The 70,582-nt window shown below is 42.1% G+C and overlaps 9 non-coding genes and 25 pseudogenes across 9 annotated transcripts; 1 reads left to right on the forward strand and 33 right to left on the reverse strand.

Annotated features, from left to right (window-relative positions):
* Positions 1 to 11,718: 11,718 nt before the first annotated feature.
* LOC136738574 (U5 spliceosomal RNA) lies at positions 11,719 to 11,833 on the forward strand. Its single transcript, XR_010812654.1, has one exon. It is a non-coding gene; the product is annotated as a U5 spliceosomal RNA (small nuclear RNA).
* A 15,554-nt stretch (positions 11,834 to 27,387) lies between these two features.
* LOC136738375 (uncharacterized) lies at positions 27,388 to 27,506 on the reverse strand (annotated as a pseudogene).
* A 221-nt stretch (positions 27,507 to 27,727) lies between these two features.
* LOC136738599 (5S ribosomal RNA) lies at positions 27,728 to 27,846 on the reverse strand. Its single transcript, XR_010812678.1, has one exon. It is a non-coding gene; the product is annotated as a 5S ribosomal RNA (ribosomal RNA).
* Positions 27,847 to 28,062: 216 nt separating this feature from the next.
* On the reverse strand, positions 28,063 to 28,181 carry LOC136738549 (uncharacterized; annotated as a pseudogene).
* Positions 28,182 to 28,386: 205 nt separating this feature from the next.
* Positions 28,387 to 28,505, reverse strand: LOC136738404 (uncharacterized; annotated as a pseudogene).
* A 216-nt stretch (positions 28,506 to 28,721) lies between these two features.
* Positions 28,722 to 28,840, reverse strand: LOC136738516 (uncharacterized; annotated as a pseudogene).
* A 542-nt stretch (positions 28,841 to 29,382) lies between these two features.
* On the reverse strand, positions 29,383 to 29,501 carry LOC136738521 (uncharacterized; annotated as a pseudogene).
* A 210-nt stretch (positions 29,502 to 29,711) lies between these two features.
* On the reverse strand, positions 29,712 to 29,830 carry LOC136738454 (uncharacterized; annotated as a pseudogene).
* Positions 29,831 to 30,040: 210 nt separating this feature from the next.
* LOC136738455 (uncharacterized) lies at positions 30,041 to 30,159 on the reverse strand (annotated as a pseudogene).
* A 219-nt stretch (positions 30,160 to 30,378) lies between these two features.
* Positions 30,379 to 30,497, reverse strand: LOC136738388 (uncharacterized; annotated as a pseudogene).
* A 215-nt stretch (positions 30,498 to 30,712) lies between these two features.
* LOC136738475 (uncharacterized) lies at positions 30,713 to 30,831 on the reverse strand (annotated as a pseudogene).
* Positions 30,832 to 31,047: 216 nt separating this feature from the next.
* LOC136738550 (uncharacterized) lies at positions 31,048 to 31,166 on the reverse strand (annotated as a pseudogene).
* A 206-nt stretch (positions 31,167 to 31,372) lies between these two features.
* Positions 31,373 to 31,491, reverse strand: LOC136738358 (uncharacterized; annotated as a pseudogene).
* A 209-nt stretch (positions 31,492 to 31,700) lies between these two features.
* Positions 31,701 to 31,819, reverse strand: LOC136738382 (uncharacterized; annotated as a pseudogene).
* Positions 31,820 to 32,033: 214 nt separating this feature from the next.
* On the reverse strand, positions 32,034 to 32,152 carry LOC136738596 (5S ribosomal RNA). Its single transcript, XR_010812675.1, has one exon. It is a non-coding gene; the product is annotated as a 5S ribosomal RNA (ribosomal RNA).
* Positions 32,153 to 32,367: 215 nt separating this feature from the next.
* On the reverse strand, positions 32,368 to 32,486 carry LOC136738510 (uncharacterized; annotated as a pseudogene).
* A 217-nt stretch (positions 32,487 to 32,703) lies between these two features.
* Positions 32,704 to 32,822, reverse strand: LOC136738587 (5S ribosomal RNA). The gene has a single exon (XR_010812666.1). It is a non-coding gene; the product is annotated as a 5S ribosomal RNA (ribosomal RNA).
* Positions 32,823 to 33,051: 229 nt separating this feature from the next.
* Positions 33,052 to 33,170, reverse strand: LOC136738468 (uncharacterized; annotated as a pseudogene).
* A 210-nt stretch (positions 33,171 to 33,380) lies between these two features.
* Positions 33,381 to 33,499, reverse strand: LOC136738415 (5S ribosomal RNA). The gene has a single exon (XR_010812631.1). It is a non-coding gene; the product is annotated as a 5S ribosomal RNA (ribosomal RNA).
* A 221-nt stretch (positions 33,500 to 33,720) lies between these two features.
* LOC136738583 (5S ribosomal RNA) lies at positions 33,721 to 33,838 on the reverse strand. Its single transcript, XR_010812662.1, has one exon. It is a non-coding gene; the product is annotated as a 5S ribosomal RNA (ribosomal RNA).
* Positions 33,839 to 34,058: 220 nt separating this feature from the next.
* Positions 34,059 to 34,177, reverse strand: LOC136738372 (uncharacterized; annotated as a pseudogene).
* Positions 34,178 to 34,397: 220 nt separating this feature from the next.
* Positions 34,398 to 34,516, reverse strand: LOC136738566 (uncharacterized; annotated as a pseudogene).
* A 216-nt stretch (positions 34,517 to 34,732) lies between these two features.
* Positions 34,733 to 34,851, reverse strand: LOC136738409 (5S ribosomal RNA). The gene has a single exon (XR_010812630.1). It is a non-coding gene; the product is annotated as a 5S ribosomal RNA (ribosomal RNA).
* Positions 34,852 to 35,071: 220 nt separating this feature from the next.
* On the reverse strand, positions 35,072 to 35,190 carry LOC136738373 (uncharacterized; annotated as a pseudogene).
* A 220-nt stretch (positions 35,191 to 35,410) lies between these two features.
* LOC136738567 (uncharacterized) lies at positions 35,411 to 35,529 on the reverse strand (annotated as a pseudogene).
* Positions 35,530 to 35,744: 215 nt separating this feature from the next.
* Positions 35,745 to 35,863, reverse strand: LOC136738530 (uncharacterized; annotated as a pseudogene).
* A 214-nt stretch (positions 35,864 to 36,077) lies between these two features.
* Positions 36,078 to 36,196, reverse strand: LOC136738478 (uncharacterized; annotated as a pseudogene).
* Positions 36,197 to 36,406: 210 nt separating this feature from the next.
* On the reverse strand, positions 36,407 to 36,524 carry LOC136738585 (5S ribosomal RNA). Its single transcript, XR_010812664.1, has one exon. It is a non-coding gene; the product is annotated as a 5S ribosomal RNA (ribosomal RNA).
* Positions 36,525 to 36,743: 219 nt separating this feature from the next.
* Positions 36,744 to 36,862, reverse strand: LOC136738329 (uncharacterized; annotated as a pseudogene).
* A 221-nt stretch (positions 36,863 to 37,083) lies between these two features.
* Positions 37,084 to 37,202, reverse strand: LOC136738559 (uncharacterized; annotated as a pseudogene).
* A 215-nt stretch (positions 37,203 to 37,417) lies between these two features.
* LOC136738361 (uncharacterized) lies at positions 37,418 to 37,536 on the reverse strand (annotated as a pseudogene).
* Positions 37,537 to 37,756: 220 nt separating this feature from the next.
* On the reverse strand, positions 37,757 to 37,875 carry LOC136738560 (uncharacterized; annotated as a pseudogene).
* Positions 37,876 to 38,090: 215 nt separating this feature from the next.
* On the reverse strand, positions 38,091 to 38,209 carry LOC136738342 (uncharacterized; annotated as a pseudogene).
* A 210-nt stretch (positions 38,210 to 38,419) lies between these two features.
* Positions 38,420 to 38,538, reverse strand: LOC136738319 (5S ribosomal RNA). The gene has a single exon (XR_010812620.1). It is a non-coding gene; the product is annotated as a 5S ribosomal RNA (ribosomal RNA).
* Between the last annotated feature and the right edge of the window lie 32,044 nt (positions 38,539 to 70,582).

A 70,582-nucleotide genomic window follows, 5' to 3' on the forward strand; every position in this document is an offset into this window, starting at 1 on the left:
CCATCTTGCCCATCTTGCCAAAGACTATCAACATCAATATTATTAGCATTAGTAATGTAACTATTCTCAATTTCCCAGCTGAGCTCACAGACACTTTCACTGACCCCCCCTCCTTCCTGGGGGGTGAATCCCTTCCTAATTGATAGGGTATTTCTGTTAGTGAAAGGACTATTTCCATACAATATCATGACTTTAGACTTTAAACTATATCTCATTCAATGATTTATTTATTTTACATTAAGTTATACCTTCAGTAACTTCCTTATTTTCCCTCATATTCCATTCAACCACCTTCACAACTCTCATGCTGAAAGTGGCAGCACATGTCTTTCACACATACCAAACTCCCTTTTTCCAGCTTCCCAAGCCTTATCAACTCTTAAACCCCTCGTCAACTTCCTCAAACCTTCCTCAACATCGCTCAGACCCACTAAATTGCTCTGTATCCTAAAAGCTGTTCTTTCTCCTTTTCCTAATTTCTTACAAGAAAATTCAAGTTATATTTATTGACATGTATTATTACTATTTATACACACATTTCACTCCATTATTTTAACTAAAATATTTACTTAACAAAATATCTTTTAGAAAATAAGCCTTTTAATTGATTTCAATAATGATTCCCAGGTACCTCAGGAAAACAAAGTTTCAAAAAATGTGTCCAGTCAATGATTTCCCCAATGAAGAGTTTGCGTGGGCACTAAGACTGTCCACCTGCGCGGCTCATATGTCCTTATTGTGTCAACTTCCTCCTATTGAAGTCCAATCTACACCGGTACATGTTCAGAAGAACTGTTCCCGAAACTAGGTTGAACTGATCAATAGTTAATTTCTTACCTACACATTGTATTTAGGGATCTTATATCTGGGAATTTCAAAAACTCTTCATTGTGGAACTCACAGCTACCAAACGACCCTTTAATTTCCTGGAGTATCTGGTTATCTATTGAAGACTCTGTATAGGAAGTTGAAGAAAGTGTTTTGTGATAATTATATAATGTTTTATATTAATACTAGCATTAGAAGTAGTTTGTATACAGACTGAGCAGATTAGATTTAGCAGCACAAGTAAAGGGTCAACAAGGTTGATTTGTTAGAAACTCCTGTCAGAAATGAAAGATCACCCAGTGCCGAAATAGCCTACAGATGTCTGCTGAGAATTTGTTTATGACTTAATCGTTTCTCCAGATAGGCAGGAATTGTTTCTGTTAACGAGCGATTGACACTAGGTAAATGACGACCGTGGGATCGCATCTTCCTAGTGCACATCAAAGACGGACATCTGCTTTGGATCCATCACCTCTTCACGGGAGGACAGATCATAAAACGGACCCGGACCTGTATCTTCTGATTGGATGAACGGCCATAAGATGTTACGTCATTTTCCTATAAAGCTGCACTCATGTTGGTAAACATTAAGTTCTCACTGAAGGAATTATTCCTGACGTGGGGCTTCCGAGCGGCTCGATTAAAGTTCTATTTGCTTTATCTCCACGATTTCTCCACTGATTTCCGAGACGGTTCTACATCTATGTATTCATATCTTCACCATATTTTACTGTTTCCTCAGATTCCCATTTCAGAAATTAGCTCAAATTCAATTTTCAACATTTTATTTTGTATTTCTGGGTTGTAAAATAGTATTTTATTTTTATTTTCTCCTTTAAATGGTTCAATGTTAATTTAGCTCACTTCTTCAATGCTTGTCATTTTATATTTCTATAGTATCCTTCAAATTCGTACCCTTTGACTACTTCACTCATCTTAAATCCAAGGTCTAATTTATTTCAGGTATTTTATGCTGGCCCCAAACATTTTCTGAAAATAAGACTATAATATATCACTATTCTGTTTACATTCTCCTGCCTGGATTTTACATCAGGCTGTCAGGGCTGCACCAGAGTGCTGCTCCTGTGGATGTCAGCCTTTCATTTCCCTTTAATTTGACTTTATAGAATTTGTCCATAATATGATTTTTAACAAACAAACCCTTGTCCTTCTGGGTCTTAGACGACACCATTACTATTTATTTACTTTATTATTACTTTATTTTTATTATTTAGTGTATATTGTGTATTACTTTAACATTATTCTCATAATAGAATATATAATTTATTTATAATTTGTGATGCCTTATGCACTCTATATGCACTCTATATACAGTTAAATGTTTAGATCCAGCCTGGAGCTGAACCTCTGGAGCCACTGGGGAGCTGTTCAGTTGACGGGAGCTCTCTGACTCTATTTTAAATCTATATGTGTTTGTTTGTGGGATTATGTGTATTTGATTACATGTTTTCATTGTTTAAACTTGGTTTTATACAAGTCCTTGCCCATAGTAACAGTTTCTTTGCTTTAATTTATGAATTTATGGTTAGACTTAAACATACTGCTATTAATCAGTCTGTGTAACAGGGCCAAGTGAGTGATTGATTGATTGGATTTTGCTGATCCTATTAGCTATATTCCAATCAATTGATCTAAAACAGCAATTAACCCGTTTTTTTTTTTTTTTGGCTTGTGAATTTTGGCTTTACATTGAAGAGTTTGTATTGTGTGCTTTTATAGTTGAAATTGCTGTTGTAATTGTGGTAACTTATATTGGTGTGTTTATTGTATGGTTTATCTGATGTTTATACTGTGGTTTCTTTTCACTTACATTGGTGTTTATTGTATGGTTTATTTTAGTATTTCTTTAATGAAGGTCAATTGCGGTTTTATTATAATAATTGGTCGTATGTATTTGAGGGAGAAATTAACTTAACTGTTTAATGGATATTGACTTTTTATGGATTGTTTAGTGATACTGTGATTGTTATTCTATTTGCCTAAATTGCACATTGTGTACCCAGCGTATTAAATTGGTTATTAAAAAGACTTGGTTATATACTTCCTCTTGGCTTTTCACTCTCCCTTTAACATCACTAATTTTAGCTTCCAGGGTTATTCGACCGGACCGTCCGGTAAACCAAAGGTGGTGGCAGCTACATGCTCCTCTGTCAAATCCAGTTAGGACACGACCTTACTAGGACAGGTTTCGTTTCAGTACATATTGATGATCCTGTACTGTTATCCTAACCAACAAAGGCAGATGTGACAAATTAATGCATAACAATAATATTAGTAAATTGGGTTTGATGTATAAGGTGTTGTAGATTATGCAATAGATCTCAACGTAATTTACTGACAGACATCACTCTTTATCACTTTCACTTTTGAAGGAACTGCTTTGTATTCTGTGTATTGTTTTATTGTAGTGCTGCTTCCTTTCTTGGCCAGGTTTTACTTGCAAACGTGATTTTATTCTCAATGTAAGCTCAAAGTCAAATAGTTTAAATAAGAAAACAATGTATTGAAATGAGAACATCATGAACCTGTGTAATTGTGCTGAAGGACAAGCACTGAAAGCAGAGAGAATTTTGTGTTTGGCATTGAATAGCCTTAAAGAAAACTATGCCGTTTTTGGAAACTTTCATATTTAAGTTGAATGTAGGCAAAAACATTCCAGTCACTCTGAAGAGAGAATACAGTTTACTGTTCGAATAAGTAGTCCCTGAATTGAAGATAAAAATCAAAAGTGCTGTTCGTAATTAGTTTACACTTTTACATCAGATGTCTTGTTTTTGCGTTCCAAATTGAGGAGTTGTGGCATATAATGTAAATGAAGTTAGTTCACTAGTAGTGCGATTTCTACGTTGTGTATGTGTGTTTGTATATATGAACTCATACATTTTTTAAAGATTGTATTTGGAAAACAAATTCAGGTATAGCACGTGTCCCCCTTTTGAATGGGTTCTATATATAACATTTTAAAACGAATGGTTCTGTATAGAACGCTATGTTTGGGGGTTCTTCATGTAACCCCTTTGAAGGGGTTCTACATAGAACCATAAAGGGATCCACCAGAGCGATTACTCGAGGAACCCTTTATGGTTCTGTGCAGAACAATTTCTTCTAAGAGTGTGGAGTGTCGCCACACAATTTCTCTCAGAGGGCTTTTGACCAATGGCAATCCAATCCTGAATGACGTCACCACTATCCTGTTGTACTTTATGCGAGAGATGTATTAAGTAGTTTATAATGAGAAGAATAACAATAATCACCTGTTTTTCATAGTTGCCTATAGGTTTTGTATCCATTGTCTCCTTCATATTAGGAAAGGAAGTTGATCCATAGCCTACTCAGAGACAACTGAGAGTTGGTCTCTGAGCAGCAGCACAAAGGGGTCGAGTCTCTCAATGTCCGTGTGTTGGAGATATTCCACCATATTGGTCCCAGCCTTTAAAACAATGTTAATGAAAGGTACTCACAGTCATTTTAAATATTACATCCTGTAGTGTTTCCTTTCAAAATATAATCTTATTATGACTTGAACTAAATAAATCCTTTGACCCACTAATATCAAATTACAGTTAGGGGGGCCACAGGTGTGATTTGAAAATACGATCTTCCATGTCTTTCTGTTGTGTTTTGACCTGGGGATCTGTAATTGTCCAAGTGGCTACTGCACATGTACTTATTTAATATTAAATGTGTTATTTAATTAGGCTTGGTTCTGGTGAGCATGTACAAGACGTCAGCTTTTTAAATAACTGTGTGTATTGGATCATACACATTTTAGAAATACTCTCACAAACTTCCCGCATTGGTACCTCACCAGGGAGGTAGAAAACAGCAATAGCATTGAAAAAGTGTGATTGTAGTTCTGCTCTTCTGCAATATATTTCTACAAGATCAAGAACGGGCTCTGAAAACACTGAGGGTACAGGACGAGGACAGCGAAGCAATGAGCAACACTTGATACAGGATAAGAGCAACGGATACTTAGAATTTATAGGTGTAGGCCCCGTAGTAAAATATTCCCATCCGTTTTCATGGTACAATACTTTGATAATGACCCCCAATAGTCTTTCAAATGCCTGAATATCTGATAAACATTTTTTTTTCTGAATTGAAAACCCCAGCTGGCTATGCATTCGTTTGGCACCATATAACATTTCGGAATCTGTGCATTCTTTACCCTTCCACAGGCGGTACACACTGGCAGCAAAACATAAATTGTTACCTTGGTTTATGTCTATTATTTTACTAAATAATATACCTTTTAAGCGCCTCCGCGCACCACCACCACCTTGCATATTTCTAATCACAGTGACCGTTATTCGCAAACTCACATGTGATAGAATTTTGTTGTGACTTTGTAGTAAATTAGCTATGCTCTCTAAGAAATCTGCAGCGTCCAGCTCCCCCACATTTCGCCTCCTCGATTAGAAAGGATTATTTAATGACCCCGAGCTCGGTCTCAGCTGTACAAAATCATTAGGACCCACATTGTGTGATATTTCATTTAGCAATCCTTGCACAGCTCCATGCACAATACGGACAGCATTCATATAAGATTGTACCAGATCCAGGTTCACAAACCTGAATTCTTCATAAAACTCCATAGCCCGAAACCTATTAATTTCTCGGTCATAGCGACGAACAATCTCCAAAAACCCCCGAGGAGGGTCCCCGCCAACGCCACCCTCAGCCATTTGTTCATCATTTTCATTATTCATCTCTAACATTGCAGCATCACCACCCCCGAACTGATTATCATTGTTATTAGCTACCGATGCTAGTTCCTTAGATACATCCTGATCTATATATTCCTGAATTTCCAAGTTTACCGGATGGCCTCCCGTCTGGAGAGTGTGCAACAGTGTCTGTGACCGTGCTAATTGTGACACATTTGTTCTAAATTTAAGCCTACGCAGCATTCTTTTCGCAGCATTAATTTTATTTCGCATTACCCCCCTAATTACACAAGCAGACTGACAGTTTTTGTGCTTCTCCTTTTTCATTGTTTGTCAATTGTTGTATGTACGGAATGTACGTGCTCTGTGCTGTCATAGCAGTAAGCTGAGAGAGGCTCGTCATGTCATCACTGAGCTGGCTGGCTGGCTGGCTGGCTCTCTCTGTGTGTGTGTGTGTGTGTGTGTGTGTGTGTATGTGTGTCTCTCTGTCTGTCTGTCTGTCTGTCTCTCTCTCTCTCTCTCTCCCTCTCAATTCAATTCATTTGTATTGTCAAAGCAATTGGACATGCATACATACATACATACATATATATGGAAAATAAACAATATGTGTACATCTCTTTCGGCATTAGTGGTGCCCTCACAGATGTGCAAGTTACATGACAGACAGACAGACAGACACACACACACTTTCACACACAGACAGACAGACAGACACAGACACACACAGACACACACACACATACTTTGACAGACAGACAGACAGACAGACAGACACACGCATATTATGGGTCTTTGTTGGGTAGTGAAATGGGTAGCATCAGTCGCAGTGTGGGTAATGTCAGGGAGCCAATCATAGTCCCCGTTATTTGCATATCACAAAGCATTCTGGGAAAAGCAACTAAACACGTTTAGTCATGTATTTGTCCATAGTTTACACATGAGATGAAAGAGACAGTATGACATATTGAGCACCTGGGATTCCTCATGTGTATGTGAGGGGCAGAGGAACCGGATCCCAAGTGTGCGTCCCAGGTGCTATAGGTTTCAAAGCATGCAGGGGAATAGGCACCCCACCCTGACACCTATAGAAGACTGGATAGGGAGATATAAATAGCAATGGGGAGACTCTTGTACTTGGTGTGGCTCTATCCATATAGTGGGGCCAGCAGCCACTTAGCAGGTGTAGCAATAGAAGCTCAGCCTGGGGAGACTGGATTTAGCATTTCCTCTCCATTTTGATAACTATCCATAATCATTTCTGCAAAATACTTCTATGATACCTATGTATGTTTTTTACTTGTACTATATTATACTATCAAGTATCAGTGTACACATACAATGTGACCTGTTACATTAATACAGAGGCCACGGAAGGCCAGATCACTAATAGCCACTGTCCCCTGATATTACACTTTTTTACAATCACTTTGGCACTCATTTCAGAACCTTGATGTCATTTTTCAAAACTCTAGACACTAAACTCACACCCGATGATCAAAATGCACATTTTTCAAAACTCTAACACTTTTTTACAATTGCTTGGATACAATACACATCAACCTCAGATCATTTGTTCATTGAACTAAAATGACACAACTTACATCAAAGTATTACCATTTCAAAATGCAATTCACACATTACATCTGAGATCACTATCTATTCATTTCATTACAAAGATCTAACTATCAATTGATACAGCTGCTCAAAATGATAAGTGACTGTTGCATTACTCTTAATGCATAATTTTATGGAAACTGACAAACAATATTCCATGTTTCGATCATGAAAGTTTCAGGATAATGAGATCCATTGACACCAATAACCGAGGAGCATGAACCAGTTGGACTACATTATCTATGGATGTAATATTTCATCATCATTCATCATCATGTAGCACTTTTCCACACCATGTTTTCAGTGTGGAAGGAAAGTTAGAAATTCTTTCTCTAATACCTGTTTTTCTCTCTTGTATACTTAAGAAAGATAAGGTCAAGCTAGAAGGTCAGGCCAGAAGGTAGTTTGATTTCTGTTTGTTATTTACGATGAGAATCTTGGAGACAATGTCAAACAGTATGATTGAAGTGCCTGCTCCCTAATCCATGTGTTGATCTATGAACTCTGTCCTATAATGATATAAATTCTGCTTAGCTAACTTTTAAGATAACATAGTAATGACTTTCTGATTATAACCAGCTCTTTGATTTTTGTGTATAAAAGCTCTGACTGTTAAAATGAAGGCAGAGCGACTTTGGGATCTACTTGAGTCACTGTTCCTCTCCACGCTGCGTGTATTAAAGGCATTGCAACTAACGCTCCAACCTGGTTGAAGATGATTGTTCTTCCACATCAGATTTGACATTACTGTATGTATGCAGGCCCTTGTAATTGCTTTTCCAATACTGCCAACTGGTTATTGATGATTGATTTCACATTGTGGTACGAGTATCGAGTGAAATGAGTGCTATCCACCCCAGCAACACAGTGATAACATGGAGCCGGCAAGTCATCCAGGTCACAATAGAGGTCAAGCAGTGGGAGGAGGAAGACGTGGTGGTCAAAGGAATGGAAGGGGACATGCACCCCTTCTGAGAGGTGGTCGTGGGCCTCGTCATAGAGGAGGGCTTAGGCCTCACCAGAGAGGCAGCCATGGGCCTCATTTGAGAGGTGTTGGGGGAACGTGGTAGAGGACAAGGCCACGGACCAGACAGCGGCAGCAACAGCAAATAGTGTCCAGTGAAATCCGAGAAATAGTTGTAGAGCATGTTGTAAATCATGGCATGACCATGACTGAGGCAGCTACAATGATTCAATCAAACCTCAGAATCAACTCAGGATCAACTGTGGCCTCAATCATCAGAAATTTCCGTACTGAGAAGCGGCAAGTCTTCAGCATGCACTAAACATTAGGCTACTCTCAATTGTCAAATGACTGTATACTGCATACCAATGTGTAGCACAGAGTATAGTGTGCCTTTTGAAAGAAATGCAGACAGAGTGAAGCAGCTGATGACTGAGTATGTTCAGGTATGTTCAGTTTCAAGATGCCTCTTGTGAAAAATGGTTGTGAGAACCTGAACCTGAACACAGGGCTGATGGAAATTTAGAAGTACAGTAATCAATCCTTTGTTTTGCTTTTTACACTAAGCCAGGTGAGGAACACTGCAGTTGACATTTTACTGTAGTTTTGTTCTTTTTTGTAGCTAATTATTGTTGCATGGATTCAAAGAAACCTATGGTGTGATTTGATTGTATTGCATCAATACATTTCAGATTTTGTTCAATGATTCCACTGTGTCTGTAGTATTCTCTCTACTAGTCCTTTTACAGTGATGTATTTATGTGTAGTACCATAATGAAACATGTATCACATATTTTGTACTACAATATTTAATGATTGTACGAACAACTACACAGTGAAACTATCGGTATCTTCTGTGTTACTATGTTACTATGGTATTTCATGATAAATGAGTTATTTGAACCAACAAGTCTGCAAGTGCAAGGTTTCTTTAAAGATATGAAAGGCTGTCCAATGTTCAAAACATTGTATTGTGCAGTGTTACAAGTGATGACCGTTTTGAGTTTTGTGTCTAGTTTTGAAAAATGACATCAAGGTTCTGAAATTAGTGACAAAGTGATTGTAAAAAACTGTATATTCATCCTATTTAATGTGCTCTTTTAAAATGTACTTTTCTTTTTTATGTTGCCATTTCTGTTCTACCAATGTTTCAGTTGTTAGCCAAAGATTGACAGAGTACATCTCATACACACAGGCCAGACAGCAAGGATTTCTTTTTGAAATTCAATTACAAATGCTGCATGAATTCATCAATACGATTAGAGCTCCTGAAAACTCACTCTACAGCATCTCATTAGCAGTGAAAAGAAACCAAGAAAGTTGGGACAGTCGACTGTTTACCACTATGTAACATCACCTTTTCTTTTAATAACACTTATTAAGCACTTGGGCACTGAAGACACCACTTGGTTAAGTTTAGCAAGTGGGATTTCCCCCCATTCATCCATTATGCATTTCCTCAGCTGCGCAACTGCACAGGGCCTTCGTTGTCTTAATTTGCACTTCATAGTGCGCCACACATTCTCAATTCGGAGACAGGTCAGGACTGCAGGCAGGCCATGCTAGCACCCGCACTCTCTGCCTACGCAACCATGCGCTTGTAATCTGGGCAGAATGTGGTTTGGCGTTATCCTGCTGAAAAATGCAGGGACGTCCCTGGAAAAGATGATGTCTCGATGGCAGCATATGTTGCTCCAAAATGTGTACATCTCTTTCTGCAAAAATGGTGCCCTCACAGATGTGCGAGTTACATGACAGACAGACACTCATACACACTGTCACACCCACACACACACACACACTTTCACAGACAGACACACGCACACACACACACACACACACACACACTTTCACAGACACACACACACACACACACACTTTCACACAGAGACAGACACACACACACTTACATACATACATACATACATACATACATACAGTGAGGGAAAAAAGTATTTGATCCCCTGCTGATTTTGTGCGTTTGCCCACTCACAAAGAAATGATCAGTCTATAATTTTAATGGTAGGTGTATTTTAACAGTGAGAGACAGAATAACAGCCAAAAAATCCAGAAAAACGCATTTCAAAAAAGTTATAAATTGATTTGCATGTTAATGAGGGAAATAAGTATTTGATCCCCTATCAATCAGCAAGATTTCTGGCTCCCAGGTGTCTTTCATACAGGTAACGAGCTGAGATTAGGTGCACTCTCTTAAAGGGAGTGCTCCTAATCTCAGCTCGTTACCTGTATAAAAGACACCTGTCCACAGAAGCAATCAATCAATCAGATTCCAAACTCTCCACCATGGCCAAGACCAAAGAGCTGTCCAAGGATGTCAGGGACAAGATTGTAGACCTACACAAGGCTGGAATGGGCTACAAGACCATCACCAAGCAGCTTGGTGAGAAGGTGACAACAGTTGGTGCGATTATTCGCAAATGGAAGAAACACAAAATAACTGTCAGTCTCCCTCAGTCTGGGGCTCCATGCAAGATCTCACCTCGTGGAGTTTCAATGATCATGAGAACGGTGAGGAATCAGCCCAGAACTACATGGGAGGATCTTGTTAATGATCTCAAGGTAGCTGGGACCATAGTCACCAAGAAAACAATTGGTAACACACTACGCCATGAAGGACTGAAATCCTGCAGCGCCCGCAAGGTCCCCCTGCTCAAGAAAGCACATGTACAGGCCCGTCTGAAGTTTGCCAATGAACATCTGAATGATTCAGAGGAGAACTGGGTGAAAGTGGTCTCAGATGAGACCAAAATCAAGCTCTTTGCCATCAACTCAACTCGCCGTGTTTGGAGGAGGAGGAATGACCCCAAGAACACCATTCCCACCATCAAACAAGGAGGTGGAAACATTATGCTTTGGGGCTGTTTTTCTGCTAAGGGGACAGGACAACTGCACCGCATCAAAGGGACGATGGACGGGGCCATGTACCGTCAAATCATGGGTGAGAACCTCCTTCCCTAAGCCAGGGCATTGAAAATGGGTCAAATACTTATTTCCCTCATTAACATGCAAATCAATTTATAACTTTTTTGAAATGCATTTTTCTGGATTTTGTGGCTGTTATTCTGTCTCTCACTGTTAAAATACACCTACCATTAAAATTATAGACTGATCATTTCTTTGTCAGTGGGCAAACGTACAAAATCAGCAGGGGATCAAATACTTTTTTCCCCCACTGTACATACATATATATGGAAAAGAAACATTACAAGTATAAATCACAATAAGATGTAATAAAGTACAGATAAACAAAATGTAATAAAATGTGATCTTTTTGAAAATGCAGGGACGTCACTGGAAAAGATGATGTCTGGATGGCAGCATATGTTGCTCCAAAATGTGTACATCTCTTCTGCAAAAATGGTGCCCTCACAGATGTGCGAGTTACATGACAGACAGACAGACAGACACTCACACCCACACACACACACTTTCACAGACAGACATACACACACACACACATACATACATACATACATATGGAAAAGAAACAATACATTTATAAATCACAATAAGATGTAATAAAGTACAGAAAAACTAAATGTAAGAAAATGTGGTCTTTAATACACACAAATATGTATGGCTGGTCGGATGCGTCTTGGACTCGGGTTCCTCTTCATTACGTATAACGCTTTTGCCTTTTGCTAAAGCTTTCCGTGGAGGGGATCGTGGGTGAGTTTGTACCATTTTTGGGAGGATCTGCCTTGTTGGGGCGGAGCTGTGATCCAGGTGAACAGCAGATCGGGCATAGGTGGGCATGTGGGCAGAGGAGTAGGAAGGCCGGTCAAGCAAATAAGCTTGCTAAGGTACGCAGCAGCAGCAAGCAGCCCCCCCATCCAGCCAGCCAGCCAGTCTGGCTGGCAGTGACTGAGTGGTTGACAGACGGCAAGCAACGGAATGTACGTGCTCTGTGATGTCATAGCAGTCAGCTGAGAGAGGCTCGTGATGTCATCGCTGAGCTGGCTGGCTGGCTGGCTCTGTGTGTGTGTGTGTGTGTGTGTCTATGTCTGTCTGTTTTTCTGTTTGTCAGTCTGTCTGTCTGTCTCTCTCTCTCTCTCTCCCTCTCAATTCTATTCATTTGTATTGTCAAAGCAATTGGACATACATACATACATATATATATATATATATATATATGTATGTAGCGTAAGGTACACTTTTAAATTTCAATTAAAGAAGTGAATTCATAGTATCACCTTATCACGAATCCTGGAGTCTTGTAGAACTCAATTTCTGTAATCATTGGACGCAGACACCAATTCCAAAGATATAAATTGTCAAATTTATTTAAAAACAAAGACTAAATGTAGCACTACACTAATTATACAAAAGGGAAAAACTAATTAAAATTCAACTCTAGATCAACAAATCAAAGACAAATCACTTCCGTGACCAAATCAAAGACCATGGGATCACATAGGATAACACACAAATCGTTAAACAAAAAAGGTTATAAACACATTGACTACAATACCGGTTAGTAATTCTAGGAATCACTAAGAAACAGTTGAAAGTGCTAAATTGCAGTTTCAGAAGATGAAAAAAAACTGTAACTGATGGGATATGTAGTACTTTATACTCGAATGGTCTATGCGATTACACCCTGTTGGTGTTATTAAGAACGCCAAGTACCAGAATGCAGAGCGGGACTGTTTTTTGTGCCGTGACTTGTTGGGGGAAAAAGGCGCAGAAAAAACGGACGAGAAGGTGAAGGTAGTATGGCGGTGATGCACGCGTTGGTGAAGTGGGAAAGCGGGGTCGACAAAGACTCTTACAGCGTGATTCCCACTGCTTGCTTTCGCAATTTTGATTTATTCAGCATTGCTGATGATGACGAAGAGACGACTCGAAACTTCAGAGCAGAGTGGAGAGACACGAACAAACCTCCAAAAGGTGGATGGCCTGTCTATGAAGCGCAGATCATTATGACTGGTAACAATGTTTATTTAAAAAAAAAAAAAACATTAAAGTCTTTACATGCTATTTGATATATACAATCACAGTATATTTGAAATGAATGTTTAAGTTATTAATGTGTTGTACTTCTAACATACTCTTATAACATGGTAGATGGTGGTGAGGGCGCTAAAAACTCGTCATACTTGACTGGCATTTGTAAGAACGATTTATTGTGTGTTGTGCTTTACAATAAAATCCCCCAAATCACAAAATAAATTAAACCAGATATAATTTAACTTCAGTTTTGATTCAGTGTTGGCTGTTCATCTTAATTTGTATGGTCAAAGCACAGTATTTTTATGACAAATAAATATAATCCCCAAATATCTGTGGACATAATGCAGGGTTTTATTTATTTTATTTTTATTTTAGGAAAAGAAGGCGAACTAAGAAGAAAACTTAATGACCTAACAAAAATGCCCTGTCCTAAAATGAAGAGAGTACCTAAACCAAACAAAAAACTTCAAATTTCAGATGATAGTGACCTTGATGAACCACAGTTACCGGTGAGATAATTACTGCAAATATTAAATAAATGTATTGCAGGATTGTTTTTTTTTAAATCATTTTCATATATATATATATATATATATATATATTCATTTTAAACTCTTTTTCTCTCTGAATACAGCACAAAATAAGAAAGAAAACCGATGGAGCTTCAAGAATTAGATCCCGTCATATTCTACAGACATTTAAAGAGTCCAGTGAAGTTGAGCTACAGCAAAACGTTAAGCAGCTCGAAAAGGAAAACACAAGACTTAAAAATGAAAACCAATGTCTTCGAAACCGTATGGTTGATGGTAAGTTTTTTTATTTATAGCAAATAATTCCTTACCTTGATAAATGTTATTCTTCAGTAATTTAGATTCCAGAGTAATGTATTATAGTTGATCATACTGAAGTAATCTAGAACCACAATACAGACTCTTAATGTGCACTGTCTAATAGTTTAATAATACTGATTATTAAATAAAGTTTTTCAACATAACTTCATAATCCTACATTAATGACTATATGCATTACATTAGACCTGGTAATTCTTGTATTTTATCTCTTTTATTTTTTTCGTAGCTAATGTTAATGACCCACAAAAAGGTCAGTTTGCCAATAACATAGAGCAAGTCTCTCAAGTATAATTGCAGGCATTGATGGTTTTGTTTTCACTTTGTATTAAATATATTACTAGAAATGATTATCATTTAATACTAAGGTTTTTTTCTCCAGAGATTCCAGACCTTTTGGACAATCTGAAAAAAATTGTAACAAAAGCCACATTTATCAGCAATGAAGACAAAAGTGTGTCACCATCAAGTGGTTCTGACAGCCCCACAGCAAATTGTTCTGAATCTGACAAAGAATCACCAAAACAGGTATAACACTCTTGGTCTACAATATTACAAAGACAAGGTAAAAATATATATATTGAAAACAAATATTGGTTGTAAACAATCTAATGATGCTACATTATCAGTTATATTCATAGTTATAGTTGATAATAAGAATGTAATTGAATTATGGGTGTCACAGATTCACTGACTTTATTATGTCTGTAAATTAATAAACTTAGAATTGAGACATACTGTGGTCTTTAATAACACATTTCTGTAACAAAATCACAGCCTTACTGATAATGTATTCCACTTAACATAATATAAGAATAGTTTGGGGATAAACTTGTTTTTTATTTACCATTGTCTTTTAGGTGGAAATATTCCCAGGCACTGGAGTTTACATTGACAAACTGTCCTGGATCCTTGCAGAGAGGTGCAGCACGAATACGTCATATGCAAGAACCCTGACGGTTGCTGTCTTTGACTTTCCAACATTACTAAAGAGCAATCTTCGTGGTGGTGGCAGCAAGAGAGATCCAACTTCGGAGACATTAAGATCCTCATTGATGTTATTGAGGATCATATACAGCTGCCTTCGGAAGGACACGACGTGTTTCAGTTGCGGGGCTTTGCAGCCCAGCGGGACCCTCTTAATGCCGGACATCAGCTGCCCGAGCCGGTGCGGATGAACGGAGGGACGTTAGACAGCGTTACCTTCCGGGCAGGAGCAGCGAGCGGCAACACCGGGGTGAAAGTGTCGTCTAACACTGTGCCATTAGCCACTAGCTGATTGAGCAGATCAGTGGTTTTTAAGAAGATAACAATGGCAGCAGACTTGATATTTTCACACCCTGCTACCTCCCCAACCGCTAACACACACTGCTCTAGGGGGCAGAACTGCACCGGAGCGATCTTGACTCCATGGCGTCGGGTCAGTTTTTCAAAAGACGCATTCAGGGGGTCCGACCCCCCGACCCGGGAAGAACTACCGGTACTCCCCCCTCCCCTCCCCTGTTCCCCCACAATAAGAAAAGCACTGAAAACAGAAGACAAAATAAACAAACTGAAAAAAGTAAAGCAACAAAAAAACACAGCCAAAGGACAGAGCTCTCAGCAGCACTCCCGCTCACTGCAGACCCCTCCCACACACTCCCAGCTGAGAGAGAGAGAGAGAGAGAGAGAGAGAGAGTTAGTGTCTGTCTGTCTCTCTCTCTCTCTCTCTGTAGATGCATCATAGGGAACATATGTAACAATCTCTCTTTTTGTTTACCAAAAATGAGAATGAACGTATTTCAAGTGGGTGTTGCCTTGGTTGGAAACGTTTTAAGATTATTTATGAAGTGTAAAGTGGATTTGTCTCAGTTCTCCGTAGTTTTCAATGTATGTGCCATTCAGTAGCGTTCATGTTACAGATGTGCCCTATGCAGTGGTAGGGTCAATAAAATGTCAGTAAAACTTTATTTTAGCAATTATGGAGGGGAAGAACTGCAAATAGAGGGTCCCCACTAATTATCTAACTTACCAACAACGTTTCAAATTAGGTCTTGCGAAGCTGCCAAATAATGCTGTATAATCGTATGTGTCTTCATACACCGGCTGCTATAGTCTGATAGCTTTGATTATATATATATATATATATATATATATATATATATATATATATTCTCGTGAACCACAAATGCTATTTGCTTGATTTTTACAGAGTATGTTATAAATACCATTCTTATGAAGCCTGACAAATTGTATGCTGTAATTATGAATATTTTCAAATCATTTGTTTGTTTTTCCTAACATGTTACAAATGTTCCCTATGTGAAAGATGCATTATATCTTAATAACGTCTAAACAATTAAAGATATACAGATTATTATTTTTGGTGAAGTTATAATACATTGCTATTAACTATGTGTGTCAGTAAAAGTTTAAATTTCCTAAAGGATTTTTATTGATCTTGCAAAATAAGTGTTTAGGGAACATTTGTAACATAGAGGTGGGTTAGCCACCGGCTAAGGGCAGCGGCTCCGGCTCCAGCACCGTCACCATGTCGCTGGAAAAGCGCTAAGTGAGCTCACAGTGAGCTCAGTGTAATGTCTGCTCTGGTGAGCTCACAGTGTGACCTAGTCGTGAGTTCACGTCTTCACTGGGTAGTCCTTGACAACTTAATTGACTCAAATCTTGGGCTTAATTGGTCAAAATGACCATTGGTTGAAGGTACTCAGGGACTGATGTGTAGAGAGACTTATTAAACCTGCAGGATTGTGGTTTTCCCAGATCAGAATTAACCAGATCACCACAAAGGAACATGGTAGGTGCTGTTGCAACACAGATTACACAAATACATTGAAATCCAAGTTTGCAGTGGTCCTTGGGCCATTGTGTGGTGATCCAGATCACTTCAGCAGGAATTTTGCAGTGGTCTGGACTACAACTCTCTCTCTCTCTCTCTCTCAATTCAGTGCATTTGAATTGTCAAAGCAATTGGACATGCATACATACATACATACATATACACTCACCTAAAGGATTATTAGGAACACCTGTTCAATTTCTCATTAATGCAATTATCTAACCAACCAATCACATGGCAGTTGCTTCAATGCATTTAGGGGTGTGGTCCTGGTCAAGACAATCTCCTGAACTCCAAACTGAATGTCTGAATGGGAATGAAAGGTGATTTAAGCAATTTTGAGCGTGGCATGGTTGTTGGTGCCAGACGGGCCGGTCTGAGTATTTCACAATCTGCTCAATTACTGGGATTTTCACGCACAACCATTTCTAGGGTTTACAAAGAATGGTGTGAAAAGGGAAAAACATCCAGTATGCGGCAGTCCTGTGGGCGAAAATGCCTTGTTGATGCTAGAGCTCAGAGGAGAATGGGCCGACTCGATTCAAGCTGATAGAAGAGCAACTTTGACTGAAATAACCACTCGCTACAACCGAGGTATGCAGCAAAGCATTTGTGAAGCCACAACACGTACAACCTTGAGGCGGATGGGCTACAACAGCAGAAGACCCCACTGGGTACCACTCATCTCCACTACAAATAGGAAAAAGAGGCTACAATTTGCACAAGCTCACCAAAATTGGACAGTTGAAGACTGGAAAAATGTTGCCTGGTCTGATGAGTCTCGATTTCAGAGTCAGAATTTGGCGTAAACAGAATGAGAACATGGATCCATCATGCCTTGTTACCACTGTGCAGGCTGGTGGTGGTGGTGTAATGGTGTGGGGGATGTTTTCTTGGCACACTTTAGGCCCCTTAGTGCCAATTGGGCATCGTTTAAATGCCACGGCCCGTTGTTTCTGACCATGTCCATCCCTTTATGACCACCATGTACCCATCCTCTGATGGCTACTTCCAGCAGGATAATGCACCATGTCACAAAGGTCGAATCATTTCAAATTGGTTTCTTGAACATGACAATGAGTTCACTGTACTAAACTGGCCCCCACAGTCACCAGATCTCAACCCAATAGAGCATCTTTGGGATGTGGTGTGTAACGTTATGTTGGGTGTATTTGGATAAGAGTATTTGGGCTCTGAGCTGAAGCACGGATCTAAAGACCTCTCCCCCCCAAAGTTATCAGATTTCCTTAGCTCATCAGCTTGGAACTGGTTTGCATCAAAGTGACAGTTTTGGGGAGGATGGCACCGAGAAGAGGCCAAATAGTTTGTTATTCTGCTATGAGATGTCTGGAGAAAGGGGCCTGTGGGTGATAAAAACTCTTTGAAGTGGATGAGAGCCGAAATCCCGACATAGAGCTACGAACCCAGGCCAACCGGCATTTCCAAAAGATGGCATGGATTGACATCAGTCATAAATCCAAAGTCACAAAAGATTAAGTCTTTTAAGTGTTTTAGTTACTTGTGATAAATTGTTGATATCCTAAGCGTTGGCATTAGAGTCATTAGGTGATTAATCGAGTACTGTTCTGTTGGGTTGTTACTGAATAGCCAAAACAATGATTACCCAAATGTCCCCATGTGAAGCATTGATTGTTAAGGTACCAGGAACAGAGATTCCTGAATTCCTTGGACGCCTAGGCAGTTTGGACTTTGAAGTAGAGTCGCGTCGAACTCAGTTGGTAAACGACACTACGACGCAACTCGAAAAAGAGTCGATAGAGGTGATGAAAGTTATGGCTAGCTTAGTACTTGCGAGCTCAAGGGTAGTGAACTGGATCATAAGCAAGTTTGAAAAACTGAAAAAGCTAGGAGAAAAGTATGCTAAAGCGAAAGAAGAAAGAGCCAAACGGCATGGAATGGTTTTAGAATTTGAAGGAAAGCTAGATACTTGTGGAAAACAAGTCATTGTGTTGAATGCTGAAAAAGAGGACTTAATTGAACAGAGAGAGCAATTAGGAAATGATTTAAGACAATGTCAAGTTGAATTGGATACAACTCTGATCCAAGTAAAAGGTCTGCAAAATGACAGATGTAAAGCGGTTGAAAATGAAAGGATAGTTTTGAAGGACCGGGATGTTTTGGAAATGCGTCTTTGCAAAACAGTCAGGGAGAAAGATTTGGGCACTGTACAAATGGAGATACTCGAAGGCGAGGTCATACATTTAAAAAGGGACAGTGAAGAAATGAGGAGAGTAAATCAGGTGCTTAGGGGAGAACTCAAATCAACTGAAGTTGAAAATGAGCGTCTCAAGCAACAAATAGGGGCCCTGAAAGCTGCCTCTTGGTGGGCTGCAAAGCTGACACCTGACAGCATAAAGGAACAGCCGGAACCGGCCAATGCACGGAGTCGCACACCGTCTCCACATTTAGGCCCCGGGTTGCCTCGTCCTGATCGTACCCCTCCCTGTAGTCTTTCTCCACCCAGGGTAAGAAGCTCGTCGCACAGACGAACTTCCTCTCCCGAGAGTCCAGACCGAAAGGTTAACATGCGCCAGTTGAGAGAACTGGCTAAAGATTGTGAAACCTTTAACCCAGCAGACAAGGAAGGAAATGTGGAAGTGTATATTAAGGACATTAAGTATGCTTTGAGTTTCTATCCTGAGGCTACGGAGAAGGAAAAGGTTCTCCTAATCCGCAAAACTACCTCTCGCCAAGTCCATTCTTGGATGGAGAGGCAAGGGTCCATGGTCTGCGATAGGTTTCAACGCTTGTGCAGAGCATTAGTTAGGGACTATTCCAGGTTCATTGATCCAGTGGCAGCAGTGACTGCCGCACACCAGATCAAACAGGGTAAGCATGAGTCCCCCCGTGATTACTATGAAAAGCTTAGGAAAACCTATTTTGCGGGTCAAGATCGACCCGGGGCCGAGGAAGAGGTGAGCTTTAAAGGGTTGTTTGTTGCTAATTTGTTCCCAACGATTAAGGAAATGATCATATTACATGCAGACGCAATGTATATGAACATAGCTGAAATTCGAAAAAATGGCACAGAAAGCTTGGGAAAGCAAGTACAATAGCACTTCTGATCGTAAAGATTCAAGCACCCAAGTACTGGCAAGGCGCTCTGAGAGCCCTATTTCTCCACTGGAGTTAGAGGGGACAGAGATTCAAAGAAGGAAAGAACCTCCCAAGGATGGAATCCAAGACACCCAGGCTTACAATAAAAAAAAGAAATCTGCTCCTAGCCTAGGTGGGTTAACTCAGTCTCTGAGCAATGTTGCAGTTTCTGAGCTACTGCTACGCTTAGCTCTGCTCCCTTTGCCCCCTCTTCCCAAACTGGAAGTTAGTAGCCAGGGTAAAGGGCCGGACTCGCCACCTAAGGAATGACTAGCTCTGGAACCACCCCCTGTCCCCGCCTCTGTGTTTTTGATTGGATGTGAGGAACAGCAGGGGGGTTTCTCTGACACATCAGCCCACTGGGACCTCCCAGTGGGGGAAGTTGCCTGCAGGCAAGCTGAACCTTTGGTGATGTTACTGGGTGATCTGACACAGAGAGGCAGAGCCAAGCAAGTTTACATAGAAGTGACCATTGAGAATGTGTGGGAGTGAGGAGCCTTGTTGGACACTGGGGCTGAAATTTGTTTAATGTCTGCCACCACAATGGGCAACCTGAAACAAATTATGGAAACCTCAGACCAATGACTGAAAGTGGAAGCTTGTAGTGTGAACATTACAAGTTACACAGAGACTAAGGCACAGCTCACTCAAAAGGCATTGTTAGAGTTCACCTTTGGGAAGATTAAGTTGGTTCATCCAGTTTATATTTCCAAATTTGAAACAGAGAAGTTGATCATTGGTCAGGATCTATTGAACAGGTTGTGGGCTCAAGTTGAATCACCAAAGCCGGTGGAATTGAATGACAGATATGATACAGCCACCAAGGTACAACTTCCCAATGAGACCATTTTTTGTGCATGTCCCTAAAGGGGGCACCGGCTTACCATGTAAGCCAACCATTCGAACCCAGGTCCCTACCAACTATTATAGACATAGTGAAGGTCAGGTGCCTGAATAACACCTGAATTCCCAGTCACCTCCCTCTGTTAATCAACTTCCACCTATTGGTTACTGTCAGTAACCATACTCAATACTGAGTAATACCAATTGTTTTTTTGTTTTAATGTACTTGTGTTATAATATGTAACCTGTATATGTGCTAGTATAGGATTGTCAATTTGATTGGAATACATTCTGCTTAAATAATGAACTATTAGTTTGTTTTCTTTGATTTCTCGGGGTCATGAATGGTGAAGTCCACTGTTGAATTCTGTTACATAACTTTGAGATAAATGCTTAACGTCTTATTTTGTCTTGAAGGGGATAACGTCCTAGTCGACCTCAGTCCCATTCAAGAAAGGGGGTATGTAGCGTTATGTTGGGTGTATTTGGATAAGAGTATTTGGGCTCTGAGCTGAAGCACGGATCTAAAGAAGACCTCTCCCCCCCAAAGTTATCAGATTTCCTTAGCTCATCAGCTTGGAACTGGTTTGCATCAAAGTGACAGTTTTGGGGAGGATGGCACCGAGAAGAGGCCAAATAGTTTGTTATTCTGCTATGAGATGTCTGGAGAAAGGGGCCTGTAGGTGATAAAAACTCTTTGAAGTGGATGAGAGCCGAAATCCCGACATAGAGCTACGAACCCAGGCCAACCGGCATTTCCAAAAGATGGCATGGATTGACATCAGTCATAAATCAAGCCCCCCTCCAATAGGACACTGGGGGCTGAAACCGAAATCCAATCTCAAGAACTCAGGAACCAATCACCTATTGATCTGACAGACTATAAAGGACAAACACGGCCTTTCTTTCTCTCTCTCTCTCACCTGAACCAGTAACTCGCTGCCACAGCTCAACCTGTAGCTCTGTTGCCCGAACCGGAACCAGAAACCAACCAAGTCTTTGCCGGCAACAGAAGAGTTAAACTGGGAGAAGGAGATTGAGCCGTACAAAGAATTCTTTTAAAGGACTTTATTAAATAAAGAACTTTACAGACTGCGCTGCCCGCCTGTGCCCACCTGATCAGTGGAGTTTTACAGCTGGACAAATGACTAAGTCGACTGAATACGAAAGTGTCAGTCATTTAAATAGCTATTTGAGTTTTAAGAAACTTGACCCTTGGAACAAACAGGGCCCTGCTTTCCTCAAAGACTTTGTCTTCAAGTAACTACGGTGGAGACCTGCTTACAAAGAAGATTTTGTGCACAACCTTGGAGCCTTCAAACCAGTGGAAAATCTGTTTGGAAACGACTCTACTTTCGCGAAACCCCAACTTCCAGGTGCATCGACTGAGTGGAAGTTCTTGGACAAAGCCGAACCGGACTGCCTTTGTTCCAAACCACACGGACCTCGTGCCGTGTGCTGTTATCTGAGCCCGAAGGCAGAGAGGCCTCTCTGTGACGAAGTTCAGATAAGTTTAACAGTTTGGAGTTCATGATTCATGACATTTGAGAAATCAATTAGAAATGTTAATCTGTGATTCATAACTCTAGAATGTGTAATATCATTTAGTTTTCTTAAATATAAATGTGTGTTGCATTAAACTGTTTTGTTGATAATTTTAGAAATAAAATCTGTCAACGCCGAGAAATATCTTCTCATTCCTGTTTAACTGTTTAGTCTGAAATTGACACAAGTTAATAGACACCAGATTATAGGTGGCCCTGCCTATCCTTAATCATTGAATAATAATCAGTTAATGGAAATTGTGGTAACAAGTAATGATAGGATCTTTCTCGGCACCTAAACGTAAATGAGACTGATATATATATAACGAGAAGTTACCTGACATAAATACTAACCTGCGTAGTTATTTAATGTCTGACTAATAATACTAACGAGAGACTCACCTTCGTCTTACTAACCGGTATTGTAGTCAATGTGTTTATAACCTTTTTTGTTTAATGATTTGTGTGTTATCATATGCGATCCCATGGTCTTTGATTTGGTCACGGAAGTGATTTGTCTTTGATTTGTTGATCTAGAGTTGAATTTTAATTAGTTTTTCCCTTTTGTATAATTAATGTAGTGCTACATTTAGTCTTTGTTTTTGAATAAATTTGACAATTTATATCTTTGGAATTGGTGTCTGCGTCCAATTATTACAGAAATTGAGTTCTACAAGATTCCAGGATTCGTGATAAGGTGATACTATAAATTCACTTCTTTAATTGAATTTTATAAGTGTACCTTACGCTACACCTTTGACCACCACGTCTTCCTCCTCCCACTGCTTGACCTCTATTGTGACCTGGATCACCTGCCGGCTCCATGTTATCGCTGTGTTGTTGAGGTGGATAGCACTCATTTCTCTCGATACTCGTACCACAATGTGAAATCAATCATCAATAACCAGTTGGCAGTATTGGAAAAGCAATTACAAGGGCCTGCATACATACAGTAATGTCAAATCTGATGTGGAAGAACAATCATCTTCAACCAGGTTGGAGCGTTAGTTGCAATGCCTTTAATACACGCAGCGTGGAGAGGAACAGTGACTCAAGAAGATCCCAAAGTCGCTCTGCCTTCATTTTAACAGTCAGAGCTTTTATACACAAAAATCAAAGAGCTGGTTATAATCAGAAAGTCATTACTATGTTATCTTAAAAGTTAGCTAAGCAGAATTTATATCATTATAGGACAGAGTTCATAGATCAACACATGGATTAGGGAGCAGGCACTTCAATCATACTGTTTGACATTGTCTCCAAGATTCTCATCGTAAATAACAAACAGAAATCAAACTACCTTCTGGCCTGACCTTCTAGCTTGACCTTATCTTTCTTAAGTATACAAGAGAGAAAAACAGGTATTAGAGAAAAAATTTCTAACTTTCCTTCCACACTGCAAACATGGTGTGGAAAAGTGCTACATGATGATGAATGATGATGAAATATTACATCCATAGATAATGTAGTCCAACTGGTTCATGCTCCTCGTTTATTGATGTCAATGGATCTCATAATCCTGAAACTTTCATGATCGAAACATGGAATATTGTTTGTCAGTTTCCATAAAATTATGCATTAAGAGTAATGCAACAGTCACTTATCATTTTGAGCAGCTGTATCAATTGATAGTTAGATCTTTGTAATGAAATGAATAGACAGTGATCTCAGATGTAATGTGTGAATTGCATTTTGAAATGGTAATACTTTGATGTTAAGTTGTGTCATTTTAGTTCAATGAACAAATGATCTGAGGTTGATGTGTATTGTATCCAAGCAATTGTAAAAAAGTGTTAGAGTTTTGAAAAATGTGCATTTTGATCATCGGGTGTGAGTTTAGTGTCTAGAGTTTTGAAAAATGACATCAAGGTTCTGAAATGAGTGCCAAAGTGATTGTAAAAAAGTGTAATATCAGGGGACAGTGGCTATTAGAGATCTGGCCTCTGTATTAATGTAACAGGTCACATTGTATGTGTACACTGATACTTGATAGTATAATATAGTACAAGTAAAAAACATACATAGGTATCATAGAAGTATTTTGCAGAAATGATTATGGATAGTTATCAAAATGGAGAGGAAATGCTAAATCCAGTCTCGCCAGGCTGAGCTTCTATTGCTGCACCTGCTGGCCCCACTATATGGATAGAGCCACACCAAGTACAAGAGTCTCCCCATTGCTATTTATATCTCCCTATCCAGTCTTCTTTGTGTCAGGGTGGGGTGCCTATTCCCCTGCATGCTTTGAAACCTATAGCACCTGGGACGCACACTTGGGATCCGGTTCCTCTGCCCCTCACATACACATGAGGAATCCCAGGTGCTCAATACGTCATACTGTCTCTTTCATCTCATGTGTAAACTATGGACAAATACATGACTAAACGTGTTTAGTTGCTTTTCCCAGAATGCTTTGCGATATGCAAATAACGGGGACTATGATTGGCTCCCTGACATTACCCACACTGCGACTGATGCTACCCATTTCACTACCCAACAAAGACCCATAATATGCGTGTGTCTGTCTGTCTGTCTGTCAAAGTATGTGTGTGTGTGTCTGTGTGTGTCTGTGTCTGTCTGTCTGTGTGTGAAAGTGTGTGTGTGTCTGTCTGTCTGTCTGTCATGTAACTTGCACATCTGTGAGGGCACCACTAATGCAGAAAGAGATGTACACATATTGTTTATTTTCCATATATATGTATGTATGTATGTATGTATGCATGTCCAATTGCTTTGACAATACAAATGAATTGAATTGAGAGGGAGAGAGAGAGAGTAAGAGAGAGAGAGAGAGACAGACAGACAGACAGACAGAGACACACACACACACACACACACACACACACACACACAGAGAGCCAGCCAGCCAGCTCAGCGATGACATGACGAGCCTCTCTCAGCTTACTGCTATGACATCACAGAGCACGTACATTCCGTTTAACAAATCGTTAAACAAAAAAGGTTATAAACACATTGACTACAATACCGGTTAGTAAGACGAAGGTGAGTCTCTCGTTAGTATTATTAGTCAGACATTAAATAACTACGCAGGTTAGTATTTATGTCAGGTAACTTCTTGTTATATATATATCAGTCTCATTTACGTTTAGGTGCCGAGAAAGATCCTATTTGTTACCACAATTTCCCTTAACTGATTATTATTCAATGATTAAGGATAGGCAGGGCCACCAATAATCTAATGTCTATTAACTTGTGTCAATTTCAGACTAAACAGTTAAACAGGAATGAGAAGATATTTCTCGGCGTTGACAGATTTTATTTCTAAAATTATCAACAAAACAGTTTAATGCAACTCACATTTATATTTAAGAAAACTAAATGATATTACACATTCTAGAGTTATGAATCACAGATTAACATTTCTAATTGATTTCTCAAATGTCATGAATCACAAACTCCAAACTGTTAAACTTATGTGAACTTCGTCGCAGAGAGGCCTGTCTGGCTTCGGGCTCAGATAACAGCACACGGCACGAGGTCCGTGTGGTTTGGAACAAAGGCAGTCCGGTTCGGCTTTGTCCAAGAACTTCCACTCAGTCGATGCACCTGGAAGTTGGGGTTTCGCGAATGTAGAGTCTTTTCCAAACAGATTTTCCATTGGTTTGAAGGCTCCAAGGTTGTGCACAAAATCTTCTTTGTAAGCAGGGTTCCACCGTAGTTACTTGAAGACGAAGTCTTTGAGGAAAGCAGGGCCCTGTTTGTTCCAAGGGTCAAGTTTCTTAAGACTCAAATAGCTATTTAAGTGACTGACACTTTCGTATTCAGTCGACTTAGTCAATTGTCCAGCTGTAAAACTCCACTGATCAGGTGGGTCTGTGAAGTTATTTATTTAATAAAGTCCTTTAAAAGAATTCTTCGTACGGCTCAATCTCCTTCTCCCAGTTTAACTCTTCTGTTGCCGGCAAAGACTTGGTTGGTTTCTGATTCCGGTTCTGGCAACAGAGCTACAGGTTGAGCTGTGGCAGCGAGTTTCTGGTTCAGGTGAGAGAAAGAGAGAGAGAAAGACTGTCCGCTGTTCCTTATAGTCTGTCAGATCAGTAGGTGATTGGTCCCTGAGTTCTTGAGATTGGATTTCAGTTTCAGCCCCCAGTGTCCTATTGGAGGGAGGCTTTATTTATGACTGATGTCAATCCATGCCATCTTTTGGAAATGACGGTTGGCCTGGGTTCGTAGCTCTATGTCGGGATTTCGGCTCTCATCCACTTCAAAGAGTTTTTATCACCTACAGGCCCCTTTCTCCAGACATCTCATAGCAGAATTCCAAACTATTTGGCCTCTTCTCGGTGCCATCCTCCCCAAAACTGTCACTTTGATGCAAACCAGTTCCAAGCTGATGAGCTAAGGAAATCTGATAACTTTGTGGGGGGAGAGGTCTTCTTTAGATCAGTGCTTCAGCTCAGAGCCCAAATGCTCTTATCCAAATACACCCAACATAACGCTACATATGTATGTATGTATGTATATATGTGTAGAAGGAAAATTAGAAATTATTTTCTTACACCTGTTTTTCTCTCTTGTATACTTAAGAAAGATACGGTCAAGCTAGAAGGTCAGCCCAGAAGATAGTTTGATTTCTGTTTGTTATTTACGATGAGAACCTTGGAGACATTGTCAAACGGTATGACCTACGTGCCTGTTCCCTAAAACCATGTGTTGACCTATGAACTCTGTTCTATAATGATATATGTTCTGCTAAGTTAGCCTTTAAGATAACATAGTAATGACTTTCTAGCATGTATGGATGTATGTATGTATGTATATATATATATATATATATATGTATGTATGTATGTCCAATTGCTTTGACAATACAAATGAATTGAATTGAGAGGAAGAGAGAGAGAGAGAGAGAGAGAGAGAGAGAAAGAGAGAGAGAGAGACAGACAGACAGACAGACAGCTCAGCGATGACATCACGAGCCTCTCTCAGCTGACTGCTATGACATCACAGAGCACGTACATTCCGTTGCTTGTCGTCTGTCAACCACTCAGTCACTGCTAGCCAGACTGTCCCTAAGACAAAGTGTACAATACTTCAATTATATCTCCTCCAGACAGATAAAGAGTATTAAGAGCTACGATGAAGTTACCCAGGAGACGTAAAAAGCTTGCATCACCTGGTATTTCCTGGAGGTCACCCATCCAAGTACTAACCAGGCCCTGGCCCGTTTAGTTTCCAAGGTCTGACGAGATCGGGCACGTTCAGGACGGTGTGGCCGCAAGCCGAGATGCCTGGCTGCATGATGTCTCTTAAAGGCTGGCGGGTATTGACGGGATTTCCAGCAAAAAATAAAAAATAAAAAAATAAAAAAATGGAGGGAAAAATAACAGTGCAGGAAAGGGTGTTGAAAGTAGCCGGGAACGTGTACAATTCTTCAATTATATCTCCTCCAGACAGAAAGAGAGTATTAACATCTACGATGATGTTACCCAGGAGACGTATAAAGCTTGCAGCACCTGGTATTTCCAGGAGGTCACCCATGCAAGTACTGACCAGGCCCTGCCCTGTTTAGCTTCCGAGATCTGATGAGATCGGTCGCGTTCAGGACGGCGTGGCCGCAAGCCGAGAGGCCTGGCAGCATGATGTCTCTTAAAGGCGGGCGGGTTTTGACGGACCTTCCAGCAAAAAAAAAAAGAAAAAAGAAAACTGAAGGGAAAAATATCAGTGCAGCAAAGGGTGTTGAAAGTTGCCGGGTACGTGTACATTTCTTCAATTGTATCTTCTCCTGACAGAAAGAGAGTATTAAGAGCTACGATGAAGTTACCCAGGAGACGTAAAAAGCTTGCAGTACCTAGTTTTTCCAGGAGGTCACCAATCCAAATACTGACCAGGTCCTGCCGCGTTTTGCTTCCTAGATCTGACAAGATCGGGCGCGTTCAGGACGGTGTGGCCGCAAGCCAAAAAGCCTGGCTGCATGATGTCTCTTAAAGGCTGGCGGGTATTGACGGAACTTCCAGCAAAAAAAAGAAAAATGGAGGGAAAAATACCAGTGCAGCAAATGGTGTTGAAAGTAGCCGGGTACGTGTACAAATCCTCAATTATAACACCTCCAGACAGAAAGAGAGTATTAAGAGCTACAATGAAGTTACTCAGGAGACTAAAAAGCTTGCAGCACCAGGTATTTCCAGGAGGTCTCCCATCCAAGTACTGACCAGGCCCTGCCCCGTTTAGCTTCCGAGATCTGACAAGATCAGGCACGTTCAGGTCAGTGTGGCTGCAAGCCTAGAGAGCTGGCTGCATGATGTCTCTTAAAGGCTGGAGGGTATTGACGGAACTTCCGGCAAAAAAAAAAAGAAAAAAGAAAAATGGAGGGAAAAATATCAGTGCAGCAAAGGGTGTTGAAAGTAGCCGGGTACGTGTACAATTCTTCAATTATATCTCCTCCAGACTGAAAGAGAGTATTACGAGCTACGATGAAGTTACCCAGGAGACGTATAAAGCTTGCAGCACCTGGTATTTCCAGGAGGTCACCCATCCAAGTACTGACCAGGACCTGCCCCGTTCAGCTTACGCGATCTGACGAGATCGAGCGCGTTCAGGACGGTGTGGACACAAGCCGAGAGGCCTGGCTGCATGATGTCTCTTAATGGTTGGCGGGTATTGACGGAACTTCCAGCAAAAAAAAAAAAAAAGAAAAACGGAGGGAAAAATATCAGTGCAGCAAAGGATGTTGAAAGTAGCCAGGTACGTGTACAATACTTCAATTATATCTCCTCCAGACAGAAAGAGAGTATTAAGAGCTACGATAAAGTTACCCAGGAGACGTAAAAAGCTTGCAGAACCAGGTATTTCCAGGAGGTCCCACATTCAAGTAATGACCAGGCCCTGCCCCGTTTAGCTTCCGAGATCTGACGAGATGGGGCGCGTTCAGGACGGTGTGGTTGCAAGGCAAGAGGCCTGGCTGCATAATGTCTCTTAAAGGCTGGCGGGTATTGACGGAACTGCCAGCAAACAAAAAAATTAAAAATGGAGGGAAAAATACCAGTGCAGCAAAGGGTGTTGAAAGTAGCCGGGTACGTGTACAATTCTTCAATTATATCTCCTCCAGACAGAAAGAGAGTATTAAGAGCTACGATGAAGTTCCCCAGGAGACGTAAAAAGCTGGCAGCACCTAGTTTTTCCAGGAGGTCTCACATTCAAGTACTGACCAGGTCCTGCCCCGTTTAGCTTCCAAGATCTGTTGAGATCGGGCGCGTTCAAGACGGTGTGGCCGCAAGCCAAAAGGCCTGGCTGCATAATGTCTCTTAAAGGCTGGCGGGTATTGACGGAACTGCCAGCAAACAAAAAAATTAAAAATGGAGGGAAAAATACCAGTGCAGCAAAGGGTGTTGAAAGTAGCCGGGTACGTGTACAATTCTTCAATTATATCTCCTCCAGACAGAAAGAGAGTATTAAGAGCTACGATGAAGTTCCCCAGGAGACGTAAAAAGCTGGCAGCACCTAGTTTTTCCAGGAGGTCTCACATTCAAGTACTGACCAGGTCCTGCCCCGTTTAGCTTCCGAGATCTGACGAGATCGGGCGTGTTCAGGATGGTGTGGCCGCAAGCCGAGATGTCTGGCTGCATGATGTCTCTTAAAGGCTGGCGGGTATTGACGGAACTGCCAGCAAACAAAAAAATTAAAAATGGAGGGAAAAATACCAGTGCAGCAAAGGGTGTTGAAAGTAGCCGGGTACGTGTACAATTCTTCAATTATATCTCCTCCAGACAGAAAGAGAGTATTAAGAGCTACGATGAAGTTCCCCAGGAGACGTAAAAAGCTGGCAGCACCTAGTTTTTCCAGGAGGTCTCACATTCAAGTACTGACCAGGTCCTGCCCCGTTTAGCTTCCGAGATCTGACGAGATCGGGCGTGTTCAGGATGGTGTGGCCGCAAGCCGAGATGTCTGGCTGCATGATGTCTCTTAAAGGCTGGCGGGTATTGACGGAATTTCCAGCAAAAAAAAAAAAAAAAAAAAAGAAAAATGGAGGGAAAAATATCAGTGCAGGAAAGGGTGTTGAAAGTAGCCGGGTACGTGTACAATTCTTCAATTATATCTCCTCCAGACTGAAAGAGAGTATTAAGAGCTACGATAAAGTTACCCAGGAGACGTAAAAAGCTTGCATCACCTGGTATTTCCAGGAGGTCACCCATCCAAGTACTAACCAGGCCCTGGCCCGTTTAGTTTCCAAGGTCTGACGAGATCGGGCGCGTTCAGGACGGTGTGGCCGCAAGCCAAGAGGCCTGGCTGCATGATGTCTCTAAATGGCTGGAGGGTATTGACAGAACTTCCAGCAAAAAAAAATGAAAAAAGAAAAATGGAGGGAAAAATATCTGTGCAGTAAAGGGTGTTGAAAGTAGCCGGGTACGTGTACCATTCTTCAATTAAATCTCCTCCAGACAGAAAGAGAGTATTAAAAGCAACGACGAAGTTCCCCAGGTGACGTAAACAGCTTGCAGCACCTGGTACTTCCAGGAGGTCTCCCATCCAAGTACTGACCAGGTCCTGCCCCGTTTAGTTTCCGAGATCTGACGAGATTGGGGGCGTTTAGGACGGTGTGGCCGCAAGCCGAGAGGCCTGGCTGCATGATGTCTCTTAAAGGCTGGCGGGTTTTGACGGACCTTCCAGCAAAAAAAAAAAGAAAAAAGAAAACTGGAGGGAAAAATATCAGTGCAGCAAAGGGTGTTGAAAGTTGCCGGGTACGTGTACATTTCTTCAATTGTATCTTCTCCTGACAGAAAGAGAGTATTAAGAGCTACGATGAAGTTACCCAGGAGACGTAAAAAGCTTGCAGTACCTAGTTTTTCCAGGAGGTCACCAATCCAAATACTGACCAGGTCCTGCCGCGTTTTGCTTCCTAGATCTGACAAGATCGGGCGCGTTCAGGACGGTGTGGCCGCAAGCCAAAAAGCCTGGCTGCATGATGTCTCTTAAAGGCTGGCGGGTATTGACGGAACTTCCAGCAAAAAAAAGAAAAATGGAGGGAAAAATACCAGTGCAGCAAATGGTGTTGAAAGTAGCCGGGTACGTGTACAATACTTCAATTATGTCTCCTCCAGACAGAAAGAGAGTATTAAGAGCTACGATGAAGTTACCCAGGAGACGTAAAAAGCTTGCAGCACCTGGTATTTCTAGGAGGTCAGCCATCCAAGTACTGACCAGGCCCTGCCCCATTTAGCTTCCGAGATCTTACGAGATCGGGCGCATTCAGGACGGTGTGGCCACAAGCCGAGAGGCCTGGCTGCATGATGTCTCTTAAAGGTTGGCGGATATTGACGAACTTCCAGCAAAAAAAAAAAAGAAAAATGGAGGGAAAAATATCAGTGCAGCAAAGGCTGTTGAAAGTAGCCGTGTACGTGTACAATACTTCAATTATGTCTCCTCCAGACAGAAAGAGAGTATTAAGAGCTACGATGAAGTTACCCAGGAGACGTAAAAAGCTTGCAGCACCAGGTATTTCCAGGAGGTCACCCAACCAAGTACTGACCAGACCCTGCCCCGTTTAGCTTCCGAGATATGATGAGATCAGGCGCGTTCAGGACGGTGTGGCCGCAAGCCAAGAGACCTGGCTGCATGATGTCTCTTAAAGGCTGGCAAGTATTGACGGAACTTCCAGCAAAAAAAAAAAAAAAAAGAAAAATGGATGGAAAAATATCAGTGCAGCAAAGGCTGTTGAAAGTAGCCGTGTACGTGTACAATACTTCAATTATATCTCCTCCAGACAGAAAGAGAGTACTAAGAGCTACGATGAAGTTACCCAGGAGACAAAAAAGCTTGCAGCACCAGGTATTTCCAGGAGGTCACCCATCCAAGTACTGACCAGGCCCTGCCCCTTTTACCTTCCGAGATCTGACGAGATCGGGCGCGTTCAGGACGGTGTGGCCGCAAGCCAAGAGGCCTGGCTGCATGATGTCTCTTAAAGGCTGGCAAGTATTGACGGAACTTCCAGCAAAAAAAAAAAAAAAAAAGAAAAATGGATGGAAAAATATCAGTGCAGCAAAGGGTGTTGACAGCAGCTGGGTACGTGTACAATACTTCAATTATATCTCCTCCAGACAGATAGAGAGTATTAAGAGCTACGATAAAGTTACCCAGGAGACGTAAAAGCTTGCAGCACCAGGTATTTCCAGGAGGTCTCACATTCATGTACCGACCAGGTCCTGCCCCGTTTAGCTTCCAAGATCTGACGAGATCGGGCGAGTTCAGGATGGTGTGGCCGCAAGCCGAGATGCCTGGCTGCATGATGTCTCTTAAAGGCTGGCGGGTATTGACGGAATTTCCAGCAAAAAAAAAAAAAAAAAAAAGAAAAATGGAGGGAAAAATATCAGTGCAGGAAAGGGTGTTGAAAGTAGCCGGGTACGTGTACAATTCTTCAATTATATCTCCTCCAGACAGAAAGAGAGAATTAAGAGCTACGATAAAGTTACCCAGGAGACGTAAAAGCTTGCAGCACCAGGTATTTCCAGGAGGTCTCCCATCCAAGTACTGACCAGGTCCTGCCCCGTTTAGCTTCCGAGATCTTACGAGATCGGGCGCGTTCAGGACGGTGTGGCCGCAAGCCGAGAGGCCTGGCTGCATGATGTCTCTTAAAGGTTGGCGGGTATTGACGGAACTTCCAGCAAAAAAGAAAAAAAAAAAAAAAAAAAAAAAAAGAAAAATGGATGGAAAAATATCAGTGCAGCAAAGGGTGTTGACAGTAGCTGGATACGTGTACAATACCTCAATTATATCTCCTCCAGACAGAGAGAGAGTATTAAGAGCTACGATAAAGTTACCCAGGAGACGTAAAAGCTTGCAGCACTAGGTATTTCCAGGAGGTCTCACATTCATGTACTGACCAGGTCCTGCCCCGTTTAGCTTCCGAGATCTGACGAGATCGGGCGCGTTCAGGATGGTGTGGCCGCAAGCCGAGATGCCTGGCTGCATGATGTCTCTTAAAGGCTGGCGGGTATTGACGGAACTGCCAGCCAAAAAAAAAAAGAAAAATAGAGGGAAATATACCAGTGCAGCAAAGGGTGTTGAAAGTAGCCGGGTACGTGTACAATTCTTCAATTATATCTCCTGGAGACAGAAAGAGAGTATTAAGAGCTACGATGAAGTTACCCAGGAGACGTAAAAAGCTTGCAGCACCTGGTATTTCTAGGAGGTCTCCCATCCAAGTACTGACCAGGCCCTGCCCTGTTTAGCTTCCGAGATCTGACGAGATCGGGCGCATTCAGGACGGTGTGGCCACAAGCCAAGAGGCCTGGCTGCATGATGTCTCTTAAAGGTTGGCGGGTATTGACGGAACTTCCAGCAAAAAAAAAAAAAAAAAAAAATAGAAAAATGGAGGGAAAAACATCAGTGCAGGAAAGGGTGTTGAAAGTAGCCGGGTACGTGTACAATTCTTCAATAATATCTCCTACAGACTGAAAGAGAGTATTAAGAGCTATGATGAAGTTACCCAGGAGACGTAAAAAGCTTGCAGCACCTGGTATTTCCAGGAGGTCACCCATCCAAGTACTGACCAGGCCCTGCCCCGTTAGCTTCCGAGATCTGATGAGATCGGGCGCGTTCAGGACGGTGTGGCCGCAAGCCAAGAGGCCTGGCAGCATGATGTCTCTTAAAGGTTGGCGGGTATTGACGGAACTTCCAGCAAAAAAAAAAAAAAAAAAAAATAGAAAAATGGAGGGAAAAATATCAGTGCAGGAAAGGGTGTTGAAAGTAGCCGGGTACGTGTACAATTCTTCAATTATATCTCCTGCAGACTGAAAGAGAGTATTAAGAGCTACGATAAAGTTACCCAGGAGACGTAAAAGCTTGCAGCACCTGGTATTTCCAGGTGGTCTCACATTCAAGTACTGACCAGGTCCTGCCCCGTTTAGCTTCCGAGATCTGATGAGATCGGGCGCGTTCAGGACGGTGTGGCAGCAAGCCAAGAGGCCTGGCTGCATGATGTCTCTTAAAGGCTGGCGGGTATTGACGGAACTTCCAGCAAAAAAAAAAAAAAAAAAAAATGGAAAATGGAGGGAAAAATATCAGTGCAGCAAAGGCTGTTGAAAGTAGCCGGGTACGTGTACAATACTTCAATTATATCTCCTCCAGACTGAATGAGAGTATTAAGAGCTACGCTGAAGTTACCCAGGAGATGTAAAAAGCTTTCAGCACCTGGTATTTCCAGGAGGTCACCCATCCAATTACTGACCAGGACCTGCCCAGTTTTTCTTCCGAGATCTGACGAGATCTTGCGTCTTCAGGACGGTGTGGCCTCAAGCCAAGAGGCCTGGCTGCATGATGTCTCTTAAAGGCTGGAGGGTATTGATGGAACTTCCTGCAAAAAACAAAAGAAAAAAGAAAAATGGAGGGATAAATATCAGTGCAGCAAAGCGTGTTGAAGGTAGCCGGGTACGTGTACAATTCTTCAATTATATCTCCTCCAGACAGATAGAGAGTATTAAGAGCTACGATAAAGTTACCCAGGAGACGTAAAAAGCTTGCAGCACCTGGTATTTCCAGGAGGTCACCCATCCAAGTACTGACCAGGCCCTGCCCCGTTTAGCTTCCGAGATCTGACGAGATCGGGCGCATTCAGGGCGGTGTGGCCACAAGCCGAAAGGGCTGGCTGCATGATGTCTCTTAAAGGTTGGCGGGTATTGACGGAACTTCCAGCAAAAAAAAAAAAAAAAAAAAATAGAAAAATGGAGGGAAAAATATCAGTGCAGGAAAGGGTGTTGAAAGTAGCCGGGTACGTGTACAATTCTTCAATTATATCTCCTGCAGACTGAAAGAGAGTATTAAGAGCTACGATAAAGTTACCCAGGAGACGTAAAAGCTTGCAGCACCTGGTATTTCCAGGTGGTCTCACATTCAAGTACTGACCAGGTCCTGCCCCGTTTAGCTTCCGAGATCTGATGAGATCGGGCGCGTTCAGGACGGTGTGGCAGCAAGCCAAGAGGCCTGGCTGCATGATGTCTCTTAAAGGCTGGCGGGTATTGACGGAACTTCCAGCAAAAAAAAAAAAAAAAAAAAATGGAAAATGGAGGGAAAAATATCAGTGCAGCAAAGGCTGTTGAAAGTAGCCGGGTACGTGTACAATACTTCAATTATATCTCCTCCAGACTGAATGAGAGTATTAAGAGCTACGCTGAAGTTACCCAGGAGATGTAAAAAGCTTTCAGCACCTGGTATTTCCAGGAGGTCACCCATCCAATTACTGACCAGGACCTGCCCAGTTTTTCTTCCGAGATCTGACGAGATCTTGCGTCTTCAGGACGGTGTGGCCTCAAGCCAAGAGGCCTGGCTGCATGATGTCTCTTAAAGGCTGGAGGGTATTGATGGAACTTCCTGCAAAAAACAAAAGAAAAAAGAAAAATGGAGGGATAAATATCAGTGCAGCAAAGCGTGTTGAAGGTAGCCGGGTACGTGTACAATTCTTCAATTATATCTCCTCCAGACAGATAGAGAGTATTAAGAGCTACGATAAAGTTACCCAGGAGACGTAAAAGCTTGCAGCACTAGGTATTTCCAGGAGGTCTCACATTCAAGAAATGACCAGGTCCTGCCCCGTTTAGCTTCCGAGATCTGACGAGATCGGGCGCGTTCAGGACGGTGTGGCCACAAGCCGAAAGGCCTGGCTGCATGATGTCTCTTAAAGGTTGGCGGGTATTGACGGAACTTCCAGCAAAAAAAAAAAAAAAAAGAAAAATGGATGGAAAAATATCAGTGCAGCAAAGGGTGTTGACAGTAGCTGGATACGTGTACAATACTTAAATTATATCTCCTCCAGACAGAGAGAGAGTATTAAGAGCTACGATAAAGTTACCCAGGAGACGTAAAAGCTTGCAGCACTAGGTATTTCCAGGAGGTCTCACATTCATGTACTGATCAGGTCCTGCCCCGTTTAGCTTCCGAGATCTGACGAGATCGGGCGCGTTCAGGATGGTGTGGCCGCAAGCCAAGATGCCCGGCTGCATGATGTCTCTTAAAGGCTGGCGGGTATTGACGGAACTGCCAGCAAAAAAAAAAAAGAAAAATAGAGGGAAATATACCAGTGCAGTAAAGGGTGTTGAAAGTAGCCGGGTACGTGTACAATTCTTCAATTATATCTCCTGGAGACAGAAAGAGAGTATTAAGAGCTATGATGAAGTTACCCAGGAGACGTAAAAAGCTTGCAGCACCTGGTATTTCCAGGAGGTCACCCATCCAAGTACTGACCAGGCCCTGCCCCGTTAGCTTCCGAGATCTGATGAGATCGGGCGCGTTCAGGACGGTGTGGCCGCAAGCCAAGAGGCCTGGCAGCATGATGTCTCTTAAAGGCTGGCGGGTATTGACGGAACTTCCAGCAAAAAAAAAAAAAAAAAAAAAGAAAAATGGACGGAAAAATATCAGTGCAGCAAAGGCTGTTGAAAGTAGCCGGGTACGTGTACAATTCTTCAATTATATCTCCTCCAGACAGATAGAGAGTATTAAGAGCTACGATGAAGTTTCCCAGGAGACGTAAAAAGCTTGCAGCACCAGGTATTTCCAGGAGGTCTCCCATCCAAGTACTGATGAGGCCCTGCCCCGTTTAGCTTCCGAGATCTAACGAGATCGGGCGTGTTCAGGACGGTGTGGCCGCAAGCCAAGAGGCCGGGCTGCATGATGTCTCTTAAAGGCTGGCGGGTATTGACGGAACTTCCAGCAAAAAATAAAAAATAAATAAATAGAAAAATGGAGGGAAAAATATCAGTGTAGGACAGGGTGTTGAAAGTAGCCGTGTACATGTACAATTCTTCAATTATATCTCCTCCAGACTGAATGAGAGTATTAAGAGCTACGCTGAAGTTACCCAGGAGATGTAAAAAGCCTTCAGCACCTGGTATTTCCAGGAGGTCACCCATCCAATTACTGACCAGGCCCTGCCCAGTTTTTCTTCCGAGATCTGACGAGATCTTGCGTCTTCAGGACGGTGTGGCCTCAAGCCAAGAGGCCTGGCTGCATGATGTCTCTTAAAGGCTGGAGGGTATTGATGGAACTTCCAGCAAAAAACAAAAGAAAAAAGAAAAATGGAGGGAAAAATATCAGTGCAGCATAGCGTGTTGAAGGTAGCCGGGTACGTGTACAATTCTTCAATTATATCTCCTCCAGACAGATAGAGAGTATTAAGAGCTACGATAAAGTTACCCAGGAGACGTAAAAGCTTGCAGCACCAGGTATTTCCAGGAGGTCTCACATTCAAGTACTGACCAGGTCCTGCCCCGTTTAGCTTCCGAGATCTAACGAGATCGGGCGTGTTCAGGACGGTGTGGCCGCAAGCCAAGAGGCCGGGCTGCATGATGTCTCTTAAAGGCTGGCGGGTATTGACGGAACTTCCAGCAAAAATAAAAAATAAATAAATAGAAAAATGGAGGGAAAAATATCAGTGTAGGACAGGGTGTTGAAAGTAGCCGTGTACATGTACAATTCTTCAATTATATCTCCTCCAGACTGAATGAGAGTATTAAGAGCTACGCTGAAGTTACCCAGGAGATGTAAAAAGCCTTCAGCACCTGGTATTTCCAGGAGGTCACCCATCCAATTACTGACCAGGCCCTGCCCAGTTTTTCTTCCGAGATCTGACGAGATCTTGCGTCTTCAGGACGGTGTGGCCTCAAGCCAAGAGGCCTGGCTGCATGATGTCTCTTAAAGGCTGGAGGGTATTGATGGAACTTCCAGCAAAAAACAAAAGAAAAAAGAAAAATGGAGGGAAAAATATCAGTGCAGCATAGCGTGTTGAAGGTAGCCGGGTACGTGTACAATTCTTCAATTATATCTCCTCCAGACAGATAGAGAGTATTAAGAGCTACGATAAAGTTACCCAGGAGACGTAAAAGCTTGCAGCACCAGGTATTTCCAGGAGGTCTCACATTCAAGTACTGACCAGGTCCTGCCCCGTTTAGCTTCCGAGATCTGACGAGATCGGGCGCGTTCAGGACGGTGTGGCCGCAAGCCGAGATGTCTGGCTGCATGATGTCTCTTAAAGGCTGGCGGGTATTGACGGAACTGCCAGCAAAAAAAAAAAAGAAAAATAGAGGGAAATATACCAGTGCAGCAAAGGCTGATGAAAGTAGCCGGGTACGTGTACAATTTCTCAATTATAACACCTCCAGACAGATAGAGAGTATTAAGAGCTACGATGAAGTTTCCCAGGAGACGTAAAAAGCTTGCAGCACCAGGTATTTCCTGGAGGTCTCCCATCCAAGTACTGACCAGGCCCTGCCCCGTTTAGTTTCCGAGATCTGACGAGATCGGGCGCGTTCAGGACGGTGTGGCCACAAGCCAAGAGGCCTGGCTGCATGATGTCTCTTAAAGACTGACGGGTATTGACGGAACTTCCAGCAAAAAAAAAATGGATAAAGAAAAATGGAGGGAAAAATATCAGTGCAGCAATGGGTGTTGAAAGTAGCCGGGTATGTGTACAATACTTCAATTATATCTCCTCCAGACAGAAAGAGAGTATTAAGAGCTACGATGAACTCACCTAAAGGATTATTAGGAACACCATTCTAATACTGTGTTTGACCCCCTTTCGCCTTCAGAACTGCTTTAATTCTACGTGGCATTGCTTCAACAAGGTGCTGAAAGCATTCTTTAGAAATGTTGGCCCATATTGATAGGATAGCATCTTGCAGTTGATGGAGATTTGTGGGATGCACATCCAGGGCACGAAGCTCCCGTTCCACCACATCCCAAAGATGCTCTATTGGGTTGAGATCTGGTGACTGTGGGGGCCAGTTTAGTACAGTGAACTCATTGTCATGTTCAAGAAACCAATTTGAAATGATTCGACCTTTGTGACATGGTGCATTATCCTGCTGGAAGTAGCCATCAGAGGATGGGTACATGGTGGTCAAAAAGGGATGGACATGGTCAGAAACAATGCTCAGGTAGGCCGTAGCATTTAAACGATGCCCAATTGGCACTAAGGGGCCTAAAGTGTGCCAAGAAGACATCCCCCACACCATTACACCACCACCACCAGCCTGCACAGTGGTAACAAGACATGATGGATCCATGTTCTCATTCTGTTTACGCCAAATTCTGACTCTACCATCTGAATGTCTCACCTCCTTTTCCTATTTGTAGTGGAGATGAGTGGTACCCGGTGGGGTCTTCTGCTGTTGTAGCCCATCCGCCTCAAGGTTGTACGTGTTGTGGCTTCACAAATGCTTTGCTGCATACCTTGTTTGTAACGAGTGGTTATTTCAGTCAAAGTTGCTCTTCTATCAGCTTGAATCAGTCGGCCCATTCTCCTCTGACCTCTAGCATCAACAAGGCATTTTCGCCCACAGGACTGCCGCATACTGGATGTTTTTCCCTTTTCACACCATTCTTTGTAAACCCTAGAAATGGTTGTGCGTGAAAATCCCAGTAACTGAGCAGATTGTGAAATACTCAGACCGGCCCGTCTGGCACCAACAACCATGCCACGCTCAAAATTGCTTAAATCACCTTTTATTCCCATTCAGACATTCAGTTTGGAGTTCAGGAGATTGTCTTGACCAGGACCACACCCCTAAATGCATTGAAGCAACTGCCATGTGATTGGTTGATTAGATAATTGCATTAATGAGAAATTGAACAGGTGTTCCTAATAATCCTTTAGGTGAGTGTATATGTATGTATGTGTATGTATGTCCAATTGCTTTGACAATACAAATGAAATGAATTGAGAGAGAGAGAGAGAGAGAGAGAGAGAGAGGAATATGAGCTCCTTAAAAACATTTGTTTTTATACATAAGCGGATTTAATTTGTGATTTACAAATGAATATATAGCACTATAAACATACACAGAAGACATGGAATAGAAATTCAGAAGAAAAAGTATTCAAAAAATAATAATTTTAAGAGAAACACAAAAAGAAGAAAGCAGAGAGACAGTTCAGGAAGAAAAGTCAGAAAAGAAAAGCTGAAGACAAGAATTGGAGGTAAGAGACAAATAATTAAACAAAAAAATATGTATTAATAAAATAAATAAGCATTCTCAGTAGTTGACTCAGCCAATGAAAATGCAGAGCTCCAATTTGAATAGAGTGACAGTAGGAGAGAGCCCAACTGCCACTGAGACTGATACAAATCTATCGAACAGCAGTCTGACTGCAGAGCTGCCTTTTGAAATCCGATACCCTGAAGACATTCGCTCTGCACAGGCTAAGAAGGACTACAAACAAGCTGTGATGAGAGCATCTCCTGAGACCCTCATCCTAGACTACACCGGTAAAGGAGAAAACAGGGTCAAGAACAATCTACTGTTCTACACCGCCTTTCACAAAACCCTGTGCCAGACATACCCCAATAACAACAAGAGGGGCATTAGCAGAGGCAGGCAGATCTCAGTGCTGGTAGAGAAAGACACAGACAGTGTGATGCTCACTTTTAATGTATACCACAACGGGACCATCATGGTGCAGTTCAGCGAGAGCAGCCTGGACCAATTAGCTCTCGGCTTCCACACCTCAAAGCAGCAGACTGAGGTAGAGAAACAAGTGCCAGAGCCGGCCACCCTGCAGTCTGCCCCCAGCCACACGGAGCCAGACAGTGCCCCATCTCCCACAGACTGCCCCCCTGTCTCCCCAAAACTCTCCAGCAACATTAAAACACTAAAGGAATGCCTATCAGTGCTGGAGCTGGAGTTTGCGGAGTTCAGGGACTAAAGATGCAGCACAAGGCTGAGATCCATGAGCTGAGAGCAGCAGTGAGAGACCTGGAGGAGCAGAGACAAACCCTGAGGACGGAGCTGCGCAGAGCGAGGGAGGAGCTGACCAGGACACCCCAGCACAGCCAGCTAAGGAGCCTGCAGAGCCAGCTGGAGGAGCTAAGAGAGGAGCTACACATCACTGGAGCACAGAGACTGCACTGCACTGAACCCACAACACCTCCAACCCCTGACACCTCCAACACTGATGCACCCACTGATCCACCCACACTCCCCACCACTCCTGACACCCCCACTATCACCAGACCTGCCACTAATACACAAACCCCTGAAACGCCACTCCCCCAAAACACACCCGCTGCCCCCACCACTCCCGACGCAAACCCGGAGTGGCAGGTCAACACAGAGGTGGTCATTCTGAGCGACTCCAATGGGAAGTTCCTGGATGAGAGGCGCCTCTTCCCTGGGTGAAAAGTGAAAAAGCTTTGGTGCCCGACAGCACAGAGAGCCCTGGAGCTGCTCTCCAAGAGGAGGCTGTGCCAGGTCAAACACATCCTCATCCACACCGGCACTAACGACCTGAGTGCCCGCAGGGGCGATGTGGCCTCAGCCCTGAGACAGGTGGCAACGAAAGCCACAGAGGAATTCCCAACTGCCAAAATCACCATCTCCACACTGCTGCCCCGCACAGACGTGCCCCTGCACATCATCCAGGCCATCAACGCAGAAGTGTCCCGAAGATGTGCCCTCCTCCCCAACGTACACCTGGCACACCACTGAGACATCCAGCCACATCACCTGTATGACCACGTCCACCTCAACAAGACGGGTGTGAGGATCTTCGCAAAGGTCCTCAAGGACACAACCCTGGGCCGAAACCCCACACACCCCCACCCCATATCTTGTTCATTTTCCAAAATACTTCAATTTTTGCCCTCTATCTGTTTCACTTCATCCTTTATTGACCTCTTGCTGTTGTAGTATTGAAAAAAGCTCTTTGCATTCGTTATAGAGCTATGTTTCTTTCTATTTCCCTCTTTGCTTTCCTGATCCCTTTCTTAAGATCTATTTGCAGTTCACCATATTCTTTGTATTTTGTTTAGTCTCTATCCCTTTTGTATGCGCTATACCACATTTTCTCTCTCTTCAAATTTTTTTGCATACTTCCATTAAACCATTTTGGCCAATGTTTTTTGGTCCTCAATTTGCTAAGTTTTGGTATAAATTTCTCCTGAGCCTCAAGTAGTATATTCTTAAATATACCCATCCATTTTCAACTGAATCTGATCCAGTGTGCTCCAGTCTACCTCTTCCAAGTGTCGCCTCATACCTTCAAGGTTTGCTTTTCTAAAATTGTAGACCATTGCTTTAGACTTGGGCCTTGTTTCTAGAAAGAATGCCTCAAAGATGACCATATTGTGATCACAGTTTGCTATTGATTCTATAACTAATGTCCCTCTGACTCTATCTAACATCTCGGTTATTTGAAGGGAAATCTGTCAAGGTCACTGTTAAGGTACAACGCTTCAGTTGAAGCAGCCCTTCGGATCCCAGTGAATCGGGCAGTCAGGCCAGTCAGCGTTTCAGCTACAGGGGAGACTTTTCAGCAGGAGACGAGCGCTCGGGAAGAAAAATGCACAGACACAGAAGTAGTCCGTTCGTTTATCTTCAGTTTATTTAAAGTTTCACACAGCCTTTATACAGTCTAACAAACATCTTCAGTGATAGTTACGGGGCAGTCCCGATATGTAGTTACACACCATAATAGTACTGATTTTGCAGTGTTCCCACAAGCAGGTACACATGTCATGCCTCGTGGGAATGTTATTGTCCGAGGATGTGTGTAACCCATAATATATTTGTGTTTCGGGAAGGGGAAAATGTAGCACATACTGTACGAACAACATGTTTTGTGTCTGCCACAGCTGCTTGGATTACAAGCAGTTCTGCAAGCTATTTCAGCAGTGTGCATAAGACATAGATAATAAGTAAAGTTATGAATAACTCACAGTTCCTAACTAGTAACTTACTGGAAAGTTTCCTATATTTTCTAACAGTTATACAGTGGGTATATACAATACATAGGAGGCAATTTTACCCCAACAGTCACCGTTGACAATTGGAAACAGCTCCTCAGTGGAATATGCCAGTAATGAGGACATAAGTGTACAAACATAAAGAAAGTCCTGCTATTACAAACTGCCAGCAAATGCATGCAATGCATTACTCATCTATTCAAAATACCTAGTTTACTGCATTACTATGATTATTATTATCCAATATAGAAATATATTAACACATTAGTCTCAGTAATGTGCATTTTTCACCTTTAATTGTGTGTAATTTCCAGGAAAATAGTGTTGATACATTTTGAATAGTCAGTGAAACATATCAATTTTCAAAGACTTCATGTCCCTCTTAACAGCCCTAGCAAACAATGCATTTACAGCATATTAATAAATAAAGAATACTTTAAGGGGGATGGTGTAAAACATCCATAGGAACAGCAGAGAAACTGTAAGTTAAACATGAACCTGAGATATTTCCACAATGTTTCTGGGTTAAAAAATAGGATCACCAAATAAATAAGCAAGTAAATCTTAAAGTACAGCTATAGATAATTCATTTTTGTAAGGATATTATACATTATTGACAATGTTTTCTGTACCAGTTGTTAAAACCCCTAAAAAGAGCACATTATAAATGGTCAATGTGATATATTTCCAGCACACAATCCCCAAAGAAATGACAGGAATTTAGGACTGTGTTGTGGAAATACCATTTTAACTTGTATAAAAGGAAAGCTTTAAAGTTAATCTCTACTTTCTTTGGGTCTCAAATATTTAATTCTTAATTCCCCTAACTGGTCTTGGTTTGTATCGTTGAAATGCAATTTGATCACAGAATTTATCTATTTAACATGTCAAACAGTAGGTGGCAGAGTTTACATTACATTATTTGTCATTTAGCAGACGCTCTTATCCAGGGCGACTTACATTTGTACCCATTTATTATTATTATTATTATTATTATTATTATTATTATTATTATTAATATTTTTATTTCTTGGCAGACGCCCTTATCCAGGGCGACTTACAACATAACTGCAAAAATACAGTGAAGTACAATCAATCAATCAATCCATTTTTATTTGTATAGCGCCCTTCGCAGGGTAGCCACAGAGTGCTTTACAGACTGGTAAACATACAACAAACATACAGCAAAATAAAAAACATAAATACAATAAAATCAAATATAGACCTGTAAACATTTTACATGATCTAGAATAAAGTGAGTGAACATTTAAGTAAATAAAGCATTTAGGAACGGAGGAGAGAAAAACAAGAAAACTCCTAAGGATGGCATGTAGGAGAAAATGAATCTCTGGGGGTCCACGGCCTAGGGCCTAGGCCTAATGGTTGCCTCCCCTCCAGGCAGTATACTTATTACAGCAGCAAGGAGATCAGAAAGTTCTTTATCGGTGCTGCTGGCTGTGGTCTTCCCTGTGGAGGAGGCCTCTCGCTGGCCATCGGGGGTGGAGGGTTTGGACCATCAATAGGCTTTGGGTTGCGATGGCTCATCAAACCTTGGGTGTGGATGCCCCGTTGACCCTCCATTGTGAGGTGCTTCTGGGATGGGTTGTGCCTCATCAGACGGGTAGGGAGGTGCCAGTCCCTTTAGTGCTTTAAATGTTAATAAGAGCACTTTAAAGTCTATCCTGTAGTGCACGGGCAGCCAGTGAAGAGAAGCCAATACTGGAGTGATGTGTTCATGTTTTTATGTTTTTGTTAGGATTCTTGCAGCAGCATTTTGGACTGAAGTGCACAAATAGCTCTGTTTGTGCTGCCTGACAGAATGGCATTACAGTAGTCCAATCTAGATGTAACAAATGCGTGTATCAATTTCTCAGTGTCCTGTAACGAGAGGAATTGTCTTAGTCTAGCAATGTTTCTAAGCTGGAGGAAGGAAGATCTCGACACATTCTGAATGTGTGATTCAAAAGATAGATTATGATCACAGATGACACCCAGGTTTCATGCCATCCCCTTAGGGGAGAAATTAAAGTTATCATTACTCAGTTTTGTTAGTGAATGATGAACAGTTCGATTTTTGTCTCCTAAAATTATGACTTCTGTTTTGTCAGAATTAAGCATAAGAATTTTTTTTCTCATCCATGTTTTAATCTCAGACAGACAGCAGATTCGTTTTTCTAGGTCTATGGTGTTGTTAGGATTTACTGACAGATATAATTGTGTGTCGTCTGCGTAACTGTGAAAGTTAATATTATGTCGTCGAATGATATCACCTAAAGGGAGCATGTACAATGAAAAAAGTATAGGTCCGAGGACTGAGCCCTGTGGGACTCCGTACTTAATTTGAGTGGTTCTCGTTAATCTGTGCATATTGGAGTCTGTTTGACAGATATGATTTAAACCATGAAAGCACATTGCGAGATAGGCCAATACGGTTTTCTAAGCGGTGTATCAAGATTTTGTGGTCGATTGTGTCAAAAGCCGCACTTAAGTCTAATAAAATAATAACACTGGTGTGCCCTACATTGGAGGACTGAAACACGTCATTCAATACTTTTAACAGGGCCGTTTCTGTACTAAGGCCGGAACGGAAGCCTGATTGAAATTCTTCATAAAGATGATTATCGGTTAAAAAAGCTTGCAGTTGGTTTTCAACTACTTTCTCTAGAACCTTAGAAAGGAAGGGAAGGTTTGAGATAGGTCGATAGTGTTTAAGTTGGTTAGGGTCGACACTGGGTTTCTTAAGAAGTGGTTTAATTACAGCTATTTTAAATGATTCAGGAACAGATCCTGAGAATAAAGAGACATTGATAATATTGTGTATTCTGTGAATAATTCATGGCAGAGATTGTTTTAGCAGTTTAGTGCGTATAGGGTCTAGTGCGCAGGTTGTTGTTTTCATTTTAGTAATTAAGGAGACCAATTCCTGGTGATTTACTACGTTAAACGAGTCCAAGGTAGGCAGGGGCTGTGAAGGACTGCATGTGTCAGCTATAGTATCTGTGTATGTTTCCTGTTCTATCTGTTTTCTAATGCTGTTAACTTTGCTATTGAAATGATCCATGAAGTCACTACAGGTGAAATTGGGGGGGATGACCTCTGAAGGCTTTACCTTCTGGTTAGTAAGTGTCGCTATTGTATTAGAAAGAAAACGCGGGTTATTCTTATGCGTCTCTATTAAATTGGAGTAGTAGGCAGACCTAGCAGAGGACAGGGCCTGCTTGTATCTTATTATACTGTCATTCCATGCCATGTGAAGACCTCTAGTTTTGATTCTCTCCATTTACGCTCACATCTACGGCATTCTGTTTTAAGTGAGCGAGTGTGTTCGTCAAACCACGGTGAGTGTTTTGTTGGTTTTTATTTGTCGTGTCCTTAATGGGGCTACTAAAGCAGTGCTTAGTGTATTGTTGAAATTATTTAATAATTCATCTGCAGATCCTTCTTTTGATAAAGCTAGCATTTGGCAACAGGGTAGTGAATTTATGAATAGCAGTGGGATTTAGGCAGCGAGTTTCTATGTTCCTTTCCGTGTGTCTAATTCTACTCCTCCTACAAGGCAATCAATCATTACAAATTAAATTTAGCTAAAACAGCAATTCAAAATAATACATTTTACAATTTTCAATTTACAATTTACACAAGTACAGTAAGTGACATCCTACATCCTTGACAGTGAAAGCTAAGTGCTGTCAAGATGTAGGGTCACAGTCAAGGGCTACGGGAAAGGGAGCAAGGAGGAAAATAATCAAGAACGCGAGAAGCATAATACAACTGTGAAGTGCTATCTAGCAGGGATAGAGGACTAATATTACAAGTGCTGTCGGAAGAGATGCGTCTTGAGTAAGTGCCGGAATGAGGTCAAGGACTCTGCTGTTTTGACTTCGGTGGGCAGGTCGTTCCACCATTTAGGTGCCAGGGATGAGAAGGAGCGGTTCTGGAGGAGGCAGAGTTGGTCTATACAACTGGGTATTTTACTGGAGCAATCTAAGAGAAGTACCTTGCTCAAGGGTACAACAGCACTGCCCCACCTGGGATTTGAACCCAAAACCCACAATATGAGTCCAGAGCCCTAAGCACTACTCCACAGTGTTGCATTAATCACAGACTGTACCAAGGCTCCATGTGATTCTTTATTGCACTTATACTGTTATTATTGTTTATTTGATTTAATTTTAATTATTCACTGATTGAGTCGTGTTCTCAAATTGTTTGTTTTCATTGATTGTATTCACTGATTGATTGACTTTAATTGATATTCACTATTATTGAACAGGCAGAAGCTTTGATCCCCGATGCGGCGCACCTGCATCACTGAGCAGCGGCCGCCTTCCCTCATGGCCACTACACCTGTGGACACTCAGCTGGAGATAAAGGCTGCCCTGCCAGAACAAAGGGGCACGGCGGAGCACCAGCAGGGACAGTGACTGCGGGACGGGTTACAGAGGAGAGGATATCGGCTGTGAGGGTGCCAGCCGGTAGGCACTAACTCCTCGCAGGGTCGGAGCGGGTCCCTGCAAATCGGGAGCTGCCTGGAGAAACATTAGCCGCTGGACGCAGTGACTCGACAGCGACAAGAGGATCTAAGGGACTATTACTGGCCAGAGACATTGACTTGGCTTCTACAAGACTGTATTCCTGGACTTGCCTTCTTGGCTCTGCGGTTTCCAGCTTCTCGGCGATAGACGGCACTTTGGGGCTCCGGACCAGCAGCCGGAGGGAGAAGCACATAGCGGACGGGTGAGAGGGACGCGCTCAATATCCCTGTGAGCTTGTGATCGCAGCACTTGCCAGTGAGCGAGCGTGTCCTCCTCCTGAGACTGCTCTTTGTCCTGGATTGGGGCTGCTTGTGCGGACGAGCTGCTCGTTTGTGAGGATCTCTAGCCTGGGACGGAACCGGAGGCCGAGCCGGGTTGGGACTGTGTAATTGAGACCATTCTCTCGCCATTCTCCATCGTTTCATACATACGTTTTTTGATTGTGAATATAGGGGGTATTGTCTGGGCTTAGTTTTATTTGGGAATTTAGTATAGTTTATTATATTTTCAGCTTTTGTATAGGTTTCTGTATTTTTATTTTTGCCCAGGTGATTAAAGGCAATTTTAATTGTAAAAAAAACATTGAGAGAACGGTCAGATTTCGTGCCCTGCTAGTTGCCCATGTTGTATTGTACATGGTGAATTTTATTTAATGGACTAGAATAAGACCTTTCTTATTTACTGGTGACGTCTGTCCTGGGACCTTACCTGCAGGGGGAAATAAGTGAGTGGGAGCGAGTCCCCACCTCGCGTAACTCAGTTGGGATGGCGTAGCGAGACTTCATGCGACCCAGTCAGAGGTGATTCTAGGGTATGTGGGGGCCCCAGGCAAAATAAATCCTGATGGTGAAGCCAGGGAGAGCATGGTGGGGTTTCCCATTTGCGACACCCCTGGACCCACTGTTCACTGCCACGCGTGACAATTTTCAGGTTTTTCTGAATGCTTAAACACTAACAGTGATTCTTGAAGTACTATCTCTGAAATAATTAACACTTTTAGGCAATGTATTTAACAAGTGAGCAATGGGTTCAATCAAATATGAGCTGTTATACTGTTGCAGGTATAATTGGGATATTTTGAGATGGAAACCGGTAAGTGCTGTAGTCTTACTGGTACAGTAATATGTACTGTACTTTCATAATGAGAAGGATCTCTCACTACAGTTTCTCAGTCGTTTATACACTGTGACCGAAAGCATGCACAGAGTGATCCGAGGTTCAAGCTAACATCCCAGAACCACTTCTGCAGGACTATGCACACCTTCACCTTGCTTCAACTCAATTGGTGAGTCCAGTTCACTCATGTTGCAAAACATTACTCGCAACTCTCAATGTGTTGGCACAATTGTCATTGAGAAAACACCTGTACCTTTTGTGCAATACATGAGTCATCAGACAAAACTCAAAGTGCTAATGTACTACAACACACTTCACGTCTGCAAACCCATCCATCCATTTTCAAAACACACAATTCCTGTGAGGGTCGCAGGGCAGCCAGAGCCGATCCCGGCAGTGATAGGGCACAAGGCAGGAATACAACCAGGACAGGATGCCAGGCCATCGCTGGGCAACATATACACAGCAATTTAACATAACCTAAACTGCATGTCTTTGGACAGTGGGAGGAAACTGCAGAGCCTGGAGAAAACCCACACGGCACATGGCAAATAATGCGATTAGACTCAGAGAAATCCAAACGTGTATAATAGAGGATAATGGGATGTTTCAGAACATAGACCATGTTTCAATATCCACTATTGATCGTTTGCTGAGAAGGCACAGGATGAGCATGAAGCAAATATATCGTGTACCATTTGAGAGGAACTCTGATCGTGTGAAAGAGATGTGCTACTTTTACATGCAAGTGAGTATGAAACTGTTTCCAGTACTATTGTGCACTTGGAAGAGACAGAGGTCCAGGAAGTGCAGTAATGCACCATGTTCTAATCACTGTTCCTACATGGTCAGAGAATACTCAAGCTTGATGCCAGCGATGACCACATTGAGTTCATCTATGTGGACGAGGTAGGATTCAAGAGGCGGTGCTGGGGAAGGAACATCATTGGCCAGCAAGCAGGTCCCTGGCCAAAGGGGTGGAAACATAACCATGTGGGTTGCTATCAGTCATTGCATTTTGTTGCTTGTTATATATAAATACATTGATAATTTTTGGGTAGGCAGGATCATCCATGCATCCATCCATTTTCAAAACCACTTAGGGTCGCAGGGAAGCTGGAGCTGATCCTAGCACGCATAGGGTGCAAGGCAGGAACACACCCAGGGCAGGATGCCAGGCCAGCACTGGGCAACACACACACACACATACAGGGCAATTTAGTATGGCCAATTAAGCTAACCCACATGTCGTTGGACGGTGGGAGGAAACCCACATGTACCCGGGGAAAACATGCAAACTCCATACAGACAGGCAACCCAAGCTGGGTCTTGAACCTGGGACCCCTAGAGCTGTAAGGCAACACACCACTGTGCCACGACTGGCCAGGATCAAACATTGTATAATATAAAGTTCTTTACTGTCTGTGTTGATGGATTCTTTTTGTTTTCCTACATGAATCTTCCATTTTGAGGAGAGAGTTTTATTTTTCTAAACACAGTGTATTCTTAATGCTCAGTGTGAGAAACAGATATGATGTATGTGTGTGTGATTCTGACCCAATTCTTTGATTTTGAGGGCTGTGTATATAGTTTTTAGGCCAGAATTTTCCCCTGTGTGTGTTTAGCAGATGTGACTTTTTATTATTGGCATTGTGTTAACAGTTTAGGAGTATTGTGGTATAATAGTGTGTATGCAATTGGGAAAAACTATAAAACCATTCAAATGTTTTTAGAGAACTGCAAGAAAACCAGTATCTGGTCGAATGTTCACCCCAGAGCAGGAAACGCACATTGTAAATATAAAATAACTGCATCACACTCAGAGAACTGCAGGACCACATAATGGCAGATAACACACATTCCACAACATCAACAGAGTGAGTCTCTCGGCACTCTCTCGTCTACTGAAACTTAATAGAATTGGGATGAAGCAGCTATACAGAGTTCCTTTCGAACAAAACTCAGACCGTGTAAAACAACTGAGATATGAATATCTGCACGTAAGCTATACTATCCTATCATTGGTACTGGATCTGGAAGTGCACGGTGCTACATCATATTGACTGATCCCTGTCTTTTCATACTGTGCTACATTGTTTTGTCATGGAGCTAGAAGCAGATTCAGTGCATCGTGAGCTAATATATGTGGACGAGGCAGGTTTCAATCTTGCAAAAACAAGCGGCCACGGCAGAAATATCATCGGACACCGTGCAATCATCAACATCCCAGGACAACGTGGTGGCAACGTAACAATGTGTGCGGTCCTTCACCATCATGCAATCCTTGGCCCATACAACACTGCACACATCATCACATTTCTGGACACCCTCCACAAACAGACTAATCCCTAATGACTGGGTGCCAGAAAAGCCCAGGTACGTTATCATCTGGGACAATGTTAGTTTCCACCGGGCTGCTGTGGTCCGCAATTGGTTCACAGGTCACCCACTTTTCATCAAACTCAATCGCCCCCATAATCTGCGTTCTTGAATCCTATTGAAGAATTCTTCTCTGTATGACGTTGGAAGGTGTATGATCGCCAGCCCCACCAACGCATACCCCTTCTACAGGCAATGGAGGAGGCTTGTGGAGACATCGATCAGGGGTCATGCCAGGCCTGGATATGGCACTCCAAGCGATACTTTCCATGCTGCCTGGCTCAAGACAACATCGCATGTGATGTGGATGAAGTCTTATGGCCAGACCCACAAAGAAGGTGAGATGTAGCCTAATTTTTTCTGTTCTTTTTCCTAGCACAAATGTCTTTTCTTCTACTGCATTTTTGTTGTTTGAGGAGTGTTAGAACATTGAGAGAAAGAAAAAAAAACATTCCCCTTATTTGTATTGATAATGGGTTACAGTGAGGGAAAAAAGTATTTGATTCCCTGCTGATTTTGTACGTTTAAGAGAGTGCTCCCTTTAAGAGAGTGCTCCTAACCTCAGCTCATTACCTGTATTAAAGACACCTGGGAGCCAGAAATCTTGCTGATTGATAGGGGATCAAATACTTATTTCCCTCATTAACATGCAAATCAATTTATAACTTTTTTGAAATGCGTTTTTCTGGATTTTTTTGTTGTTATTCTGTCTCTCACTGTTAAAATACACCTACCATTAAAATTATAGACTGATCATTTTTTTGTCAGTGGGCAAACATACAAAATCAGCAGGGGATCAAATACTTTTTTCCCCTCACTGTATGTTCGGGAATACACATTATTAGTATTATTTTTATTTCTTGGCAGACGCTCTTATCCAGGGCGACTTACAAAATAGAAGCGCAATACAAAGTGCAAGAATACAATTCAGTACAAGGCATCAAACATTACAAATTCAAATTTACATTATACAAGGCAATTCAAAACATAATACATTTTACAACTTCCAATTTACACAAGTAAATACAATAAGTAAAGTCATACATCCTGGAAAGTGAAAGCTAAGTGCTGTCAAGATGTTAGGTCCCAGTCAAGGGCTACGGGAAAGGGAGCAAGGGGGAAATCAATAATACAAGTATTAGTAATACAAGGCAAGAAGCATGGTAAAATGTTGTGAAGTGCTACCTTACAGGAGAGTAAAGGGACTAATATTACAACTAATATATCCTTCCGGCGCTAACTCAAGACATCTTTTCAGACAGTACTTGTAATATTAGTCCCTTTAATCCCCGTTAGATAGCACTTCATAGCATTTTGTCATGCTTCTTGGATTATTGATTGATTTTCCTCCTTGCTCCCTTTCCTGTAACCCTTGACTGTACCTTACATCTTGACAGCACTTAGCTTTACTTTCCAGGATGTATGTCCGCACTTACTGCACTTAACTGTATAAATTGGAAGTTGTAAAATGTATTATATCTTGAATTGCTTTGTTTAATGTAAATTTGAATCTGTAATGTTTGATGCCTTGTATTTAACTGTATTCTTGCACTTTGTATTGCACTTATTTTATAAGTCGCCCTGGATAAGGGCGTCTGCCAAGAAATAAAAAAAAAAAAAAAAATATTGTGTCGGTATCGGGAGCCAGTGGCGGGAGCGGAGCAGTGGAGTAGTGTGTGCGAGGGAAAGAGATTACCAGGCGAGCCGCAGAGTTCTGGATGAGCTGGAGCGGCGGGTAGTAGTTGCAGGCAGGCCGGCCAGGAGGGAGTTGCAGTAGTCCAGGCGGGAGAGGACCAGTGACTGGACGAGCAGCTGAGTCAAGAAGTTGGTGCGGAAGGGACGGATTCGGCGTATGTTGCTCAGGAAGAATCTGCAGGTGCCTTTCAGTGTGGTGATGTGCTGGGTGTAGGAGAGCGCAGGATCAAGAATGACTCCTAGATTTTTAGCGGAAGAAGCAGGAGAAAGTGTGGTGGATTCCAAGGGGATTGAGATGGGGAGATCAGCAGAAGGTGAGGAAGAGTGGGGGAAAAAGAGGAGATCCGATTTAGAGAGGTTGAGCTTGAGGTGGTGTGACTGCATCCAGGCGGAGATAGCAGACAAACAGGAAGAGATGCGAGAAGGGATGAGAGGGTCAGAAGAGGGAAAAGACAGGAAGATCTGGGCATCATCTGCATAGAAGTGGTAGGAGAAACCATGGGATGCGATGAGGGGGCCCAGGGAGCGAGTGTAGAGAGAGAACAGGAGCGGGCCCAGGATGGAGCCTTGGGGTACGTCTATGAGGAGAGGTTGGGGGGTGGATGAGGAACCTTGCCATGTCACTTGGTAGGTCCAGTCGTTGAGGTAGGAGGAGATCCAGGTGAGAGCAGTTCCAGAGATACCGAGGTCAGCGAGGTAGGAGAGGAGGATGGAGTGATCGACAGTGTCAAATGCTGCAGAGAGATCAAGGAGGATGAGGACTGAGGAGAGGGAGGCCGCCCGAGCACACCGGGGGGAGTCAGTGACTGCCAGGAGAGCCGTCTCGGTGGTGATTCTGAGTCTGAGATGTCCAGGGGTGTCACGAAGAGTTGCGAAGGGGAACAGCCTCTAGACAAGATGAGGTCTAACTGGCAGCCTGCACTGTGAGTGGGTGGAGACGGAGAGAGAGAAGTTAAAGGAGTAAAAGAGAGGAAGAAATCCGGCAGAGTGGGAGGGTTTGGAGAGGATGGTAGGTGAGGACAGCGAGGGGAGGGAGGAGAGAAGAAAGTCGAGTTCATCCAGGAAGGTGGTGAGTGGACCAGGAGGACAGTAGAGAACTAGAAGAAAGAGGTGAGAGGGAATTCAAAGCTGTTGGAGGCGATAGAGGAGAGAGAGGGGGGTGGCACAGAGAATAGCAGAGAAGGGGAGAGCAGGAGCCCTATTCCCCCCCCACCCAGTAAGACAGGGGGAGTGGGACAGGACAAACACAGAGGATAAGGCAGCAGGGGTGGATGAGTTCTCCGGGGAGATCCATGTCTCAGTGAGAGCGAGGAAATCCAGAGAGTGGTGGGAGGCGAAGGCGGAGATGAAGTCGGCCTTGTTGGAAGCATACTTTACACATTTGGATGCCTGTGTGTATGTGTGTTTACTACATGTATGAATAAACTTTATTGCAAACTGCTATGCCCTGTACATGAAAAAGCAAAAGCCACAAGTGTTTTTCATTTATACTATCATTCATGCTTAGTTGGCGCTTTGTGTGCCTATTCAAATAATGGTTTGTGTGTACTGTATTGCATACGCAACCTATCGTTATCTTTCAAGTCGGAAGCACTGCCCAAGGGGGAGGGGTTGCTGTATAACAAAGCCGTCGCAGGGGCGGAGGCAGCGAGCTGATAAGGGAGCCTGCCACGAGGTGCACCGCAAGGGTGCCTAGGCAACACAACTCCAGACAGTTACCTCAGGGATCCCGTAGGGCCGCACCTGAGCCGTCCAGGAGCGAGGACCATAGTCACGCTCTACCGGGAGCTGTCTGCTATCTGCATATACAAAGCAGGGCTACAGAGGTTAACTCTTATGCCCTCCACTTACAAGAACAAGGCCGGCTGCTCTACTAGTGCAGCTAGGAGCGAGGCCGTAATCTACTTGCACAATGTCTGGTGTAGGCAATCAAGCACTTGTGCGGCCTCCGCGCAATATCATGGCAGTGGACCCCTGATCCAATAGGAGCGGGTCACAGACCCAATGAGAAAAATACAATATAATACATAGCTGGCTAATCAGAAAGAGTAGCCGAGCTGAACAATATACAATATAAACATATCGCATGACAGGAAGACAGGACAGGAAAACTTCGGAGGTTTCAGGAGAAGCATGCAATCTGCCTTAATGTTTCAAAATAGCCCTATTGTAAATATAAACCAAAGATATTAAATGTTGTAATTTCCAAAACAGGGCAGTTGCCATAATATCAGGTACTGTCAAATGTTCTCTAGCCGAAAACTGTTTTTTTCAGTTTGTTACGCCATGGCGTCCAACTCGTAACACCTTTTTTCACTATGTCACCATAGAGACATTTCAAGCCAGGCAGTTTATTAGGTTTACAAATAATAATAAATAATCTAACTGCTGTTTGACGTCTCCCATGTCAGCTTCTCCTTGTACTGCTTCGAGACAGGACAGAAGATTGCTTTAGTTTCTATGTCGCCACAGTTTCAATGAAGGCACTGTTCCTCGGAAGATGTCACAGAAAATATACAGTATCCTCTTGGACTGGGGCTGGTATTGCGAGACCATGACCGTGCAGGCCCCACACCCCCATCTCCACAGCCATACTTCGTCCCAGTCAGCCTCACTGCGGAGACAAAGGAGTCAAGGAAAAACATCCTTGGCAAGAATTCATGAGCTCGGCAGGATGACGCAAAGAAGGAAATACTACAGAGTAACGAAACAATCACCAATCTAGATGTACACGTAATGTCACTTAAGGAAATATTGAAAGTTTAAAGTTTTTAAATACTGATTATCCCCCAGTCCATTATACTGTGGGTGCAAATATTATATTTCCTCATAGTTTACATTTGCTTACTATAGTATGTTTTTCCAAGGTTTTGCATGTAAACAATACATTAGCTGGTCTTCTCTTATAATATTATTATTGTTATACTGTTTAAAGTTATTGGATCCTATAGGGTATAAAGTTAAAAGTCACACATAAAAGAAAACAACAACATGCCAAAAAATGCAACGAAGTATCCCATAACCACAATATGTAATCTTTACATGCAAAAGTTAATAGAAACAAGAATATCGAAGTTGCCATGGTAAGAATACATAATGTCTCCGTATAGAATAGTATTCAAAGTTATACAGTATATCTAACCTTTAATTAGTTATTTTAAATCAAACTTATGTGTAATGATTGTAGGCTATTCATATTGCAGATATTAAACAACTAAAAACATGATCCTAAGTCAAACTCACTAACAAGCCATTCAGCGGTGGTTCTAGCCCCTTTCATCTCGGGGGGCATGGCTGGGGCCAGTTGTAATCGTAGCGGGGCCATCATCGGGGGGGTGTATTGTCCATGATGTTAGTGGTGGGGAGGGGTGCTGACAGTGTTTTGTCCACGGTGCCAGTTAGGGGGGCCACAGGGGGTATGTGCCAAATTTGAGGTATGTGCCTATCCTGCGTTTTCTTTTCTTTCTTATTTCTTTTTTTTTTTACATACCAAAGTAAAGCTGTGACCTTATTTGGCAAAGTAGGGTTCAGGATTTAAATTCACAGTGGCTACCTGAACTAACAGTAATGGGGCACACAACAAGTAAACAGAGAAAATAACTACACTATTCCTACCCTCCCAAATCTTACAGGACAGGTGAGATGCCCCTACTCCAAGATACTTATACAATAGAAAAACTATGGTAATAATAATATAGCCCAAGACAAAAAATATTAATCTTTCTAGACTGTATTAAAGTTCAGCACTTCGGAAAAATAGAATTATTTTGTATTTCAATAAAACAAAAATAATTACTGGTATCCACACACCCAACCAATGTAAATGTCACGGACGGTGTTAATTAGCTCCTTAATCACCATTACTTATTATATTTATATTTCACTTCACTTTATGCAATATGGCTTGTGTATTTTGTTTGGTTCTATATTGCCATTATTTTGTGTGTTGATTATCTTTCACTTTATTGTTTAATTTGTTATTCACTTAGTATTATTTTGATTGTTTGCACGCGTGCCTTATTATTTGTGTTTCTTTGAGCCAATCACCACCGCACAACTCACCTGGGTCCACCTGCACTCTTCACACGCGTCCCCACTTAATCACCCTGCCCTGGGAGAGGAGAGGAGGGAGCGTCTGATACGAGCCGCAGAGACCTCCCACATTGGAAAGTGGACTTCAGCAGACAGGAGGGGAGGTGGCAGACCTGGGAGCAGGACCCAGATCAACACGGCGCACAGGGACAGAATAGTGATGTCGTTCGCGAATGTGCCGGGTCCCGTCTGAGAAAGGATGTCTGTTCTTATGTTTTTATTTCTTATAAATGAATACAAGACAGAATAAAAGTATGAATGTTGTGTTGATGTGCTGCGTATGATGACATTGTCCCGGTGCTCCCGTTTGGTGCAGCACACACACCTCAACACAACATTCAGTCAGTGCGAGTGGTGCGGCCGAGCAGTGTGGTGAAAAGTTCATCTTTAATTACGGGTCAGAAAACAAGATGAGTGACAGGCACAAACGAAGTAGCATTTGGATGCATTTTGATAATATAAACAACAAAGGCAGAATGTAAAAATTGTAAAGTATCATATCAAGCAGGGTCTACTAACAACCTTCACAGACACATTAGAATTATAAATCCATCAATGCAGTTGGAAGAAAACAGGCAAGCTAGCATGCCTGCTACTGAAAATGAAAATACCTGTGCGATTACTGGAACCATTGCTGCTGCAGTGCTCACAGCCACCCCTCAGGCATCAGGTACTGCGACCTATTGCAACCCATAGTTCTATAAGCCAATTTATGCCAAAGGCCATGACCCCAGCAAGACCAAACACAATTGATGAGGTATTGGCTAAAATTATTGCAAGGGAATTCCAACCATTCTCAGTCGTGGAGGACAAGGGATTTAGAAGCTACACCCATGCTCTCAATCCAATGTATGTTCTTCCAAGCAGGAAAACACTCTCCCAAACAACTATTCCAAGACTGTATGACAGACAATGTGCTTCACTGCAAGAAAGGGTTAAAAAGGCTACAGCAGTTTGCCTGACAACTGACTGCTGGACATCCAGAGCCACCACTTCCTTCATGTCTGCTACATGTCACTTCATTGAAAATTATAAAAAATGGTGTCCAATCTTCTGGACTGTTTTGAGTTTAGTGGCAGACACACTTCAGATAACTTGGCAGAGGGACTGCTAAGAGTGCAAAAAAAGGGTGGCAAGTAGAAAACAAAGTGGATTGCTGTGTTACTGACAACGCAGCTAACATCACCAAAGCTTTTTAACATCTTGAAATGGACCCACCACCCATGTCTCGTGCACACAATCAACCTGGTTGTAAGAGATGCCCTGAAGGTGATGAAGCCCACTGTGAACAAAGTGAAGGCGATGCGGGAATTCTTCCATAAGAGCACACGAGCCACAGAGAAGCTGAAGTCTTCTCAACGCCAGATGGGTATGCCTGAGCTGAGGTCCAAACAAGAAGGTGGAATTCAACATTTCATATGCTGAAACAGGTTCTGGAGTCCAAGGATGCAATCATCTCTACCTTGGCCATTATCAATGCACCTGTTGATGCTCTGAGCCAAGAAGAGTGGGAGGAAGTGCGAGAGACATGCACTGTTCAGGAACCCTTTGAGCAGTCACTGTGGAGATCAGTGCAGACAGGTACAATGGACAACTGTTTTTACATTAGTATTACATAATTGCATATTTGAGGTGCATATTAGAGGGGAATGGCAGTAATAATAGACAAGAATAAACTGAACAAAGTCCATATACCACATAATAAAACAAAGCATAATTCTGAGTTTTCTCTTTTTTTTCAGCTACGTGACAGCCTCCAAAATGCTACTCCTGTGCAAGGGTCTGCAGAGAATAACAGCCCACCACCAGACAGGAGGAACAGTAACCAAAGGGAAAGAGAGAGAGTTGGTGACTGCTCTCTGTGCATCTATGGAAAGAAAGTTCCACAGAATGGAATACAATACTGTTCTCTCAGAAACCACCATACTGGACCCAAGGTTCAAACAGCTGTCCTTCAATGACAACAGAGCTGTTGATGAGGCACCTCAAAGAGTAACAGCAGCAGCAAGATGCAGCCCCAGCAGCCAGCAGGCTACACCACTAGGAGGCCAAGAGGGAGAAGAGGGAGCAGGGGCACTAGAAGTGGAGCCACAAACGTCTGCTGTTTGGAGGTTCTTTGATGAAAGAGCAACAGGAGACACTGCAAGAAGGAATCCCACAGCAGATGCTATACTGGAAGTAAGATCCTATCTTGAAGAGCCCCTTATCCAAAGAGCCACAGACCCGCTGAGCTGGTGGGAGACCGAGGCTTCAGTCTACCCACGACTGGTCAAGGTGATGGCAGGGAGACTCTGCATCGTAGCAACATCAGTCCCTTCAGAAAGAATCTTCTCCAAAACAGGGCAGATAATAACAGAAACCGGATCAGCCCCTGTAAGCTGAGGCACTTAGACTTTCTTAATGCCAGTCTGCACTAAAGACAAGGTCACTGGTAATATATACATCTAGAACTGTTGGATGCTGCCGTTATGCGCATTGTAATTCATTTTTTATTTGTTATATGGTTCCATTTTGAGTGTGGTTTGCTTGGAATGGTTTGTGTTTTGGATAGTTCAATATAAATAAAACGTTCAATACACATGTGTAATAGTGTTTGATGTTTTCACATGATTTACGTTTTTTTTTTAATACAAAACATGTAAATTATGGTATTCTGGAAATTATAAGATTAAGTATAATTACATTGAATAAGTGATGTATGTGCACACATACCAATCATAGGTCCAAACATTGCTAAATTTGCCTGAATTATAAAAGCCAGAAGTGGTACTAAATGAAGAGCCATTTGGGAGCCGAAAGAGCCGGCTCTTATTGCTGAATTGAGCCAAATGGTCTGGCTCACTGAAACCAGCCGGAATTCCCATCACTAGGACAGAAGCAGAGAGAGATGGATTCCTCTGGAGGCTACAGTGAGTGCACCTTTGGTTTCGCTGATTTCCATGGAGTGTGGAAACGTAGAGAAGTTTAAGACGCCAAGCTGCGAGTGATTTCCTGCTGTGCCCACCCCTCTCCCCTCCTTGGATTATAAGCGATCGAGGAAAGACATTGAACATTACAGTGTCTGTTTACATACTGGACCTACTAACCTGGGCGCTGTGTTGCTTGGGTATTCCTCCATGCAGTGGGCAGGGCAGCTGGAAACCGGCAAACAGGGAAACCGGCAAACAGAGAAAGCGAGAAGAGGGTTAACATTAACGTTAACGAGGCTGACCCGGCAGTCCACTGTCCAGATTCCGCCCTGCAGTGAGATGGTGCTGTGGGCACAGGTGCCAGAGTTCCCCCACATAGCGGAATACTGTGTCCTGATCGAGGCTTGGGATGAGGAGCGAGAGCGGCATGTGGCACGGACCATCACGTGGATATGCCAGGGTAGGGTCCCGTTGCCAGTGTTAAATCTTTTCCCCTACCCTGTAGATGTGCCCCAGCGCTGCCCACTGGCTAGACTCTCCCGTATAGACCAGCAGGACATTATCACTGAGGATGAGGCGACATTCCAGTTCCGATATCCAGACATGGTAGAAGTGGGGGTCCGTCCGGTCCAGACACAGGGGGTGACAGGGACCGTGGACTGGACAGGGGGAGCCACCGACTTGTCCAGGGAGCAGTGAGGATGGTTAGGCCCTGTTGCAAAAGTGGTGTTGCGTCTAGTAATGTAACCATTCCTTATATCCCAGGACATTAGTTTATAGACACTGTTGCACCATTTGTAGTAGAACACTTGCATTTACTCATAAGGCAGTTCCCTAATCTCAATCCCTTACACTGGTTTATTTATGGACTTCCTTCCTAATTGATAGGGTATTACTGTTTGTGAAAGAACTATTTCCATACAGTCAAAGTTTCATGACATTAGACTTTAAACTAACTCATATCTCATTCAATTATTTATTCATTTATTCTACATCAAGTTATATCTTCAGTAACGTCCGTATTTTCCCACGTTTCATTCAATCACCATCAGAAGCTCTCTGTGCTAAAAGTGGCAGCACATTTGTCTCACACACATCAAACTCGCCTTTTCCTGCTTCCCAAGCCTTATCAACTTACTCAGACCCTCGTCAACTTACTCAAACCCTCTTCAACTTTGGTCAACATTGCTCTGCATTCTAACAGCTATTCTTTCTCCTATTCTTAATTTCTTACAAGAAATGTATTCAGGTTTTTTTATCAATATGTTTTATTTATATTTATACAGATGTCACTCCATTATTCGTTTATTGAAGTCATATATGTACCTAACAAAATATTAGCCAATAGGCCATTGATCTCAATAATGATTCCCATAATCCTAGGACACCTTCTCTTTTACTCTTCCTTTCCATTCTTACTTTTCTCCTGTAAAGCATTTTATATTACTTGAGCTTACTTATTCTATAGTTGTAATCTTATACTTCTGCGGTATCTTACCCTTTTCCTACATCACTCATCTTAAAACCATGGTCTACTTTGACTTTCATTTCAGGTATTATATGCTAGGCACCAATAACCAAACATTTTCTGAAAGACTGTAACATGTCACCAGACTGTTTACATTCTCCTGCTTTCACAGGCTGTCAGGGCTGCACCAGGCTCTCTTCTAGCCTTTCGTTTCCTTGAATTTGACTTTTGACAGAGCTTGTCCATAACATGATGTTTAACAAACAAATTCTGGTTCTTCTTGTGGAGACACCATGACTATTTATGTATTACTATTATTATCCATCTGTTTATTCAATGTATATTTTGGATTACTTTTCTTATAATAGTCTTTCTTTCTGATTTCTGATGCTTGAGGCACTCTGTATAGAGCCAAAGATCCTCATGAATATGATAAATCTGTTGTTACATTTTTAAATATAATTCTAAAATGATTGCCAAAACATAGACATTTACCTTATATCACCTTCAAACTATACATATACATAAACACACAAAGCACATACACATTGATATCTAAAGATAATTCAGATATCCGATCTGTGGCATGTTTTATTGACCCTGCAGTGTCTCAAACAGCCCTTATAACTTATTATTTAAGCTTATGATTATTTAGAATAAAATGTCAAATAATCCCACTCGATTATTTCATTATTTCACTATCTCAGTTTTCTTGATCCATTGTGAAAAAGTTCTGTTATTTCCTCCTCATCTGTAGAGGCTACATTAGCCCACTCCCCGGTCTGATATTCTCGTAGTAACTGTATCCAAATGTTGGGCGGACATTTAGCCTTCACGATGATGTGTACATCGTGCGGGTGAAGGAGGTGAATAACCATCTTTTCATCTAGAATATCCCAAAAAGTTGTGTTACCCTGGTTTGGTTTTAATTTTGGGAGGGACGCCCATATCATTTCTTTTTCTCCTGGGGAGAAGGGGACATGGGTTTTAGTCGTATAGACTATTGATTGACCTTCCTCTTTACTCTGTCTAGTTTTGACTTGCATGGGTGCAGCTGGGACCGTTTTCAGAGCGGTCAGATCTGGATACAATGTATTATTATAACCAAAATCAGTGATTGATTTATATTCCGGATTATATGGGGGAGGAGCGCTAGCAAAACCTCCTTTTTCATATTCCCATGCTTTGCGATCTAAATCATCCCAATCGGGCCTGTCGTCCTCGGAGTGATCTGTGTCGCGACGCGCTCCTAACACGGCAGCACATCGCGCACCTACACCTTCACCTTTTCTGACCACTTTTCTTGCCCTTCTAATTTGCCTTGTAGTTCTATTAATTCTATCGTATTTTTCACAACTTCTGCTCTCAATTCACATTACTGTTTATGATGATCTTCCATTTCTGTTATTTTCTTTTCTTGATTCTCACCAACCTGACACAATATCACAATTCCTTTCTCTGTCTTATCTGGTTGTTGTTGCTTCCACCAGTCCCGGTGCTCCTTCGGAGACCAGTCTTTCTCCCAACTTCCTTCCAACATTTTCTTCTCTACATTCTGTTTTTTTATTTCTCAAAAAACCAATAATGCTGGTGTCACTCATTGTGACGATTTATCTGAAATATTACATTAATATATATTATAATAAAAACAAACACTCTAGTAAGGTACGGACACCCGTACATGACACTGGCTAAGGTAAGGGAACCCATAAACAACCATAAGCACCCCCGGACCTAGGACAGCCTGTAACTTGCTAACTTGCTGTTTTGTTTGCTTCTCATCGCTTGCTGCTAGTTGCATGCCAAACGAGTTCGTTCTGTCCAAAATATAAGCTTTTTTTCTTCTAATAAACTCAATACAAATACAGTGCACTAGCAACTATTTCCCTTTCAAAAGTTGTAGTCCCGTTTCAGTTAAAACAAAATGTGTGCTTCAAAGAAAGAAAATACTATTGCTGCTGACTTGTGTTTCTTTTCCCTCTTTACCTGCTCTTATCACAAAGCTTCTCAACACAATCTCAGGTGCAGGTGCACTCTGCGCTATCCTTTGCCCGAGCTTTGTCCAGGAAAACTCACTGTAGCCATCTTAGTTCAACACGGGCTCTCCTTACCTGCGAGTCACACGGGTCCAGTTCACTTTGCAAGTGAACAGTCTCTTCTCAGAAACAATAAGGAAACTTGGAAAGAAACACAATCCCAGGTCGGTGTTAACAAAAAGTTCTTTGTTTTCATATTAAAAGAAAACATTTGTATTTTCTCTGCACACTTCACAGCTCCAATTAGCACACTCAACTAATACCTGCCCCCCTCAGAACCGTCACTAAAGAAAGGTACTCACAGTCATTTTAAATATGACATCCTGTAGTGTTTCATTTCAAAATATGATCTTATTATCACTTGAACCAAATAAATCCTTTGACCCACTAATACCAAATTACAGTTAGGGGGGCCACAGGTGTGATTTGAAAATACGATCTTCCATGTCTTTCTGTTGTGTTTTGACCTGGGGATCTGTAATTGTCCAAGTGGCTACTGCACATGTACTTATTTAATATTAAATGTGTTATTTAATTAGGCTTGGTTCTGGTGAGCATGTACAAGACGTCAGCTTTTTAAATAACTGTGTGTATTGGATCATACACATTTTAGAAATACTCTCACAAACTTCCCGCATTGGTACCTCACCAGGGAGGTAGAAAACAGCAATAGCATTGAAAAAGTGTGATTGTAGTTCTGCTCTTCTGCAATATATTTCTACAAGATCTTTAACATCTTCTTTAACATTGTTTTAAAGGCTGGGACCAATATGGTGGAATATCTCCAACACACGGACATTGAGAGACTCGACCCCTTTGTGCTGCTGCTCAGAGACCAACTCTCAGTTGTCTCTGAGTAGGCTATGGATCAACTTCCTTTCCTAATATGAAGGAGACAATGGATACAAAACCTATAGGCAACTATGAAAAACAGGCGATTATTGTTATTCTTCTCATTATAAACTACTTAATACATCTCTCGCATAAAGTACAACAGGATAGTGGTGATGTCATTCAGGATTGGATTGCCATTGGTCAAAAGCCCTCTGAGAGAAATTGTGTGGCGACACTCCACACTCTTAGAAGAAATTGTTCTGCACAGAACCATAAAGGGTTCCTCGAGTAATCGCTCTGGTGGATCCCTTTATGGTTCTATGTAGAACCCCTTCAAAGGGGTTACATGAAGAACCCCCAAACATAGCGTTCTATACAGAACCATTCGTTTTAAAATGTTATATATAGAACCCATTCAAAAGGGGGACACGTGCTATACCTGAATTTGTTTTCCAAATACAATCTTTAAAAAATGTATGAGTTCATATATACAAACACACATACACAACGTAGAAATCGCACTACTAGTGAAGTAACTTCATTTACATTATATGCCACAACTCCTCAATTTGGAACGCAAAAACAAGACATCTGATGTAAAAGTGTAAACTAATTACGAACAGCACTTTTGATTTTTATCTTCAATTCAGGGGCTACTTATTCGAACAGTAAACTGTATTCTCTCTTCAGAGTGACTGGAATGTTTTTGCCTACATTCAACTTAAATATGAAAGTTTCCAAAAACGGCATAGTTTTCTTTAAGGCTATTCAATGCCAAACACAAAATTCTCTCTGCTTTCAGTGCTTGTCCTTCAGCACAATTACACAGGTTCATGATGTTCTCATTTCAATACATTGTTTTCTTATTTAAACTATTTGACTTTGAGCTTACATTGAGAATAAAATCACTTTTGCAAGTAAAACCTGGCCAAGAAAGGAAGCAGCACTACAATAAAACAATACACAGAATACAAAGCAGTTCCTTCAAAAGTGAAAGTGATAAAGAGTGATGTCTGTCAGTAAATTACGTTGAGATACATATTGGTTATTTTGAATTAGGAGTCCAACTTCAATATCTTCTATTAACAAGCCAAAATACAGATCAGAATTACGGGTAATTGAAAAGAATATGTAGCGCCTAGGTAAGCTTGGATGTGTTCAGAGAAACACTAAAAACGGATTGGCTTTATTTGTGGAATGCAATCCTGAAGAGTATTTGATATTTTGGGTAATAAGCTGACCGAAAATATTAGGAGAGCCATATGCACAAAATAGTATAGTCTCCTAGTGCACGTCACCGCCCTCTATTGCATAATCTACAACACCTTATACATCAAACCCAATTTACTAATATTATTGTTATGCATTCATTTGTCACATCTGCCTTTGCTGGTAAGGATAACAGTACAGGATCATCAAAATGTACTGTAACGAAACCTGTCCTAGTAAGGTCGTGTCCTAACTGGATTTGACAGAGGAGCGTGTAGCTGCCACCACCTTTGGTTTACCGGACGGTCCGGTCGAATAACCCTGGAAGCTAAAATTAGTGATGTTAAAGGGAGAGTGAAAAGCCAAGAGGAAGTATATAACCAAGTCTTTTTAATAACCAATTTAATACGCTGGGTACACAATGTGCAATTTAGGCAAATAGAATAACAATCACAGTATCACTAAACAATCCATAAAAAGTAAATATCCATTAAACAGTTAAGTTAATTTCTCCCTCAAATACATACGACCAATTAATATAATAAAACCGCAATTGACCTTCATTAAAGAAATACTAAAATAAACCATACAATAAACACCAATGTAAGTGAAAAGAAACCACAATATAAACATCAGATAAACCATACAATAAACACACCAATATAAGTTACCACAATTACAACAGCAATTTCAACTATAAAAGCAAAATACAAACTCTTCAATGTAAAGCCAAAAAAAACCAAAAAACGGGTTAATTGTTGTTTTAGATCAATTGATTGGAATATAGCTAATAGGATCAGCACAATCCAATCAATCAATCACTCACTTGGCCCCGTTACACAGACTGATTAATAGCAGTATGTTTAAGTCTAACCATAAATTCATAAATTAAAGCAAAGAAACTGTTACTATGTTTAAACTTGGTTTTATACAAGTCCTTGCCCAATGAAAACATGTAATCAAATACACATAATCCCACAAACAAACACATATAGATTTAAAATAGAGTCAGAGAGCTCCCGTCAACTGAACAGCTCCCCAGCATTTGGCGCACACTGCACACTGCACACTGCACACTGCACATGTAAAAACAAGCAGCCCCCTATTATCTGCACACAAACCAACACAAGCAATGCTAGCCGTAGAAAGAGTCTCTCTTGTGTCTTCTGAGCACTGCTTATATCCCCATCTGCTCCCGGTATGACATCCCGTGATTGGTCGCAATGCTCAGTCCAATTAGGGTTAATAAGAGCCAATTCAATCAGTGACAGAGCCGACTGGCTCATCACAGTACTACTATATTTACAGCATGACATAACAGCGCGGCGCTGGAGCGGGAAAGTGCGCTTCTTTTTGCACATCGTCTACATGCGCGAAAAGCCTGGACACTTGGGCTAAAAAAAAGACAAAAATAGAAAGTGTGAAATATGAACGTTAACATTGTAGCGCAAACATTGGGCTTCGAGCCACGTGTAACAGACAGTGCGATTCAGAACAAAGTCAAAAATAGCTTCTGCACAACAATACAACTCTTAGCTAGTAAATTCATGTGGAAAATGGACGCCCCGTCTACAGGGCTGCGGCAAGTCGTGGCCTATTTGTTGGGGAAGGATGTTGAGCTCGGTTTTCCAAACGAGCCGCTGCATATTGACCTATGTCTATTGTCTAAATGTCTATTTATTTATTGATGTATTCATTTATTTATTTCAACATGTATTGATTCATTGATGATTTTCTCTGTGTATTCATTTTTAATTCTGGCATGGATTATCCTGCATACAAAAGCAAAGGCCCGGGACAGTGCGAGCATGACTTATACAGCGCAGTGCAATCATGGTCGCTGCTTGACATCGTCCTGCAAATAAAAAAACATTGGCTGGATGTCAAGTCACACATTGCCGGGCCAGACCTCGAACCCGGATCCTCCGGATCGTCACCCTGCTGCTCTCCAGCTGAGCTACTCCGGCAACGGAGCATCGGCGCGGAAGGGCGCTATTAACTGTGCGCTGTTTCTGCCGTCACTCATCTCCTGCAATGCCGTGTTTATGTGAGAGCTGTGACGCGCTGTAGCAGCAACTACATGTTTACTACATCTCATCTCCTCTGGGGTTTCAGTGTTTGTGAGACGGTGACACTAAACGCTGAAGTATAATGTCGGCCAATAAGCGCACTGGACACCGCCCACTGGCTGTGATTGACACAGCGGGCTTGTATGACGTCATTCACTGCTACAATGATCGAGCGCAGAAATACACCGTGGTCGTGCAAAAATGCTTTTTCTACTCTTGCGGTTTTTATTTTACACTACAGGAATAAATAACTAAACCATTATTAAATACATAGATACATGTCCCTGCCGATTCCAATGTTGGCGATTCATTGAACATGTAGCACTATTTGCACATGCATGTATTTATTGTCTCACATTAGAGATGAGATGTAGAAAACATGTAGTTGCTGCTACAGCGCGTCACAGCTCTCACATAAACACGGCATTGCACATGCCTGTAGCCAAAGTCCGTTTTTTTGTCTTCATTAAAATGATCCTTTACAGGAGTATTACATGCGAAGCCAAGGCCGGCCCTATCGGAACAGGCAAATGCTAGGGGCGCCCGAAAGAGTGAACATTTGTACGGAGGTTTGTTGCACTCAGTGCTTGTTATTGTGTGGAACCAAGTCACAGCAATTCCTGGTTATTAGCCAATAGGATGTGAGTGTTAATATGGGATGTCCTGTATAGAGCTGCTGTTAGGGAGTCAGTCAGTGAGTTGCACTGGGCAACAGCGGCACTTTGTACTGTCAAAAACAACACAAACACAGCTATTGGGTTTTGCTGATTTCTATACATAAGCAGCTCAAATTGGACATTGTCAACCTCGCCTCTAAAATATAAAAGTGCGCACACGACCGGGGGTCACGGTGCCATAGCTTGTGTTCACCTAGAAACTCGTCCGGCAGCGGCGGACGCAGCGGATTTCAGTGCAGACGCGTTTCAGCAGCGACACGTTTCCATCACACCCACCGGCACCGCGTCCAGTTTGCATATATAATGTTGCTTGATATGGGATTTTCCGCTGCTGATGTGTGGTTGTGAAGCAAAGATATGTTTGAGTCCAAATCTGCCTGATTTCATGGAGATTTTGAGCTGTTTTTTGACTTGTCTCCAGTTGTTAAAATCTTCCCCAGAACCCGCACCCTGAATTACTCAATCGTCTTCGCCCTCATTTTTCAACACTAATTTTGTGCAGTGCACAGTGGGACAAAGGGAAATGCTACAGACTTTAATCTAATAAGACACAAAATGCTTGAAAGTTTCTATTATGTTTATCTATATGACTACAATAATCTTTAACAAATTAAAATGTAAGTGGTCTGAAACCGTTTTAATACAAATATATACATTTATTTAACCAGTTGATTTTTGTACTTTGTGAAATGAATGTACTAAATATAAGCAACGGGGTAAATGACTAATTCACAGATTTAGTCCATGTCTGGACCTTGATTATACCTTGACCAAGAAATGTGGACCCTGACACAACATAATTGACTACCCCTGCTGTAGAACATTGGTGTCTGTAATATCGTTTTTTCGTGCAATACTTTTTTAATACTGTATTTATAATTCATTTTATGTCACTTGTTTCTTTAATACTGTTTTTATACTGTTTGTGTGGGGGTTTTGTTTCTAAAATAAAGAAGATCTCAAAGACATAAAGCTATGCAGTCTGTGAGTGTATGAACACAATGACCCTGCGATGCAGGGGGCACCACTTAAAATCTTGCCTAGGGCACCAAATTGGCCCTGTGCGCAGCAACTGACATTATGCAAACGACATCAAGCTGGATAGTGAGTATGGGGTGAAAAGAGCAGGAGAGACGGGAGAGAAAGCAGGCAGCAGCGTCATTGTTGCAGAATATTGAACATATGTTCAAAAACACTGCCAAACAGGGTAAGGTTGTTATATTTACTACCTAATCTAACAGTTGAGATAGATAACGCTAACTACGTGCTAGCAAACAGTCGTCAACTCCACGCAGAAGGTAGCTAATGTTTTTACTCGTGTGTGTCTGTGTCTGTCAGATTACACAAAAACTACAAGACCGATTTTCACGAAACTCAGTGGAGGGGTGTAGCATGGGTCAAGGAAGAACACAGTAAATTCTGACCATTATCCATCCAGTGGGACTAGCTAGCTACAGTGACCGATTCAGAAGATTTTTACCCTGAATATGTGTGATGTGTCGGCGCTCCATTCACGTGTGTGTGTGTGTGTGTGCGCATGTGTCTGTGTGTCTGCGTGCGTGCATGCGTGTGTTTGGACTGAAAAAGGTGGTACATGATCTTGGTAAGCAATTTGACAACATTGTAGTAAATATTTTCGGTGCATCAAAAAGCGTCCTCGTTAAGATACCAGCAGACAAGCTAATCCAGCACAAATTAGTGCATAAAAAGTAACCAAAATGAAGTATTTAAACCTCATAATTGAATACAAAATGAGGGGAAAAACTGCAAAAAGGTCCACTTTTTGAAAAAAAGAACCCCCCTTCCACTAGGCTGGCTATGGGCCTGTTGCAGGAGATGAGTGACAGCAGAAACAGCGCACAGTTAATAGCGCTCTTCCGGGTCTTTCCGGAGTTGCCCGAGTAGCTCAGTCGGGAGCGCGTCAGACTGAAGGTATGAAGCCCCAGGTCCGATCCCTGGCTCTGGCAATGAGCTACACTGTTTCCACTTCCACACTTTTACTCTGCACAACAATCTGACGCAGAGCAACCATGATTTTACAGCAAAGTGAAATCATGGTCACTCTGCTTCAGATTGTTCTGCAAAGTAAAAGCTTTCATTTCATGTTGTGTAAAAAAAGTGCAAAAGTCCAAAAGTGTCTTGACAAGTGTTGAAATTAAAGCTAGACCCACGCTAACGCGATTCTTTAAATCCCAGACGATATTTAAAATGGTGGGCTGCTCACATTTAACGACAGGCAGGATTTCACGGAATTTAGGTCTTTTGCATCATGATGCCCCAAAACAACTATTGTTATTTGAGGTATTTGAATCAATACTTATGAAAGTCAAAATCAAAAACTCAAAATAATGTAACTTGTTTTCGTGGATGTGCTCGACTCTCATTGGCTGCTGCCGGTCTCGGACCCGAGTCGCATCTTTAATATGAATTGTGTTGGATCTACTCGCCTGCCTGGCGAGCTGCAGGTTTGAGCAGAGGGCAGCGGCTCATCGGTTAGGCCCCGACCTGCTGCTTTCTGTTCAACCGGACACTCAATGACTCCATTGAATGAACAACCGGCTTAGATTGTACTTTTCAAATTGTGTAAAAAATAGTTGGTTCTTTAATATGTT

This window comes from Amia ocellicauda, unplaced genomic scaffold (assembly GCF_036373705.1).
Source record: "Amia ocellicauda isolate fAmiCal2 unplaced genomic scaffold, fAmiCal2.hap1 HAP1_SCAFFOLD_56, whole genome shotgun sequence".
NCBI lineage: Eukaryota > Metazoa > Chordata > Actinopteri > Amiiformes > Amiidae > Amia > Amia ocellicauda.